Source organism: Bidens hawaiensis, unplaced genomic scaffold (genome assembly GCF_021521415.1).
Source record: "Bidens hawaiensis isolate Kalapana, Puna unplaced genomic scaffold, B.hawaiensis_p1.1 tig00044707_1, whole genome shotgun sequence".
NCBI classification, from domain to species: Eukaryota; Viridiplantae; Streptophyta; class Magnoliopsida; order Asterales; family Asteraceae; genus Bidens; species Bidens hawaiensis.
In genome coordinates this window covers 52,593-124,681 of record NW_027497938.1, presented here as the reverse complement: position 1 = coordinate 124,681, position 72,089 = coordinate 52,593, and the positions used below count along the sequence as shown (strand labels likewise).

The 72,089-nt window shown below is 35.3% G+C and overlaps 3 protein-coding genes across 3 annotated transcripts; all 3 read left to right on the top strand.

Annotated features, from left to right (window-relative positions):
• The first annotated feature begins 40,351 nt into the window (after window positions 1-40,351).
• LOC143595134 (uncharacterized) lies at window positions 40,352-42,460 on the top strand. Its single transcript, XM_077074247.1, has 4 exons — window positions 40,352-40,620; window positions 40,989-41,179; window positions 41,296-41,588; window positions 41,651-42,460. Exons 1-4 carry the CDS (start codon window positions 40,352-40,354, stop codon window positions 42,458-42,460), a joined length of 1,563 nt encoding a protein of 520 aa, XP_076930362.1.
• A 12,417-nt stretch (window positions 42,461-54,877) lies between these two features.
• Window positions 54,878-55,898, top strand: LOC143595133 (uncharacterized). Its single transcript, XM_077074246.1, has 3 exons — window positions 54,878-55,255; window positions 55,397-55,559; window positions 55,711-55,898. Exons 1-3 carry the CDS (start codon window positions 54,878-54,880, stop codon window positions 55,896-55,898), a joined length of 729 nt encoding a protein of 242 aa, XP_076930361.1.
• Window positions 55,899-56,109: 211 nt separating this feature from the next.
• Window positions 56,110-56,496, top strand: LOC143595132 (uncharacterized). Its single transcript, XM_077074245.1, has one exon. It carries the CDS (start codon window positions 56,110-56,112, stop codon window positions 56,494-56,496), a length of 387 nt encoding a protein of 128 aa, XP_076930360.1.
• Window positions 56,497-72,089: the final 15,593 nt, after the last annotated feature.

Sequence of the window (72,089 nt, the reverse complement as noted above, 5' to 3'; positions counted from 1 at the left end):
AGTTAATTAAAACTTTCGCGGAAATAATAATTAAAGTCAACCGTTCGTTACAAAACATTTGAAACTTGTCTTTAAAAACATGACATGAGATAGCTTATTTAAAACATCATGACAATTCCTTCTTCAGATGCCAGCCCCTTCAGATCAGATCCTAGCATGTGTCTCCCTCAAGCTAACTGCTTCAATCTTTTTACCTGAGTGCATACTAAAAGTCAGTTAAGCTGAGTGAGTTCTAGTTAATAAGGTAATATACCATACATACACTTACTTTCATATACGCATTCAAAGATACACATAATATACTTTACCTTTTTACCTTTCTTTCGTACACACATTTATTCATACATACATTCTTTCATACTTTCATACTACATGCATAACTATCTTTGCCATCTCAGATTTTATTAGGGTCTGGTCCCTTCTATCTCAGATATTTTTAGGGTCTGATCCCTTCTGTCTAAGATATTATTAGGGTCTGGTGATGTGCTATGAAATACACACATATTCGAGCTTGTTTTGTCATAATTTTCATTGTGCTTTAGCATTTGTTTATCCATTTTCGATGGTGCTTACATGTTTATGTTTGATATAGGATCATGGGTGAAGAGAGCATTGAAAAGAAGTCTTCAAGTGAAGGATATCGTTCACCCTAGGATTGGATCGAAGACGATGCGCGCATACGAGTTTTAACGAGTAAAATAAGCGAATAACGAAAACCGATGACCCGAAGGCCTGGCCGCGCTGCGCGACCAGGTGGGCCTTTCTAGTCGTGTTACATGGCGTCCCAAATGTCCCCAAGGCTGCCAAAAATGTTTAAGAATTAGCTACCCCGTCTATTTTGACTTATAGTGGGCCTTGTGGGCTTGTTTTAACTTATTTTATATTAGGAATGAGGTGTTTAAACATATATATAAAGGGTTTATACCCTATGAACGATTTTGATTCATCTTTCCAGCCACCACACCTGTTCTAGGGGAGAAACCAAGGAGGACAAGCTTACGATTCTATCTTTTATCCTTCGGTTGTCAGTTTTGTCTATTTTAACAATTTTAAGTTCGTTTTTTGTTTTTAATCATTCAAACCTTTTGTAATCAGATTTATATGAACATGTTCATCACTTTTATATATATATATACATATATAGATATTTTCTACTGTTCATTGATTATGATTAGCTATATTGGTTAGAATCACCTAGGTTTGATGTTTAACGGTAGACTTATCACTTTTCGGGTGCTAATTTCGTGTTTGATTGTTTAGTTATTGTAAAGTTTGTAATTTGTGATATTATTCCATGAACCTTCTTCCATTAGATGTATTTTAGGTTGCATGAGCCCCGAGTAGTTGATTATTGCATGAATTTGTTTCGTGTAGTCGTTAATTGCTAGTTCGGTTAATACTGAGTCTGTTGATTGATTGTGGTAGACGCGTTCCATTAGGGTTTATGTTTCTTGAATCATTTAGGTCAGTAGGATCATCATCTTTGAGTTGGACCAAAACCTTAGGGGTTAGCTTATCTCTTTGCTTTAGTTGATTTAGTTACCCGTTGCGAGACCACGTGCGGCTATCGACTAGGTTAGTTTGTAAGTTGAGTTATTTTATCCTTATTATTGAATTACCACTCTCTTCCTAGGTTTGTAATTAGCTTGAGCCTTAGTGAGGATTGTGATTTTGATACGTACCAAGTAATAAATCATTAGGGTACGTAAATAAACAACCGTAAATTAAAAGCTAAATAGACGTTGTTAGGGTTTTCTGGTAAAACTGACCGTAGGGACCCAGTTACCTTGATTACATCTATCTTAGTTCATCTTTAGAAGCGGATTTCAAACACTTGTTAGCACATGAGCCATACTATACCCGTTAAGTCATCATACCTAGGTGATTCGTTTTCTTATTATCGTTAAATCCCGTTAAGTTTCCAGTTAGTTTCGTTAAGTTTTACCGTTAGTTAAGTTAAGTTAGTTTAGATATATAAGTTAAACAAATATATTATTTAGGTAGGACTTGAGTAGGGTAATAAATCTGAGCTACCTCATATGTCTTTGTGTTCGATACTCGGACTTCCTTAGTCTTTACTACATACGATCGGTACACTTGCCGGTTATGTGAACTTAAGTTTGGATATTCCATTTTAAATTAAAGCTTAGTTTTGAGTCGTAGTTTTCGTAGATACATTTTCGTGCATCATTTGGTCCCTTCTATCTTATATATTAGTAGGGTTTGGTCCATTCTTTACATACAACCATAAATACATGTAACATCCCTAAAATTTTGGTTCAAATTTGACAACTTAGTTAAGTTGAATGATCAAAATTATTCTCTAAAATAAGTAATGAGAAAATTTAAATAAAGAAAATAAAAACATTTTATTAGGAAATAAAAAAAACATTCCATAAGGAAGTCATCTCATGTTAAGAATATGGAATAAGGAAATTCCATCCCAAATGAAAAGATGGAAGAAAGTGGAAGCATTCCACTTAGGTATAAATAAGGAAGTTAAAACGCATCCCACAGGGAAAGTGGAAAAGATATGGAATCTCTTTATAAAGAAGAGATTTTCCATAATAATATTCTTTTATGCCTAGCATGCACCTAGTGGTCTTAACGGAGGGTGCGAATCACCCGACGTGCACGGGCTTGGCCGAAGGGCGTTGGGCGATGGGCGCAATGTGACGCTTTGATGGTGCACTTTGCACTTCGCACGCTCGCATCGCCGCGAGACGCTTGAGAGCTGCGTTATTGTTTTGGAAAATGGAAGTAATATCAAGATGTGACAAGTTATTTAAGATAAGGGATCAAAAAGGAAAATTTGAACCCAGTAAGCCATCGCGCTACGCGATGAGCCCAGGAAAAAGGTCATCGTGTATCGCGATGGACCTTGATGACTCAGCAGGACACGTGTCAGCTTGTGGTATGGCGGCGTAAAATACACGGCGCCGCGATACACGTCGGCAAAGGATGAGGACCCATCGCGTGTGGCGATGGGACCCAAAATCAGCTATAAAAGGGGGGCTCACGGCTCATTCATCTCTCACACCAAAATCCTTTCTCTCTCTATAATTACTCTCTACATCGGTTTCTGTGCCACGACCCAACAATCATCACCTCGTAATCCATGCCATTTACCGACGATACCTCGAATTCCATCCAAAAATAACTCGACATTTTATCTCGAAGTACGTGCACGACACGACGACCACCATATGTCGCCTCGTTTTGCATGCCGAGCATCATAGTGTGTGTAAGCTCTGAGGTTCTGACAGTTTAAGCTCTAGAACGCGATAGAGAGTGGAAGTGCTGCTCGATCAATCTTAGTCATAGTACTTCGAATACCCGTGTAAGGTAGGGGTTCTGCCTAAGTCATTATTTTATTATTATATTATATGGCTTAGACTATAGTCAAGGGTATAGCCCAAACGTTTATCATAATTATGTTTACATAAGTTTTAAACATACAAGGATTATAATAATGTTTCCTTACAATTAAGAAACATAAAATATTTCATTCATGAGTATATAGTCAAAATATAGTTTATTCACAATTAAGAAACATAACATTTTATATACATGGAATATAGTTAAGATATTGTTTCTTTATGATTAAGAAACATAAGATTTTATATTCAAAGCTAGCAGTCAATGAATATTTCTTTTTGAAGAAGAAACAGATTATAGATGTTTCTTCATGAAGAAGAAACTCAGTATATGATTGGTAAATAAATCAAAAGACTACAGGTCTCAATATTTTATTCAAACAAATGATCAATCAAGGTTTAAAGTCATCAAAACCAGACTAAAGGTGGATCAAAAGACGATCCGGATATTTATATAAACCTGTTATATTATAGGTCAGTCATCAATCAATCAATCATTCACAGTCAAGGTTTTAAACGCACACCGACGGTACAGGTGAATACGTTAACATTTACAATAAGAAAAACATATTTATACTCGATAAGCTGAATGGGTGTTTGTCTTAACAAGTCAGTCAATGTTTACATGAGATTATGTGTTCTCTAAAACATTATAATACAAGTTAGAAAATAAAAGCAACTCAGACCGATTACACATGTGTCTAGATCCAAACATAACTATTCAGCCTAATTAGTCAAAGGCTAGGTGGCCGCGGGCTAACAGTCATAACTAGTTCTCCATGTAGGGGCTACATGGCTCGGGAATACTTGTGTGTGTGTAGGGTAGTGGTACAAAGGCCAGAAGTAGCAATACTTCTGCTGAGTGTACAGAAAACTATATTTTTATTGTAATCGTCATTCAAATATTTTATAGAGTCTTACGTGTTCACCAGCATATCGCTGACGTATTTTTCCCCACATTTTAGAGAAACAAATTAGCACAGGTAGCAAGGAATATTGTCATTCATGAAGATAGACACTCACAAGGTAGAGATGGCTCAGTTTTAAATTATTAAAATTTTATAAACAAGATTTAAACATGATTTATAAATCAAACACTCGGGTATTTATTACCCTAGAAAAGTTTCAAATAAATTAATATTTTATTATAACCATAGTCCTCTGCTAAAATAACCCGCAACTATGATATATTTACAAAACATATACCAACTATTGGTCATACGCCTAGGCCCTAAGCAGTGGTGTGACAGGTTGTTATCAGAGCCATCGATCTTAGCGAATTAAGTATTTAATCATACCTAGGCTTTGATCAGAAATAGATATCAATCTTATAAATAAGAGCCATCGGTTTCAACGAATTAGGTATTAATGTGTTAGTACCTAAGCTTTAACTACTTGTTGAATAAAGTAGGGATAAGCAAAGATTGAAAGTTTACATATCCCTAAAATCTGTACAAATGTCTTCTACAAACTAGTTTAAGAATATACACCGAGTAGCTAGACATTCATTCACTGCACTTGAATTTGAGCCATCAGACATGGTCAGTAATAACGGCTATTATACAAGCTTTATCAGTCAAGAACAATTGACAAGTTCCTAATTTGCCATATGAAGGTCAACTGAAGTATCTTTCTGGCAATCCATAAAACACCCATAGGAATATCAATCTTATGACAGAACTATCAGTAACAACAAATTAGATATTTGACTGAAAATATCTAAATAGAATATTCAAATATTACGGATAAGGTAAACTGTATGAATAATATAGGAACGCATCCCTACTTTTAATCAAACCTCGCGCAGATGTCCAATCACAATAGTTATACCAGTCTACCTCGATTCAGTCTAGGAAAGGGATACAATGGAACGTCTCTACTCCCAATTCATGTGTTCAATGACAAAGACTCACATCAAATGACAATGGAAGGAAATTCAGAATTTATTCAATACTAAGACTCCACCAGTTCTGATAAGTGCAAATCATAATACGCAAGGAGCAGGATCATGTAAATCAAAACCAATATTGTCAAAAGGAAAAAGAGTAATGACGAATCTAGAAGACAATTATAAGGGACGACAATATCTCAATTATCTAGCATTTCGAAATCCTTATTTTTCTCACACTCAAGGAAAACACTTGAATACGAATCAGAATTCCTTAGAAGGAATGTATGACATTTAAAATAATTCTAATCATTACGAAATCAATGTCACCAAATTAGCAGAAGCAATGCTTAAGAAAGAAATGGAAAATGAGGAAAGACAAAAGAAGAGGAGATAAGCAAAAACACCAAGAAGGAAAACAAGATCAAGAAATTAATCATTTGCTGAAAGAAGTAGACAATAAATATGTTAATAGTTATAATCAGTATAGCTATAGAATAAAAGCATAAACTGTTAGAGTAACTCTCCTAGCAAGTCTAGAAGAAAGAGAATATCAGCATAAGGAAAAGTCCAGGTGGACAAAATCCCAAGGATAAGTGACTCCAAGTCAATGCCAAAGAAATATTTAACAAAAGAGACATAAATAAACCTAGAAAGAGAATTGAAAATTCTTAGGGGTTGTCTGTATACAAGGTATGCACTAGTCATTTCAAAAGCATACAAAAGAGGACAAAGTAATTATACCTCTATAGAACCTTATCAATCATCATCAAGATATTCGGAAAATGCTATGGTAATATACAATTTCCTTAATAACATCTCTCAATCAAAAGAAAAAACATGTTGATTATGCCCAAAACAAAACAAATAACCCCAAGGAAAAGTTAGTTAAAGTCCAAGAAAAATAAGAAGCAAAGTTAGAAAGAAATTCTTCTAAGAATACGACAAATTTATTAGAAGTTTCATAATAAAAAGATTTCTAGTACTTGTAGCATTAATATTCACATACCACGTAGTATATCATTAGTATATAAGTTTCTTTAATACTGATGCAATTCCATTTACAGAATGACGAACTTAAACAGTCAAGTAAATAATGATGAAGTTTCCAATCAAATAAGCAACAAGAACATGGCAGAACCTGACCATGAGATTCATGAATAATATTTAGTCAAAGTGCAAGAGATAATTCATGACACAATGATCCCTCTTATCGATACAATAAAAAGAGAGATATATAAAATTAAACATTCAAATAAGGTTGTTAGAACTCATCCATGCCAAACTCCTTCTTATCATAAGAAAGACCTTCATAATTCCAACACAAATAGCAAGAACTCCAAGAACCATTTAGTAATGCAAGGGTATAGTTTTAAGGATTTCAAAACCTATGAACCAAAAGAATTTTATGGCAACCAAGGTGTTATACCAACATTACGATGGCTTGAAGAGATCGAGTCCATCTTCATCATTAGTCGATGTACTTAGATTCAAAAGATCCGGTACGCATCTCTGAAATTCAAAGGTGAAGCTCCAGAATGGTGGAACACTCTAACCGTGAGAAAGGGCAGAGAAACCTTGTATCAAATGAAATTGGAAGCATTTAAAATAATCGTATTACAACGTATTACAATAGTTTTTCCCCATACCAGAAATTAATCATAATCAAACTAAGTTTCTAAATCACAACATGGATGGCACAAATCTCACAGAATACAATATGAAGTTCTTTAAATATTGCCAATCAACTCCGCGTACAGATGACTCAGATTACAACAATGTTATTCAATACATATCTGGGTTACCCAAAGAGATAGGATATATAGTAAGAACCCAATTGCCACAAACAACCTTCTCGGGCATGGAATTAGCAAAATATTTGCTCAATAGTATGGAAAGAAATACGAAGGTTAAAGAGAAAAAATAATGTGAGAAGGAAAGAAAGAGCAACAGTCAAACAAATGAATAAGATCAACAAGGAGAAACCATTTAAATTTAAAAGACCAATCTGTCAGAACTGTGGTAAACGACATTATGGAAAATGTCGAAAACAAAACAAGAACAATACATCAGTCACCTATACTTTCTGTAACAAAACTGGTCATTCTAAAGATGACTGTAGAAGGAAAGCAGTTGCATGCTTCAATTGTGGAGAAAAGGAAATTTTAAAAAAGAATGTTAAAAAACACAATAAGCAATAAAAGGATCAACAACAATTGGAAGAAAGAAGTACAAGGAACATCTGACAATTAGGAATAGAAACAACAAATATTTAAGAATATCCAAGATTCAAAGACATAAGATAGTCAACTCTTGTTAACTCATGTTCAAACGAGAAATTTTGTAATAGAAAAGGGATATTTAAATCCCTAACGTATATAAAGAAAGATATTAGCATAAAGATACTGTCTTTACACAAGAATACTTATATGCAAAGGAAAATAGATAGTTAATTTCGAAAGTTTTCGAAATACAAGAAACTATGTTATATAATCATCATGTATAGAAAGATGAAAGAAAGAGAATGAATTAAACTAAGACGTAAGAATATCCAAAATTTGATTGTTCGAAGGTATCATTGATAAACGGAAGGAATCCGTCAAGATCATGAAGTAAAGGATTACATGAATCAAGAATGGACATCTTGAAAGTTATCAAGATGGATAAATTAAAAGGATTCGGTAAATTGAATTCAAGATACAATCGAGTTAACATCAGTAAATATTTAGAACACACAAGGTAAGGTAAATAGTTAAACACAACTGGCCACTATGCTTAGCAATTTATAATTACTTATGACATTTGGAACTATTAACTGAATACATCATCCAAAGATGTGAGTTAACAACAATTCAGGAATTTCAATCAATCAAACGATTCAAGTTAAACTCAAGAAACCGATAGAATGAACATGGTAATAAAGCAATAAGCAAGAACTCATTCACAACGAATCTCGAGGACGAGATTCATTCCATGGTAGGGAGGATGTAACATCCCCAAAATTTTGGTCCATATTTGACAACTTAGTAAAGTCGAAGGAGCAAATTTATTTTCTAAAATATGTAATGAGAAAATTTACATAAAGAAAATAAAAACATTTTATAAGGAAATAAAAAACATTTCATAAAGGAAGCCATCTCATGTTAAGAATATGAAATAAGGAAATTCCATCCCACATGGAAAGATGGAAAAAAAGTGGAAGCATTCCACTTGGGTATAAATAAGGAAGTTAAAACTCATCCCACATGAAAAGTGGAAAAGAAATGGAAGCTCTTTATAAAGAAGAGATTTTCCATAGTAATATTCTTTTATGCCTAACATGCACCCAGTGCTCCTAGTGGAGGGTTTGAAGCACCCGACGCGCACGTGCACATGCACGGGCTCGGGCGAAGGGCGTTGAGCGGTGGGCGCAATGTGGTGCTTTGATGGCGCACTTTGAACTTTAGCAAGTGATATAGTCATTCATGAAGATAGACGCTCGCAAGGTAGAGATGAGTCAGTTTTAAATTATTAAAATATTATAAACAAGATTTAAACATGATTTATAAATCAAACACTCGGGTATTTATTATCGGAGCAAAGTTTCAAATAAATTAATATTTTATTATAACCAAAGTCTTCCACTAAAATAACCCGCAACTCTGATATATTTACAAAAACAGATACCAACTATTGGTCATACGCCTAGGCCCCTAAACCGGGGTGTGACAATACACTTCTCTACACATACATTTTATTATGTACCTTCATGCATACTCTTAATCATTCATGCATCTTATATAAAACTCACCTTTCCTAGCGATACTTGCAATATCCGAAGATCGTTCACATACCGACAAGCATTCATTCATAACCTCAATCACTATCACATAAATCATATAAGGCATACACTTACCACTTAGGGTAAGTGTATTAACTAATCACATCGAGTATACACACATCCCCGAAAACATAACAGAGAAGTGGGACTAAAAACTCACCTGTAAGCGATTCCTTTCAGAGTTAATGGTAACTCCTTTCTTTAATTGGATGCAGCTAACTGTATAACAATTACATGTATCAATTAAATAGCCCTATACATATCAGATTTCTAGGTTATTGTAACCCCTAGCTACGGGGGTCCGGGGGCAGCGCCTCGGGCAACGGGGTTCAAGGGGCGGCAGCTCTTAGCAGGGTCCAAGGGGCAGAGCCACTGGCTAGGGTTAAGCTGATCAGAAAACTGAAGTTCAATTATTTAATCAATCAAATCTTCATTTTAAACGTTGCATTTCATTATTAATTATTTACTTATCTTTAGCTCATATGCCATACAAGCCCATATATATGGTTTACGTACATATACGATGTTTATCTTTCATTTATTTTATAAAATCATAATAAGTCCATATAAGTTTACTATTGGCGTATAAGTCACTATAGCCGTATAAGTTCCTTTTGGCGTATAAGTCATCCAGCGCATAAGTTACACGTCACACTTATAAATATACGGCACACAAGTATACATACACGCTATATACATATACGTAGAATACATATACGGTGTTCTCATACTTATGTACTACATACATACATATGCGATATCCACACTTACACGCTACACATACTTATGCGCTGTCCGCACTTACACGCTGCACATACTTATGAGCTGTCCACACTTACACGCTGGACATACTTATACGGCGTATAAGTGCAGGTCAGCCCCCTTTTTACGTGTTTTCAAGGTTTTTCTTCGATTCCGGCGCCGTCAGTCGCCGTTAACCACCACGATTGGTCAGGGTTTCATCGTTTATGACCTGGGTAGCTTCGGGTGTCCAGATATGAGCTAAGGTGGTCCTTAGGCTCGTTTTTGGTTGTTTAAACACCTGAATAAAGCTAGATGTAGATCCAAACGGCTCATACGACATTGCGGGGCTGCAGTGTCTGTATCTAATAGGTCGGGTCAGCTGAGATAAATAATTTATTACCTTTGGTTGGTCTTGGATAGTTGAAAGGCTTAGTGTAGATAGTGTTTGGCTTAAGTGTGTGTTTTTGAAGGTGTAGGCTATGGTGTAAAGATGGATGGAAATAGAACAGATTGGGGTTTAAGGGGTATTTATACTCCCTAAGCCCATGTACCTTAGACCCATCTTTCCTTTTTAGTCCTTTAACTAACGCCCACCATCCCTTTTATCTTATTATTTTATTATTCTCTACTAACTCAAATTAATTTCTCCAACGAAATTAATATATTAATATTTTTCTAGGAAATTTTGGGGTGTTACAACATGCAATGGAGTTTACGATTGAACATGTTTTATTTGGTGATGATCAAACATCGACTCGTCTCTCAAGAAAATCTCGGTTGAATCGAGATCGTTAAGGTGCACACGACCGTTTGGTAGCCGACTACTTTGCCGAAAACCCGACTTACACATGCGAAGATTTTAGTTGGCGCTTCCGATGAGTAAACGTCTATTTCAAAGAATAGTCGAAGATATACTGAGAACGGATCCATGGTTTGAGGTACGTTCGGATGCGAGAGGGAGAAGAGGTTTTACTCCACTACAAAGGTGCACTGCAGTTATCCCGCATATGGCATACGACACGGTTATGATGCTTTGGACGAGTATCTTCAAATGTCCGAAAGAACAGTACTCGATAGTGTTTATAAATTTACCAAAAATATTATTAAGTTATATAAAAATAATATTTCTGTAGCCCTACTTGTGGTAATATTCAAAATTATATGAATGCCATAAAACTAAACATGGATTTCCCGGGATGCTTGGTAGTATTGATTGTATGCATTGGGAGTGGGCAACCTGCCTAAATGCTTGGCGCGGTCAATACATGAGAGGTGATCATGCACACCCGACTATATCCTTGCAAGTAGTTGCTTCACAAGATTTATGGATTAGGCATGCCTTCTTTGGTGTTGCCGGTACAAATAATGATTTAACGGTTCTCCATAAATCAGGGTTTTACAATAACTACTAGAATGTACTATGCCGGAGTCAATTTTTTATATTTCAGGAATCGAAAACAAGCACGAGTATTATCTTGGTGACGGGATATATCCGTTGTGGTCCATCTTTGTGAAATCCTCCACGTGCCCACAAGATGAAAAATGAAGGAAATTTAAGCGAGTTCAAGAGGCAGCAAGAAAATTTATTGAAAGATGTTTCAGTGTCATAAAAAAGAAAGTGGCACGTAGTGGCCAACCCGACACGAGCATGGACGCCAATAAAATTAGACCGATGATGTAGGCAATATGTATTTTGCATAACATGATTATTGAAGACGAGGGACATGCAATTGCGAAACGAGGATGAAGACAACGTCCAATATTAACCGGTTGCTGAAACACAAAGAGAATATAATCAATTGGCTTTGTAAAATCAAGATACACGTGACTCATTACGTTCAGACTTGGTTGAATATATATGATCTCTTCCGGACGATGAAGACTAGATATTTTTTTAGTTATTTTTTTTAGTTAAATTTATTTGATAATGTTATTTCTAATGTTTTAAGTTAAAATTTAATTATTAATGTTTGAATATTATATAAATTAAAAAAATAAAAATGGAGAATGGTAGAGAATGATGGAGAGTGGTGTATTTCTTTGGTTGAAGAGTGTTGAAGGGTGATGTTGAATGATGTGGGGAAAGCTGACGTGGCGAATGAGGGCAATGGTGCTGAGGGGTGTATTTCCCTTAGCCTAAGGAATACTTCAACATAGGTAGAGCTAGGAGCTAAAAAATTATAAAACATATTAGTAAAAAATTTATTTTATTAAATGAAAATAAGCAAAAATATATACCATGTTTAATCTTTTTTTACATTAAGTTTTCAAAAATATCATTCTATACAATGTTTGTTGTTTTATTTGTAATATATGATTCTTTATCGAGTATGACTAATTTAATACCAGCTCTACTCTTCACTTATGATTGTCCTGGATCTTCATGCGTACACTCCTGCACATGAAAGAAAATGAACTATAATAATTAAATCATTAAGCAAACCCAATAAAATATGTATACATTAAAAGAATATTTTTTCTCACAACAACACTTTAGTGATCTTCATTGTCTAAACTTGCATATGTAAGAGCATTACGATCACCCATGGGTTCAATAATCTCACCAAGTAGGCCGTCCACCAACAATATTGATATCATGCAAAGAAGCTTCATCTACATACAAATCAACCGATCTCAGATTGTACCATGCCTTCTTTTTATGCTACAAAGAACATGCAACCATGTAAGTTAGCAATAAACAAATTATGATAAACTATGTAAGCTGCATATATTGTTTCAAAAAGTATCTTACTACTCTAATAAAAGGCTACTAAATTTTGCCACTTGTCAATCTCATATCACTTCTCATATTTTTTAGCCTATATTCACTAATTTAACCCATATTCACAAAAATGGTATTATTTCGGATCAACCCGCCCAACTAATATTATTCAGATCCGTATATTGTTCTATCCATTTGTTTCCCTTTCCAAATAAAAAAACCATACGCTGCAAACCCTCAATAAGGTGTTGTGAGCTGTCAATCTGCCATTACTTCGCTGCCTTCTCCCTTATCTGATTAAACCTACAAGACTGTTCATCTCCATCACTGCTACGTTCATATCCACCGTTGCTTTCCCAAAATCACTCAAGATACATTTGGTCAAAATATATAATTGAATATCAAATAAAATTTACACACCATTATTTTTTATGGTACTTGGTTATTAAGAAACACGTATCTGCAAATACTCAATTTGCACACCACCATTTTTTATATAATTTTTATTTAACATATTATATATGTTTTTATAACAGTTATTAAATACATGAAAATAAATAGTAAAAATAAGTAAATAATTTATATTGTTTATACAATCGAATTTCAAAAAGCGTGGTTTGCCTCATGCTCATATGTGCTTATTTATGCATGCCGATTATAAGCTTCCCGATGTAGAACAAGTTGATCCTTTTATTTCTGCGGAGATTCCTGATAAGGATGAAGAGCCCGAATTACATAACTTTGTGAGTGAATTGATGATTCACAGTCCATGTGGTGCCCATAATCAGACTTGCTCGTGCATGTTTGACAACAAATGTTCAAAAAATTTCCCAAAGAACTTTTGTGAGGCAAATTTTGTATAGAAGACGCGATTCTGGTCAATTTGTTCAAAAAGAAGACATTCAATTAGTTAACAGAAGTGTGGTCCCCTACAAAAAGTACCTATTAAGACGATATCAAGCACACATTAATGTTGAATGGTGCAATTAGACGTCATCTATAAAGTATTTGTTTAAATACATCAAAAAAGGACCTGATCGAGCTACAGTTTATTTTTCCAAAAACAACACACAAGCAAACGTGGAACAACTAGAAGTTGATGAGATCAAACAATTTTATGATTGTCGATATTTATCAACTTCTGAGGCAGCCTGCCGTATTTTCGGCTATGCTATCCATTACAAAATGTCTTCTAGTTACCCGACTACCTTTCCATCTTCCAGGTCAACAACATGTAGTTTATGGTGCTGACGATGATCTTGATAATTTCTTGGAGAAAGTTGAAAGTGTCTCCTCTTCCATGTTTACTGCTTGGATGAAGTGCAATAAATAGTATGCTAACGCTCGTAAATTGACTTATGTTGAACTACCTACTGAATTTGTTTGGCATGCTCTATCCCGTCGTTAGGAACCAAGAAAATCGGGATTTTCCATAGGAAGAATTCATGTCATGTCTCCTGCTGCTAGGTAAAAAATCGTTCAAATAAATCCGTACGGTTAATGGTCGTCTTCAACCTTCGTTTAGAGTCGTGTGTTACCCTATTGGATTGTAGAAGACGATCAAGAATACATTGAGGCAATTGAAGAGGCAAGCCAATCATCGTTGGGTCACAAAGTACGCACGTTGTTCGCTACAATGTTGTCAACTGATAGCCTTTCTAGACCAGAGCATGTGTGGATAAATACTTGGAAATGGCTTTCTAATGACATTCTTTACAACCAACGACGTCTTTTAAAGTCACCATGTATTAATATTTTGAAAGTCAGTTTTACAATCTTTATATATATATATATATATATATAGGTAGTCATTAATATTACCAAATTAATTTTTTTATACAATTTTCACAGAGTTATCGTTATCTGAAGATCAAATCAAGAACCTCACTTAATTTGAGATTGAAAAAAATCTTGTTGCGTAACAACTCAAGCTTAAGAAAATATCAAACCATGCCTTTCCCTGATGCCGTGATGGTTGTTCGGCGAAATAAAGGGGGTGTGTTCCTTATATATGGTTATGGTGGAACAGGTAAAACGTACTTATGGAAGACCTTATCAACTGCCATAAGATCAAAGGCGAAATCGTCTTAATTGTTGCTTCAAGCGAAATTGCTTCGTTATTGTTAACCATAAGTCGCACAACACATTCCAGGTTTCATATGCCGATAAATCTGAACGAGGATTCTACTTGCTACATGGATCCAGGCACAAACAAGGCACAATTATTAGAAAAAACAAATTAGTAATTTGGGACGAAGCTCCAATGGCTCACAAACATAGCTTTCAAGCTCTTGACATGTCTTTAAAAGATGTTTTATCTTCTAATTTGCTATTTGGAGGAAAAGTTGTTGTATTTGGAGGAGACTTTCGACAAACCTACATGTAGTTCAAAAGGGCACTAGACAAGACATCGTAAACGCCTCTCTATGTTCTTACATTTGGAGTGAATGCAATGTCTTGAGATTAACATAAACAACCTAAGGTTAACTATGGGCACGTCATCATCTGATGTTGAAGAAACTATATTTTTTGCAAAATAGATTTTAGATATAGGTGAAGGTAATATTGCGGTCCTAATGATGGTGTTGCAACGATAGATTTACCTGACAATCTACTTATAAAAGATTATGTTGATCCTATATCAAAACATTTTGACTTTGTATATCCTGATATTCTACAGAATTACGAGAACCAACATTACTTTTAGGATAGAGCCATACTTGCACCAATAAACGAAATTGTTGATGAGATTAATTGTAAGGCCCCGTTACCGGTGCCCTACTTTGGACGTTGGATTTACTCATAAACACGGTTCTGAACATCAGAGTTAATTAAAACATTCGCGGAACATTAAACATTCATAAAACATTACATATAAATCCAAGACTTGTCTTAAAATAAACATTCTTGTCTTTCAAAATATCATAACATTAAACATAAACGTCTTAAGTCTTCAAATGCCAGACTCTTATTCTTCTGCCATGTGTCCTCATCAAGCGAGCTGCCTCATTCTACTCACCTGTGCGCATACTAAAATTCAGCTACGCTGAGTGAGTTCTAGTTAATCAGGTAATAAACTATACTTTTACCTACTTTTACATACGCATCCGAAGATACATATTATATTCTTAACATGTACATCTTTCTTTCGTACATATATAAATATATACATTCTTTCTTTCATTCTTCCTTTTATTCTTTCTTTACATACTTTGCATCTATCAATACTTTACATACTTATACGTTTTAAAGAGCATTACGCCCTACTGCCTCGAGTATTATTAGGGTTCGGTCCCTTTTTCTGCCTTGAGTATTATTAGGGCTCAGTCCCTTTCTGCCTTGAGTATTATTAGGGCTCAGTCCCTTTCTGCCTTGAGTATTATTAGGGCTCAGTCCCTTTATGCCTTGAGTATTACTAGTGCTCAGTCCATTTCTTCTGTACCTGGCTATCTCTTATATTCATTTATAACATACGTACATATCATTCATACATTATACACAACATTATACCCATAATCATAACTTGTCAATACGTGCAATATCCGAAGATCGTTCGCGCACCGGCAAGCAAACATTCACATCTTTCACATAATACATATATGGCATACACTTATCTCTTAGGATAAAGGTATTAACTAATCACATCGAGTATGCACACAGCCCCGAAAACATAACAAGGAATGGGGCTAGAACTCACCTGAATGCGGTTACGTTCACCGTTAATAGTTATTCCTTTCTTGAGTTGTGCACGGCTAACTGTATAATGATTACATGTATTAGTTTACTATTACTACTCATATCGTATTTATATCTTTATATAACCCACAACGAACGGGGTCCAGCGCCCCTGGCAGCGGGGTTTTAGGGGCGGCAACCCCTAGCGGGGTCCAAGGGGCAGAGCCTCGATCATTATCCAACTCCAGGGACTGTTATGTCATTTATCAAACTTCTAGTTCGTTAATTGGTTCTTAACGAATTGGCCTAACATAACGAACCGGTTCTTGTAACGAATTGAACCTTATAACGAACTGGACCCTTAACGAATCAGTACATAGCGAACCAGTCCATCTAACAAATCAATCCATCTAATTCGTATCTCTTAAGACGAATGACTTTAACGAATCAAGGGTAATTCGTTGTCTTTTTCCCTTAACGGATACGAATTAGAGCTAGTTCGCTAGACCTCCGCTAACGAATTACTTGTTAATTCGTTAGTTCTCCATAACGAATTAGGGTTAGGTTATATTTGTCAGAACATTCCCTGACAACCTCGTACTTGTTTATCCGGCGCCGCCTTTCCGGCGCCGTCATCGCCGAAAAACCGTGTTTTCGCCGGAAAACGAGATCTTACTCGTTTATCCACCGTTTTTTACCGTTTTTCATCCTGTTCGATCCATATCTGAGCTAGGTGATCCCTAAGCTCATCTTAGATTCGGTTTATACCCGATTCCACCTGGATCTCATGACTTAAACTGTTTAACGGTGTCGGCTCGTTGTTTCGTGACTAATTCTAACGGTTTAAGCTCATACAACGTCATACTATTATTACCTCGGGTCGGTGTTCGATTTCCTTCTTGATTTCGGTTTAGATTGCGAGAGAAATAGAGCGAGAGCTTAAGTGTGTGTTTTGGTGGTGTATGAAATATGTGTGAAATGAATTAAATGGGTGATTTAGTGTTTATACAATTATGGATCATGGGCTTAAGCCCATGGTCTTTCCTTCTTTCTTTTATAACCCAAGTCCATAACCCATATCCATTTAACCCAACACTAGCCCAACTCATATTCTATTTATCTAAACCGATAGCGACCCATAATAAAATAGACGAACTTTATTTTATTATTATGATCAAAAGTAGGATGTTACATTAATAATAGTTTTCTCAAGTTTTTTCCATGTGATGAGGTCGAGTACTTAAGTTCAAATACCATATGTAGTTTAGAATATATCAATGACACCCTTGATATAACTTTATACTCGCCTGAAATGCTTAATGGTCTAATAGTATCCAGACTACCAAACCACAAGCTTGTGCTAAAAGTTGGTGTTCCTGTTATGCTCCTTAGAAATCTTAACCAGAAAGAAGGCTTATGTAACGGTACTCAACTATAGATTATATCTTTAGGTACTCGTGTGGTTGAAGGAAAAATTATTTCTGGAACTAACATTGGTCATAGAGTTTTGATCCATAGATCGCCACTGACGCGATCAGACAACAAAATAACATACAAATTTCAAAGATGACAATTTTCCCTTGCAGTATGTTTCACGATGACGATAAACAAAGCCAAGGTCAATCATTATATATGGCTGGTTTGCACTTAAAAGAACCCGTGTTCTCACAAGGACAACTATACGTCGCCTTGTCAAGAGTTACAAGCAGGTATAGACTAAGGATTTTGATTCTTGATAAACAAGGTAATCTGACCAATACAACCACAAATGTTGTGTACAAGGAAATTTTTTATTGTTTGTAAAATACTTGGGTAACTTTTCTTTTGTAATTCTTGTAAATTTAGTGTAAGTTGTAATTGTATTAACGATATATGATAATTGTGTTATTGATCGTATTTTGTTTAATGTTTAAATATTAAAATTTTCATTAATTGCCCGTGTAATACACGGGTCTCAAATTAGTAAGTCGTATATATAATAACTTTCAAATCAATAAAATATTTTGTCATTATATACATCAATTTGTTTAAATTTTTTGATATGTTACAATTTTGAATTTTGAAACGAAGTAATCTTAAAATTTTCAATTTTCAATTTTTGAACAAATTAGGAAAGAAAGAATTTTTTTTTTAAATTATAACTTATGTCGATAAAATTGGAAATAAGTTACAATTTTGACAATTTTAACAATTATCCATATATATAACTAATTAATATGAAGTTAAAAAAAAATCAAACTAAGGTAAATAATGTAATTCAAACAAAAAATGAATAATAAAAAACAAATGTTAACTAACATACTAAAAAAATAAAGATACCTAGGTTAAAACAACTCTCTTAAAATTGCAATCTTAGAAATAAATAGTAAAAAACTGTCAATATTGAAGATGTTATATGTAACAGTTTTTAAAAATAAATAGAAAAAAATATTGCTTTATATAAATGACAATCTTAAAATTGCGAACTTATAATTCGAATTCGATAAATCAGTTTGTTTCACAGCTAACTTGATAATCAGTTTATACTTGAAAGCCTAGGATATCTGTGTAACACGTGATCACAACTAATTAAAGTTTAAATTCGAATTTGATTTGTATGATATAGCACATATATTTCATTTTTAAATTGAAAAGGTCTATACTTGTAAATAATATTATGGTAATTAGGTAACAATAATGATATTTAGTTTACATAAAATAATTGTTGACTTGATTACTAATTTAGATATTTAGATTAAAATTAATTTGTTAATATGTGGAAATGATGTGGATGGAAACCTGATGACTTGGAAGCATATGTGGACATGCTAGTTGAATGTTACGTGGAAAAATTGTATTGCTTTAATAGAGTAGTAAGATACTTAATTCTACCAACGGGTATCTTATGACCCGACCCATCGTGGAATAGGAAATAACTAACTTCTTAATGTCTAAATTACTATTACGAACTCCAGCTCAACTCGAAACCACTCATCAAACACCGCAGTGTTCGAGTACTTAGCAATTACCAATATACACAAAGATTATTCTCCATTTGAACATTACTTAGGTCTGATCCAAAGTGGCGGAGGAATAACCAGGCGTGGTGCGGTGTGCCCACCGTCTACCCACATATGAAAGGATCCAGACAAACGTATACGATAACCTGAGGGCCAACGATTATCTTTGTCTATAACGTTTTTGGGATACGTAATCCTATGTAAACATTTGTAAGACTTGATTAAATAGTTATAAAAGTTTGGGTGTTTTCACACTATAATGAGTTTAGACGTATTCACCTTTGTTATGAGCAGTGCAGTTCACTGATTTATGTTGAGCGTTACCTCGAACGTATAGTACGAGAATAACCTTTTGTAACCTTGATATATCATTTATTTGTATTAAACATTTGGATATTTAGTCTCTTTATCGTTTACCTATGTGCTATGTTTCTTCTTCACGAAGAAACGTCAGTTCTAGGTTTCTTCTTCAAGAAGAATGTTAATTTGACTATAACTTTTGTTTCTTAGTTATAAAACTAACATCATCCCTTGTATATATAACTTTTATGTTTCTTAATCACGAAGAAACACTATTCTAACTATAATCCTTTATATTTAAAATTTTATGTTTCTTAATCTTGAAGAAACATTATTTTAACTATTCCCTTTACATATAACTTTATGTTTCTTAGTTATAAAGAAACATTATTTTGTCTATACCCTTGTATTATGAAAAGCTATGTTAACTTATAATTGATCAAGGTTTGGGGTTTACCCCCGACCAGGGTTTAAGCCATAATAATACTAATAATAAAATAACTTAAGCGAAACTCCTATCTTAACACAGGTATTCGGGAATATAAAGCTTAAGAAAGAACGGACAGCGCTTCTGCTACTCGTCTCATTTCGGGATATGAAACGTCGAAACTCCGGAGAGACGTCGGGATGGCATGAATTTTGAGGCTCGGGTAACTCATCAGGTCAACGTAGGGGTTCGGGATATGGAAACTGAGGTAAAGTGTGAAAGGGTTAGGATTGTGAATGTCTTCAAGCTATGGCTCGTTATTTATACTGCACTTCGAATTGCTTTGAAGTCCCTTGTTTAACCACACCCTGGAGACCACCCTTCTCTCCTTTTGTTTCTCTTTCTCAACACTCTTTCTTTCACTATTCCTAACTAACTTACTTCCTTAGATACACTTCTTCCTAGTTCAAGAACTTTCTATTTAAGTATATATATATATAGGGGTGTTTTGGTGGGTGAGTCAAACTGACGTCTCTTGGTGTACAACACGTGTCTCATGTTTCTTCACTGGTAAGTTTATATTATATTTATATTTTCATCATTTTAAATGATTAAAAGCATTTTTAACCCATTCTTTAAAGTTGTCAAACCCATATAGTTTAGGGTAAATTTTGAGAAAATCATCAAAATCACCTCTCCAATCTATTCACTATTATATGGATGAGTTATATGGCAACTAAAGTATAAACCCTGAATATAAGGTCTCACTTTTGATCCATATCATATAATATATTAATTATCTCCCAATCACCATATAATATATAACAAGACAAAAGAGAAAAAATAATAAAAAAAAGAATTTATTGATATGAATAAAGAATAGAATGTGGAAGATTTTTAAAAAACTGACAGATAAATTTATAGAATAGTGTTTTTTTAGCTAAAATATAGGGAAAAATATATAGAATTGGCTGAGAATGCTCTAATCATCGTTTGGTATAAAGAATAAATGGAACGTGGCATTCAAATAGCGAAGAGTTATCCATTTTAATTTTCTATGTTATTCCTTCAAATTAATCAACTAACAAAATAACATCTCAAGTTTCATTTGAGCATCTTAAGGCCCCTTCCATGTATTTATTTATATTTTAGAGAAAATTATGATTTGCCTCTCTGTGTAATATGGGTGGGCTACCATTGAACCGATGATTCTTAGATTGCGCGTACTGAACCCATATAGTTTCTCGGGGGGGGGGGGGGGGGCTCAGTTTGACCCCCTACCGTTAGTCAAATGTCCTTTGACGCGTTGAAAATTGGTGAAATTACATTTTTACCCCTAAGCCTTTAATTCAGTTTAAAAATAATCATCCAAAAGTAATGTGTTGAGGCTGAGATTCGAACCCCAGACCTCCGGTTTATCAACGTACAAAGTCTACCAAGTAAAGGGAGCTGCTATTTGTTATGGTTACAGATTATGAAATATATATTACCACTTTCATTATTTCATCTTCCCCGAAATCCAGTTAGGTTTACTTTCCTCTTCCTCCTCATCATCATCTCCAGATCTTCATCATCATCTTTATATCTTAATCATCATCATCATCATCTCAATATCTCTATGGATCTTATATACACACACGATTTGTCTTCCCCAAATTTTAATACCTAATTTTTTCAATAAACAATATTCAAATAAACCACATCAATTTCAATTTTGTATGTGAATCACAATAACCTCAACCAAAACATTATCATTAGGAATACCAATAACAATAATAATATGTAAAGCCTCGATTCCGGTGCCCTACTTTGACGATGGACTTACTCATAAACACAGTTCTAAATATCTGAGTTAATTAAAAACTTTCGCGGAATAATAATAATAGTCAACCATCCATTACAAACATTCATAACTTGTCCTTTATAACATAATCATAAAACATAGTATCAAAACATCATGACAAATCTTCAGATGTCAGCCTCTTCAATTCTGTCATGTGTCCCCCTCAGGCCAGCTGTCTCGGTCTATTTATGTGCGTGCATACTAAAAGTCAACTACGCTGAGTGAGTTCTAGTTAATCAGACAACCTAAAATACATTCATATACTTATATATATACGTATCCGAAGATACATATTACATACTTAGCCCGTTACCTTCTTCCATTCGTACATACATACTTTCTTTCCTTCTTTCATACTTTCATTCTTTCTTGTTTTAGCTTACTTATACATACATAATTATCTCTATGTTTGAAAGATCATTTCACCCTATAACCTTCACAGATATTATTATGGTCTACAACCCTGTAACCTTCGCATATATTGTTAGGGTATGCAACCATGTAACCTTCGCATATATTATTAGGGTATGCAATCCTTTAAGCATACTTCCATACAACCATACATTATCTTTTTTATATCTAAATTTATGTACTTGCACACATACACTTGATCTTTTCCATAACCTACATATATCATTCAAACATCATTCGTAAAATAATAACATATCACACTATTACCCGGAGGTAAATGCAATATCCGAAGATCGTTCACGTACCGTCAAGCATTCATTCATACATAAAATCATAAAAGGCATACACTTACCACTTAAGGTGAGTGTATTAACTAATCACATCGAGTATGCACACAGCCCCGAAACCATAACAAGGAAATGGGGCAAGAAACTCACCTGAACTCAGTTCCTCTCAGAGTTAATGGTAACTCACTTCTTCAACTGTGCATGGCTAACTATATAACAATTACAAGTATCAATTAACTATCACTACCTTTATCGCATTCCTAGTTTATTATAACCCTAAACAAACGGGGGTCCGGGGGCAGCGTCCCTTGCATCGGGGTTCTAGGGGCGGCAACCCCTAGCGGGGTCCAAGGGGCAGAGCCCCTGGCTGGGGTTGAGCTGTCTTAACACAATTTTCATTAGAATTATTAATCTATTATTTTATTCGCCAACTCATTTGCTATAACGAATGGCCTTTGATTAAGCCTCATTCGTTATCTTAACATAGCGAATGGTCTGATTCGCTACCTTAACATAGCGAATGGGTGAGTAACGAATCACCAGATTCGTTATCTTAACATAACCTGATTCGTTATCCTAATTCGTTTCCTTGACATGACCTGATTCGTTATTTTGACAAGATCTGATTCGTTATCCTGATTCGTTATCTTCCCTAGGGAATGGATAGATAACGAATTAAGGATTCATTTGTTATCAAGTCACACGAATGTGTCCCATTCGTTATGATCGCATAACGAATGATCAGTTATTTGTCCAATCATAACGAATGACCAACAATGCTTATCCGGACTTTGACTCAAGGGTCAAGGTCAAAATTGTCAAGAACAATCAACATCAGATATGCGATTAAACCCTAAATCACGATGAAACAACGTGATTTTGGTATCAATGAACTCGGATTCACCTCGCTTACAAACCCCAATCCATCAATCATCCAAATATTAGGTTTTACCTGTTGCGGTTTACACATATATACATACAGCTCATTAATCAATCGATTAACCCATCAAATATTAACGAATTTCAGTGAGCTTTGTTGCGTTTGATTCGTTTACCATTTATACATAGATCTAAGATTGCTAAATGAATCCGAACCTAAATGAACAAATTTTCATTGTAAACGTACCTTAAACGAGTCGGTTTATAAACACGGACGAGTCTTGATGCTGTTTTGGTTCGTCACAACGTTCTAGCACCAACGGGTTCGGGTTTTCACCTTTGAATCTTGGCTCGGGATATAGGGTGGTGTTTGTGTGTGTTTTTCAATGTGTAGGATATGGTGTAGAGATGGATAAAAATGGAAAGGATTAGGGTTTAAGGGTATATATACTCCCTTAAGCCCATGGACCTAAGGCCCATTCCATCTCTTATTCCATCTTCTATAGTCCAAGCCCACCCTCTTATAGTTTATTATCTATTTCGATACACGACGCATTATTGAATAAACGAAATTTCATTTATTTTATAACCGAAAGTAGGATGTTATATAATACAAGTAATAATAATACATTATGTATATCAATCAATATTATCACAATATAACAATAGTGGTGTCGGCCAATAAAGAAAAACATTCACCACATCCACAATCAAACTAATTAACCACAAAAGTCACAATCAATGGTTAAGGATCCCATCGGAATGAATACTACACCATAAGGGAATCAGAAATTAAAAGAAGAGGAACATTTAGTGGTGTCGGTGCGGGCTTTGCCGGAAAAACAGGGAAATGGGGCGGTGGTGCCGGAGTTTCTTGGTGTCCCGGTGGCTTTTCCGGAAAAACAGGGGAAGGGGTCTGGATTTGTTGTTTTTCTGGTGGTAATGAGATGATGATGATAATGATTGATAGAAATTGATCCGGGTTTGATTTGGTTTTGGATCTTTGAAGACAACTTTATTATTATTATTTTTATTATTATTATTATTATTATTATTATTATTATTATTTATCTAATTACTAAAGTACCCTTGAAACTGAACGGTTAATCAACGGTCAATTTAAGAACATGGGTTCAATATCACAACCAGTGGCTTATATCGGCATTCTAGAAAGGACATTGGTTCAGTACGCGGAATTTAAGATCACTGGTTCAATGCTAGCCCACCCATATTACACATGGAGGTAAATCATAATTTTCTCTATATTTTATTTTAATCACAGTTTTATTTAATATTGTTAGCCAAAATAAAAAAAATGAGTATTACAGTTACATGCTGTTGAATTCTCAGTTTTAACTTTAAATGATTTAATGCCAATCATATTATAATAATAATTTTAAGATACAAACCACAATACACAATTTTTGTTAAAACTTATTTCGATTGTGGACATATACATCCTTCAAATACTATAATATTTTATATATATACTAGATTTAAAGCCCGTGTAATGCACGAGATTATACCAATTATAAAATTACAAGTAAAGCAAAGAATTACATGACAAAAAATGTGTTACATCTATGCTTATATCTATACTATGTGTACATAAATGATTTGATTTATATCACAAAATGATTTTTTAAATGAACTTAATAAATGCACGTGATAAAATGTATCCGAGAATGCTTCTTTTATTGAAACTTTCATTGTCAGTATCATATATGTATAATTGAAAGAATTCCGGAAGAAAACATCTCATACAATAGTAGTTCTTACCACCCGGCTTAAATACCGAAGGATCATTACCTTTATTGATATATTTATTAATTTACAACTCATAGAAGGAAATGAGAATATTAAATTATAATGACGAATGTTCTTCAATAATTATATTTTGTGAGCTACACCATGAAAAAGATCTTGATAAGTTTCAGGGGGTTTCTCAAATTTGCCATAATGACAACATAAAAAATAACATGTTAACTCATTTAATTTTGTTAATATTTTGCTTTATTAGAGCATAGTTTTACATGACATGCTTCCTATACAACGTTCTGATCACAATTGAAAGAAAAAATTAAAGTTGACACAAATGTTTCAAATTTAATAAAAGTTAGAAGCATTGATATGAACGGAGGTGACATGTCGGGAGTGCTCACTATCTTTTATTAAATTTTAATAGTCGAGGGAAAAAATAGTCAATTTGCCAAATTCTGAACATTTCGATTATTTCCAAAAATGTCAATGAAAATAAATTTGAAACCCGAATTATGTTTAAAATTTTAACTTTCATCCGTTTGATATTTCCAAGTTAACACTTTTAACCCGTAACAAATCTGACGATAAATCTATTTGTATTATCAAACTTTTAAAAATACTTATATTTCTCATTTTGACCCGTAACACATTTTGACCCGTAACAAATCTGACGATAAATCTATTTACCAACTTTTTGATTGTATAAATTAAATTTAAGTTTCATAAAACCCGAAACAATCCTTCATAAAAAATCAAGAAATTAAATATGATAAACTTTGTTATATATTAAAGTGATTGATATATTTTTACTAAATAACCGAAAAAATATATAGTTATTAAATTAACCGAAAAATAAATTGATAGATTTAAAACATATATTTATAATTTATAAATTTATATGTCAAATGTATAAATATAATATAAATAGAATATAAAAGGAAAGTAAATATGACATATATTAGGGTAAATTAAGATCTTGGTTTTGGAGGAAAAAATGTTATGAGGTTTAACCACAAACCAACATGTGTCACATTTATTTTCTTTTATTAGAATAAGTATATATATATATAGGGTTGTGTTACTGTACAATAATTAGTTATCGTACATTAGGTACGCGACTTCCTACACCACCGATTCTAATTGAAATTAAAACTGCTTAGTGGCATAATTGTAATTAACCTAAAAATACTTAACGCATACCCATCAAAATCCACCATCGCGACCATCGTCTACTTTCATGAGCACCACCATCGTCCGTCACCACCATCGATCGTTGGTCACAGGTCAGTTAAGCAATTTCCAATTGAAATTGTGATGAGCTTAATTGATTAATTACCTTGAAATTGATCAAATTAATCATCAATTTGAAGCTTTCATTGATCAATTTTGAGTTTTGAGTTCTGGGTTTTGACATTGAACGTATTAACATTAAGTTTATACGATCTGTTTATACGTTCTGTTTAAACATATTATATGTTCTGTTTAAACGTTCAGAACATAATCAATTAACCTTTAAAAGTTCAGTACAAAAAGTGTATACGTTCTGTTTATACGTTTTTAAATAATTTTGTTTATAAGTTCAGTACAAATATTATGTTTAAACGTTTTGAAACAAAACGGAATACCTTTAAACATTCTGACCAAAAAAGAACATCTTTAAACGTTCTAATACATTCAAAGAAGATTTGGGTGTTCAAAAAAGTATTGAAGTTCTGATAAAGTTTAGAAGTTCTAAGAAGTTCTGTGTGTTCAAACTGGTAAAGTTTAGAAGTTCTAAGAAGTTCTGGGTGTTCAAAACTGATAAAGATTAGAAGTTCTAAGAAGTTCTGGGTGTTCAGAACTTTTAAAACTAACAAAAAAAAAAATTAAACACCTGTAAACATGAAATTGAACATTGAAATCACTTCATATAATCTCATAATCATCAAACAATCGTCAATCTACCATTAATTTGATTATTGATTCGATCATATGAACAAAAAATGGAACGTTTGCAACTGGGTTTTCTCAAAACTCAAAATTGATTAATTGAAACTTCAAATTAATGATTACTTGGACCAATTTCAAAGTTTAATTGATCAATTAGTTCACAATTTCAATTTTAATTGGTCAATTTTATCAACTGACCTGTGAAAAAGGCGTGACTAGAAAGATGGTGTTCACGACGGTACCGTCGACGGTCGCGACAGTAGATGCAATCATTGGACGGTGACGGTGAAGGCGTACGGAATCGATGGAGCAGTGGAGCAGAGGATAGGAAACGGTCACGTGTTTTTTGAAAATCGATGATGAAGAAACTCGCGTAGCTATTGTATGATAAGGGATTATTGTATTTGATCCTTTATCTATATATATATATATATATTATAATATCAATTCTATTATAATAATAACCATCATTGTTTATTTAATTTTTATATGATGTTTAATTATTTAAATTTTCGTATAATATTCACAACTTTAAAGTGCGCGCCTTTTGCGAAATGCTCAATTTACAATATTTCGAATATACACTGAAATATTTTATATATATACGGTAAACGGATAAACCGTATGTTTACTTCACTTATTTATGTCCGGTGATACATTTTGGTCTTTCAACTTTTTTTTTTATTTAATTTTGGAACGGAATTTTGATGGGTGTTACAAAATATGATGAAAAATGCAAAACATATAGGATTGTTAATCAGTTTGTTAGAACATGGGGTGGTACAAACAATAACAATTATGCTAATGTGCATTTTTCCCTTGACATGAACATGGCTCCACGTAGTACTCACGAATCTTATAGTTTTGTTGGTTTCTTACTAATCTATTAAATCAACACAATTCTGCCACATGTCCTTCTACTAGGGTGTCCACCTAGGCCTCCATATCATCTCATTTCCATTCTAAGACTCTCTAATATGCTGCCATGTGTCATCTTAACCACAAAACTCAAAAAAAAAACCGGTCCATTTTCCATAACCCACAAATAATCCAACCACTCATTTTTCTCTCTAATCTCTATACGAACATACTAAACCTAATAATCCGCCGCTACTATTCTACTCTGTTTCCGGCCGTCATATTCCGAATTATCCATTATTCACCATGTTATTCTTCAATTCCATCTGTGAAAAGGCTACAATCGTTTGGATTCCGTTCAATTCATCGTTTGTCATACGAGATGCGATAAGGTTTTTTTCTCGCAATTGATGATTCCTATAACAGATCGATTCTCCGGTGAACATAATAAAGGTAATTAACAGACGATTTTTTCACCTTTAGATTCTTAATTTATAATAACATCCAATGAATATAGTCTGGCCAGTTTGTTTTGTTATGATAATTCATATAGTTAATTATCACAATTGACTTATTTCGGCCAAACTGTTAAAAACGTAATTTTATGTTTAATTATATTCTCCGACCATTTTTTTGATTTCTTCATAATTGCTTTTTATCTGGCCACACTGTTATAAACATAATTTTATGTTAAATTATATTTTCCGGGCAATTTTATATTATTTTCTTTACTCAACAATCATAATTGAACTCTTAATTGTTTTCCGGCCACTTTGTAATTTATGTTTTTATTTTCTACCAATTTCCGTTAAGATTTTCATTTTTTTCTGGCCAATTTCACATTTAATTTCCGGGCAATTTAAAATTATTTTCTGTAGTCAACTGTCATAATTGTACTCTTAATTGGTTTCCGGCCACTTTGTAATTTATGTTTTAATTTTCGATCAATTTCCGTTCACTGTTTGATTTTTTTCCGGCCAATTTACTATTTAATTAAAATTTAAATTACATATTAAATTATAATATTCATGTTCCAAATATAATATATTCTATGATTTATTACAAACATTAATGTACCTAACTGATTCCATGATTAGTTTACGTTTTGACTTAATTGTCAACTTCCTAATTTTTTAAGGTTTGGCTAAAATAACTGTATTTAAACAAATAATTTAATAATTAATGTTCTATATTTATTTTGATATTATAAATTACAATAAGTTATATATTCAGAAACAATACGTTATTTTTGGATATTATAATTTACAATAAACCGGTTGATTATATTCGATTTTATTTTAAGAAACTTTCTATATATAATATGTTTAACAAAATTAAAACTCTCTACATTCTACTATATAATATCTAATCACATATTAATTTTTCATAATCATAGCTCTTTTATCCCATTCGTATTTTCTTCCTTGTAAGTTTCTACACTTTTGATAATTGTGTTTAGTTTTCGGCCACTTTATTTAACTGTTTTATATTTCATTTTAAGCATATGTCAATGGAAGCTCAGACCTTTACCATGCTAAATGAGATTGATGTTCTCAAAACATCAACATCAACTCTTAAGGTTAGAGTTCTGAGGCTTTGGAGTATCAAAGATAACAAAAATGTCAACGAGGATTTTTTGATCGAGATGGTTTTAATGGATGAAGAGGTAACAGTGTATTTATTAATCTATATATATGTTAGACTTTCTACAGTTTTATCATTAAATAAATACTTATTTCTTTAATGAAAAGAGAATCGAATCCAAGCCACCGTTTACAAACAGGATATCTTTTGATTCAAAAGATTCTTGAAGGAAAGCTCTACTCTTACTATTGTTAATCCTAGCGTTGGTCTAAATGGATCAAACTAAAAAGTTATTGATTCTCCCAACAAATTAGTGTTTGGACCAAACACTCATGTTAATTCATGTCAGAAGTTTGAAGGTCGCATGTTTGGATTCAAAATGATTTCATTTGAATTAGTAATCAAGAAACAAATTTCTTTGAAGTCCACAACTGGTAAAATACTATTAGTATTCAAAAAAATTATTTATTCAATTTATCCTTAGATTTCCAGTTGATGTTTTACTTAATTTATTTACTTCTTTCTTTTAGATATAATTGGTCATGTGGTTCATGTTTTCAAGACGAATGTTTCAAACGTCAAAGACAAAAGTACAATGGAGGTATGTGATTTAAGGTACCACTATTTTTAGATATTTTATTTAAATAATTTTGTTAATTTACTTTATCTTGATTTTGAACACTTATTTGTATTTTAGTGGAAACTGTGTGTATCTCACGCTATGGGATCATTATGCATCCGAGCTCTCTAAATATGCCGTTGATCATTTTGATGAACCACATGCCGTTATTGTTCTTCAGTTTGGTAAGGTTAAGTATTACACCGGTTCTGATGGTAAAGGTAATAATGTTTACTGTTTTCAAGTTAATTGAAATATAAGCATATCACCTTAATCTAACTTAATCTAATTTATCACTCATTAATATTCAATTTTTGTAGAGAAAGTCTAGTGTCCAATTCTTTTAGATCTAATGTTAGCCGTTTGTTCATTAACGACTATTTATTTGAGATAGAAGAATACAAAAATAGGTATATTATTTTGTTTTCTTTATTTACTTTATTCTGTTTACTACATTAGATTTGGTTATTTAAATTTTAGCCCTTTTACTTTTTATTAAATGCGTAAATTTTAAATATGTAGTTTGGCCGAAATGCTGAATGGCAATGATGTCGCTATTCGTAAACCGATTCCAGTCAAGATGCTCTCTTCTATTGATGATGTGTTTTTGAAAGCTACAGATTTGTTTAACATTTGTGATATTTGTACCATTATTTCGTAAGTTAATTATTAAATTCACTATTTAAACCATTATATTGCATAATTTGTTTTTTACTTATTTGCAGCCTAAGAATATCATTATCCTTGGTACAATTAAGGTCATATGTCCATATACAGAGTGGTATTACATTGGCTGTAATACTTGTAGCCGTAAACTCATGGAAAATATTGGTGAAGGGGTAACTGGATATAAATGCAAAACAATAAGATGCAATGTGTTAGGTGTTGTTCCTACACCTAGGTATTTAGTGAAAACAAATTCAAATATTTATTTACAAAAATTTCAATATTCTGTTTTGCTTTGTATTAGCCTATTTTAAAATTTATATAGATTCAAGATAAAGATAATGGTTCAAGATTCGACTGGTGTTGTGTCGTTGACTCTCTTCGACAGAGATGCTAAAATACTAATCAACAAAATTGCAGCTGAATTGATTGATTCTCAAAAGCAGGTTTATTTTCAATTAGTATATTTAAAGATTTTTCTACATAATAGTTCACAATTTGAATTTTTAAGTTTATATTTTTTACTTCTATTTTTTTTACAAAATTAGGTTGAAAATGCTGGATTCCCTGCGGAGTTGGATTGTCTTTTAGAAAAGAAATTTTCTTTTAAAGTCAATATGGTAGAGTTCAATTTCAGAAATAGTGTGGAAGATTATGGTATAAACAAGCTTACTGATGACACTAATATTCTCACTGAATTGCAGAAAAGGCAGCATAGTCGTTTGGTAATTATTTAATACTAAATTCATTTTATAGTTAATGTAATTTCCATTAACAGAATTTTTGGTTACCCTTATAATTTTCAGCAAACCGATTCTAATTATGTTTCTTTGGGAGCTTCTATGTCGGAATTTCAATCATCCGGTTCTGTTTCCGTTAAGGTATATATGTTTGTTAAATATGATAATTCAAATTTATATATATAGGTGAAACAAACATTTGTGACATGATTGTGTCATGTTGATTACTTTATTAATAACAGAATTCGGATATTGGAGATAACCAGACTTCAAATTCAAATGTTGATGGTGACGATGTGCCAAATGAGGAAAAAGGAATTTCAACGTGTTCTGACGATAAACTTAAGAGAAAGTTGGTTGAAGTTTTTGAAGTTGACGATCAGCCTAGCATGTCTGCCACTAAGGTTAAGCCAAAGAGTTTTGAAGAGATTGAGAAGACCAATAAAGCATGTGATGTTACAGCTATTTTGACTCCTAAGTTGGAGAAGCATGCTAAGTGAACGGTTAAACTTTGGTTTGAAATTTATTCTGTTTTGTTTTACATCTTAAGTATTTGTATTACTTTTGGATATTTTATGTTTTGGTTTTTTAAACATGTGTTTTTTGAACTGACTATCTTTGCAAGTTGGTTGTTTAGTTTGATTTATCCTTATTTGAATGTTTGGTTATATTTCTGTTTGGAGTTATTTTTTTTAATGGTTGGTTTTTTGTTGTATATATAATCTATTAATAATGACTCTGCCATTTATTTTGAATGTCACACAAACATAATTTATATACGAAATTAATTTTTAAGTATATTAATTTGTGCTTTTTAACTTTGTTTTTCGTTAACACCTTATTTATATCATTTTGTTACATTTTCTATAACAGGTTTTTTTATTTAGTATTTGTGTTACACTTTTAAAAAACTGACTTAAATAACAAATAAATATAGATTCTATTAGACATATTAACAATATATGTTAACAATATATTGTTTGTATATATATATATATATATATATATATATATATCTTTATCAGATATTTAATTTAGAGTATAATTTGTTAAGAAAATACACTTTAAAAATAATTATATATTCTTAACAATATATTGTGTTTTAAACTTAGTAAGTTTTTTAAAAAAATAATTTAAATCTTAGAAAAAAATTAAATTTTATTATATCTAATTATATTCTAATTTATCAATATTTGTATATCATTTTAACTTGATTCATTTGAAATAGCCCATTACTTTAGTCCCATAAATATCTTCTTTTAACAATTTAAAAATTAACGACTCTTCAATTACATTTATGTTAATTATCATAATAAATTATATGTCTTCGATTTTTCAGTAGTTTATGTCGGCCAAGACGAACAGAGATTTAATCCACGATTTGCAGAACTTCGAAGTGTTTAATATTTAACTCAATATATGAAAAATGTAAGTATTATTTTATCTAATAATTTCATTGTGTTAATTGAAACTGTTCCTATGTATTTAGCCCTAATTTAAAGTGATCGAAGATTATTTTTAGCTAGAATCTTTACTTTTGTTGTTTAGGTTTTGGTTATAACCCTAAGTCTATTTAGTTAGTTCGTCTTCAACTTATTTAAACTTTATTATAATCTCCTTGCATGGTTTAGGCTGATAACTGTAATATTTTAGTGATTAAACAACCAGGATTGTTTATTAGCTTGGTAATATCAACTTATTTGTTGTTTATTCTTTGGTTTTTATTGTTATGTTTTAATGGATTTGTTTAATGTTTAATTAAGATTTTGGCATACAGATGTTTCTATTGGGCGTATTACTAAATACGGTGGAAAAAATTAAAAAATCATTTACTGTTTTTATATTAATTTTATTGCTTGATATTTGTTATTAATTTATATTTATTTTTTTAACAAAACAGATTGTTATTCCCACGGTTCGCATTTTCTATGATAATTCCAATAGACAGACGGTATGTATTTGTAAAATTGTAATTAACAACATATTTTATTCATTTTGTTAATTCTTCCATTATAGTTTAACTGCCACATCATATTCATTTAAGGTACTTCCATCTCAGTTCTGTCAAAGAATTTTTGAGCAAGGTGCTAATATGCACCCGGTTGTAGTGTATCACAAAGACAAATATTGGTTTATTCAAATTGAATTTATAAACGAAAGTTTTGTTTTTCAAAATGGTTGGAATCAATTTGTGAAAGACAATTGTTTGATATTTGGAGATGTTTTGGTTTTTGCTCCCGTTAATGAAAATGAATGGACATTCGTTTACGTTAGAGATAATCCAGATATAAATGACATGGTTCTTGATGCTGTGGTTCATTATCCCACTCTTAAATATCTTGTAAATAACGGTGTTGTTTTTTTTTAATAAATAGTGAACAATCTGTTTTGTAAATAAAAAGTGTTTTATTTAATTTTATTAATCCATTTCGTTTTATTTATAATTTATTGTAGCCATTGAGAGATGATCAAATAAAAAAATACTTTAGTTTAGAGCCAGGATATTATGAACAGATCATTGTTCAGTCTGCTGATGGAATGTTATGGAATTTATACATCCAATGCGTCAAACTAACTACTCCAAGATTTGCTTTCGCTGGTATGTGGGAAGACATGTCCGCTCATTGTAAACTGGCTGTCAATGATTATTTGGTGTTTCAACGTCTTCAAGGTACGTGGACATTTAGAATGTATGTTTTTAATAGCAGTGGTATTGAATGTCTCAATTTCAATGATGACTTTGTATACAACGGTCCGACCAATCATACCAAGTACGGTTATGTTCCAATGGTGACAGAAATTGAAAGTGATGATGAAAATGAACAACACCTACAACTAGAAGGTAGTTATTTTCATTTTCTTTTATCTTATAATTTTTATTACAGTTTATATTATTAATACATTGATAACTTAAATTCATATTTATAGGAGTTGATGTTGGTGTGGAAGATGTTGATGAGCCGGTTTTGGATATTATTGTTCCTCATGTTCAGATTGGAAGTTTGGCTGTTTTCGAGTACAACGCCGCTACTCATTCGTTGATACTCACTCATGTTGGTGGTTAATTATGAACATTTTTATGATGGGCTGTTTTTGATGTTTATACTTTATGTTTTAGTCCGTACACTTTTCTAACCGTTTATATTTTATGTTTATCTGTATGCTTTTGTAACCAAATGACTTATTTAGGTTTGTTTATGTATGGTTTGTATTATGACTTTATGACATTTTATTATTATTATTATTATTGTTGTTTAATACAAATACTTATAATTTAAGTATTCACAAATAGTAAGAATTCAATTATCAAGAATATCATAAAAGATTCTCACATATTAACATCATAAATTTGTTTATTTTGGTCCATATATTTATTTTTTAATTATGATTATATTACCCTACTAAAATAAACTTTACCTAATGTATACCTTACCTTATTGTTTCCTTTAAAATGAATATAAATTACATTATTATTTGTCTATATATAGACATATAAATCATTATAATCTCCAACAATCAAACATATTAATTTTTTTTCTTTTGGATTATTGTTATACATTTCTTCCTCAAGAAAATAAGTTAAGTATCGTTTGTTCAAACAGGTTAGGTACAAATTTTTTCATTGATTTTGAGTTGGATTAGTGTTTGTCACAATGTATGTTTAACATAAATTTTCTGTAAATTTGTGGTTATTTCACAGATACATATTTCCCAGGTTTGGTTTTTACAATTTAATCTTGGTCATCTTTATCAATAAATATAAAAAAACTGTGTTTTTTTATCAAAATTCTTAATAATATATATACTTTATTCCGCTATTTCAAATGATAATGAGTTTCATTTAGAGTCATGTTATCTAATGGTGTTTTGAGTGTTTAATCTATAATACTCCATGTTTTTATCGTAGGGTTTGTTCAAGTCGACTTAAGTCACGTGTAAGGTTTGTCTGCTATATTTTTTTCAGCATGTCCACATCCAAAAATAAACGAAAAAAGGAAGTGTCTTCATCTTCTCAAAATAAGCTAATTAACCTTGGTATGTTATAAAATATAAGTTGATTATACCCACTTAAGAAATGTTATATTGTATATATTTTGTTTAAATAACCAATAATGTGATTTTTGTAATTTATATTATCTTTATAATGTAGTACAAAGTCAATGATTACCATTGTCTTCCATTTCCAATAATGCAAATTACATGGATTATCAACCAACACGGATTGTCAGTCTACCATATCATTTAAACCGAAACCACATTGAAACTTCAAGTGTCCACTCTTCGAATGTACAAAACAACGGTTAGTATATAAAAACATTTTACACAAAAAATATACTATATATATTATTTACAAATCGTGTTTAGTTTAATTTACTTAGCTTAAATATTGATATTATTAACTTTCAAATTTCAAGACCCTCAAACATGTTCACCATCTATGAATCATGCGGCTTCCAAAAGAAAAGAAAGACGATTAATTTTAGATGCTAAAACAACTGCTTCAGTTGACAGGAAGAAAAGTGGTCTGCAGAAGAAATCCTCAGGTATTTTGTGTTTTCGTTATACGTTTTTTTTAAATTAAGCACTTATATATGGTTTATATTTCTTTTTAAGTAACCAATAATGCTAATTTATTAATTTTTAATATGTATAAATTTAGGCCAAAGTCAACATTTACCATTGTCTACCATTTCCAATACTACAAATTACATGGATTATCAAGCAACACCGATTGTCACGCTACCATATCATTTAAACGGAAATCAATTTTCAAATTACAACGCAAACCAAACCCCGAGTATGTAAACTGTAATACATTATTATTTTTTAGTAAAACATTTTTGGAAATGAAAACTAAATTTTACTCTGTTTAATTCAGGTGGTTCTAATGTACCAATTTTATGTTCCGAAAATAATATCCACCGTTTATGTTCTCTTGCAAATTCTAATCCGCATACAACACATTCCTTCTTAAATTCTTGTGTCCCTGGTATGTTAATAAAATGTTGTTCACTATATATTTTGGTTATCAGTTATTCTTTCTCATGTTTATGTTTAATATGTAAAATTATACAGTTAATCGGATCTTCGACACTTTGCGAAATATTCCCTCATCAACACATGTAACGCGTTACATCTAATAAGGAGAATGTGTCTCCATCAACAACTTCAAATTTATACTCTTCAAATGTAGTAAACAACAGTAAGTATTTAAAAAAATTTCACACAACTACATATACTCTTTAAATTTATTCATTGGTTTTAAAACACTTGCTTAGTCTTAAATATTGATATTCTTACCTTTAATTTCAAGATCCTGAAACATGTACACCATTTGTGATCTCTGCTGCGTCCAAAAGGAAAGAAAGAAGATCAATTTTAGATGCCAAAAGAACTGCTTCAGTTGACATGAACAAAAGTCGTCTACAAACTACCTCTTCAGGTATATTCTGTTTTCTCTATAAGTATTATTCTCATTTTTTTTAGTTATTTTATATAAATGAAAACTTACATGTTAATGGTCGTCTAATTTTTTGAAATGTGTATTTGTCGGAATTATTTTTACTACCTTTATAATAACTTTTATTTATTTAATTATTAACAGGTCGCCTATTTGGAAGTAATGTTCATGAAGGATTAAACACGTCTTCTGTTGTTGATGATATTCCCGAGTCATCTAGGACCTTTCGTAGAAGGTCAAGAAAAAGAACTCCTATATGTAAGGCCCTATTACCCGTAGCCCTACTTTGGTGTTGGATTTACTCATATACGCAGTTCTAAATATCAGAGTTAATTAAAACATTCGCGAAATATAAAAATTTCATAAGACATTTCATAACAAACCTTAACTTGTCTTAAAACAACATCTCGTCTTTCAAATTAAACAAAACATTAAACTTAAACGTCTTGAGTCTTCCGATGCCAGCCTCTTATTCAATGCCACGTGTCCCCTCAAGCGAGCTGCCTCATCCTACTCACCTGCGTGCATACTAAAAGTCAGCTACGCTGAGTGAGTTCTAGTTAATCACATAACATACAATACATTCATAACTACATACTTTCGTTCATATTATACATACTTACCTTCGCACTTTCTTTCGTATACTTACCTTACGTTTTAAAGAGCATTACGCCTTATAACCTTCGCATATATTATTAGGATATGCAACCCTTTAACCTTCGCATATATTATTAGGGTATGCAACCCTTTAACCTTCGCATATATTATTAGGGTATGCAACCTTTTAACCTTCGCATATATTATTAGGGTATGCAACCCTTTTTCCTTTGCATATATTATTAGGGTATGCAACCCTTTGACCTTGTCTTACCTTTCATTATCCTATCCATACAATTAATACCATACACAACATAATCGTACATACTCCATTATTCACATACACATTTCATACATACTACACTATACTTGCCTTAACAATACGTGCAATACCCGAAGGTCGTTCACGTACTGCCAAGCATACATACATAACTATCACATTTGTTATTAAGACATAAACTTACCATTTAAGGTAAGTGTATTAACATTCACATCGAGTATGCACACAGCCCCGAAAACATAACAAGGAAGTGGGGCTAGAAACTCACCTGAATGAGGTTACGTTCACCATTAATAGTTATTCCCTTCTTGAGCTGTGCACGGCTAACTGTGTAATATTTACATGTATCATTTAGCTATTGCTACTCATATCGTACTTCTATCTTTATATAACCCACAACGAACGGGGGTCCGGGGGCAGCGCCCCTGGCAGCGGGGTTCTAGGGGCGGCAGCCCCTAGCGGGGTCCAAGGAGTAGAGTCCCTGGCTGGGGTTAAGGGGCAGGTCAGCTTGGAAAAATTTTATTTTCATTAACTTACTTATCACATTTTCCATTAACATTTTAAATCATTTTCTAAGTTGGGCTTGTTATTTATTTTGATGAGTTATGGACTTAAAGTCTGTGGAATCAGTAAGGTCAGGCCCCAAACTGTCCATTAAAGCACTTAAGCCCACTAGGATCAGGCCCAAACATAAACTGGGTTAGCCGAGAACTCTAAACAGAGAACCCTTGTTGACTGAGAACCCAAGTTTGACCGAGATCTCTTGTTGACCGAGATCTCGTGTTGACCAAAAACATGAGATGACCGAGAACCCTGTCACCAAGAATCCTTAATCCTGGCCGAGAACCCCCAGTTTGGACCGAGAACCCTTAGCTTGGGCCGAGAACTCTCAGGTCAGGTGTGTTCAGCTTACCCTTCGACCTCTATCATTTTTACCCAGCTTAGCTAACTGTTCTAAGGTTCATATCATGATCTTGACCATTTTTCTCTATCATTCATACCCGTTTTGCACCCGTCATCATTACGGCTTCAAGATCTAGCCCGTTCTAGCCATAAAGTTTAAACCTTTATTGTGTTAAAACGTTCTAGGTTAGTTATAGGGTTCCTTTATGAACCGTTAATACCTATGAGTCCGTTTTATCCATTTTAATCATCAAGTTTGTATTTTTATGAAACATCTATACCCGATCTACTCGAGGTTCAAGTTTCATGGCAAAACGTTCATAAAAATGTAACCTTTAATCATGGAAAACAAACTTTTGGATGTTTCTAGGTTACGGTTTAGCTCGATGTTCAATGATGATCTTGTATCTAGCTTGGGTAATCACTATCTAGCGTAATCGGCTTGGTTTTGACCTTGGATCCCGTTTCCTCTCTTGCAGCCGATTATGGGAGGTTTGTGTGTGTTATGGAGGTGTAGAGAGAATAAGAAGGATAAGTTGGATGAAAATGGAAAGATTTAGGGTTTAAGGGGTATTTATACTTCCTTAAGCCCATGGACCTAAGGCCCATCTTTCCTTTTTAGTCCATGATTAATCCATCTAAATAGCTTACTTATCTTACCATCCTTATTATTATATTATTATTTACTTATTAACTCAAGTAACTTTTCCGTCATAACGAGTCAATATTCATTATTATTATTATTCGAAATTTGGGATGTTACACTATAGTACCTATACCTATGGCTGATTTAAGTGAGCATGCTACATTTGTTGGTTATCAAAATGTTTTAGATGTTTATAAAGGAAAATCATCAGGTATAATATATATTTCCTATTTTTATTTCAATCAATTATTATGTGTTTATCTACACTAAGTAACTACATATCATGATATACTAATGTGTAGAATATGTTGATCATGGAAATCAATCCGTTATGTGTCCAAGTTGCAATGCATTGTTGTGGAAAGCCGAAGTTAACAGACCAAGTAGTACTAATGAAGAAGGAGCTTTTCCCCTTTGTTGTTATAATGGAAAAGTCGAACTTCCCGATGTTAGACAACCAGATGAAAGTTATCTTCAATTATTTCGTGGTGAAAGCGCCATCAGTAAATACTTCTTGAAAAACATTAGACGTTTCAATTCGATGTTTTCGTTTATGTCTATGGGAGGAAAGATTGACCATTCCATAAATTGAGGCAATGCGCATTATACGTTTCGACTTAGCGGTGAAAACTATCATTGTCTAGGAAGTCTTTTACCGTTAGATGGACGTAAAGCACAATTTTCTCAACTTTACATTTATGACATGGAAAACGAGATTTCAAATCGTCGTGTATTTGGGTATATACTTTAACTATATTCTTCTACTTTAGTTATCATATTTTTGTTTTAGTTTAATTTTTATTGTATTTAATCAAACTATATATTTTTTTATGGGAAGCTAAAATAATTCAAAGGTCGATGACCAAGAAAAGCATATTATTAATTATTTGAAGACAATGTTAGATTCAAATAATCATTTGGTCCAAGCTAATCGAATGGTACGCGATTGTTTTGAAGAAAACCCACAACTAGATTTGAAGTTACGTATTATTGGAACAAGACAACATGATGCCAGACAATATAACTTACCATCCAGTTCTGAAGTTGCTGCTTTAATCGTTGGCGATATTGGTGACGCTATTGATAACCGAGATATAATTGTTACGAAGAAGTCTGGTTCGTTAAAGCGTATCAGTGAACTTCATCCATCTTATACACCTCTTCAATACCCGTTATTCATCCTTTTGGTGAGGATAGTTATCAGGTTAATATACTTCATAAGAATGTTTCGTCTTCATCAACCGCAACACGCAAGAAGGTTACAATGCGTGAGTTTTTTGCTTATCGTATTCAAGATAGGCCAAATACGTTTTCAACCATGTTAAATGGTAGGCGTTTGTTTCAGCAAATTTTAGTTGATAAATATACGATGATTGAGGCTCAAAGATTACATTTTATATGCGGTAAACAACATGAACTTAGGTGCGATACTTACCAAAGTTTACGAGGTATGCAAGCTGTTGGAAATACTAATGTTTCAACGGCTGGTCAACGTGTTATTCTACCATCTTCATTTACTAGCGGTGCAAGATATATGATGCAAAATTATTTAGACGCTATGTGTCTTTGTAGATGGTTCGGGTATCCCGATTTTTTCATAACCATAACATGTAATCCCAATTGGCCAGAAGTTAAAAGATTTCTTAATGATACAAAGTTAAACTCGGAAGATAGACCTGATATATTATGTCGGCTTTTCAAGCTCAAGCTTGATGCAATGATTAAATTGAAGGATAAGTCTTTGTTTGGAAGGGTTCAAGCAGGTAATTTTATTTAATTTTATGAATATACAATTATAATAGAAGACCTACTTGTATGTTATAAATGTTAATAATATTTATATGTTGTTGAATATTTACTTTTATTATCATTATTGCAGTTGTTTACACGATAGAGTTTCAAAAAAGGGGTCTGCCGCACGCCCATATTTGCATATTTTTGCATCCGGGTAGCAAGATTCATAATTCAAAAGATGTAGATAAATTTATTTCTGCTGAGATCCCAAACAAAGACAGTGATCCAGACCTATACAAGATTGTATCTGATCATATGATTCACGGTCCATGTGGTGATGCTAACCCGAAGTGCACCTGCATGGTAAACAAAAGATGCTCCAAAAATTTTCCTAAAATATTTAATGATGAAACAACTGTTGATTCAAACGGTTTTCAGGTATACAAAAGAAGAGATTACGGTCAATATGTTATTAAGTCAGATATAATTATGGATAATAGAACTGTCGTTCCATACAACAAGACTCTAATAAAAAATTTCAAGCACATATTAACGTTGAGTGGTGCAATCAAGATGGATCTATAAAGTATTTGTTTAAATACATTAATAAGGGTCCAAACCGAGCAACAATTTCGCTTGTACAAAATAACAATGGTGATAACCAAGATCCTAATTTAGATGAAATCAAAGCGTTTTATGATTGCAGATATGTATCTGCATGGAGGATATTCGCATTTGACGTGCATTATAGGTTTCCGTCTGTTATGAGGCTTGCTTTTCATTTACCTGGTGAACAACAGGTAATATATGGTGCTAACGAAGATATTGAAGATATTTTAAACAAAAAAACTAATGCTTCTTCCATGTTTACCGGTTGGTTTGAGTGTAATAAGAAGTATAGCCTTGCAAAGACTCTCACATACGCTGAGTTTCCAACAAAGTATGTTTGGAAAAAACAAGGTCGTAAATGGGAACCTCGGCAAAGGGGTTTTGCAATCGGTAGAGTTCATGCTGTTCCAGCCGCATTCGACGAAGCTTACTATCTAAGAATATTATTAAATAAGGTTAAAGGGCCTAAATGTTTTGAAGATATTCGAACAGTTGATGGAGTTGTGTGTGAAACTTTTAGAGATGCATGTTACAAAAGAGGTCTTTTAGATGATGATAAGGAATACAAAGAAGCAATTGAAAAAGCAAGTCACACTTCTACCAGATATTATTTAAGGAATTTATTTGCTACAATGTTGATTACTTATAGTTTATCTAGACCTCATTTTTGTTTGGGAAAGTACTTGGCAACTTTTAGTTGATGATATTCTATACAAACAACAAAAAGATCAAAACAACCCTGGTACGATTTATGTTTTTTTTAATTTTCAATTATTCCAAATATCTAACATCAATTAATTTTTATATTATATTAATTTTAGTTGGTTATTATATTTGTCACACCCCGACTAGGTAGTTGCGGAAGCGTAATACGGGATTGTAACAGATAACACTTGTATCAGCCACATTGTTTATAAAAAAATTCAACAACTAAATTACATCATATTACATTGGTATGTACTATGTTTACAAACTAGATGAGAATCACATAACCGGTTTACGAGCTTCTTATTCAATATTATATATATCTGCGTCTATTCACAGCTATTCAACTTCATTCCTAACACCAAGAACGTAAGCAAATCATTCCACCTTTGTTTTACCTGAAAAGCATGTTAAAACGGGTCAACTACGTCTAGTTGGTGAGTTTCAAGTTTCACGAGTATCAACGAAATCAGTATACGAGTTCGTAAAGTTTACAGTGTGTATGTATACATGTATGTGTATGATGTATTATACTAAGCCACAAGTGAAACCGAAACGAGCTAAAACACATGGCCACCCCTGCCCATGCACTCCCGTTGGCATTTAACAGCCACTTTGCCCCAAGTATGTACTATGTCTAACACCACATAGCAGTATGTAAGTTTAAATGACAATGTGCAACTGGGTTAACATGTTCCGGCATACCCCACCGGCTCTGTCAGTTGGGTTTGTCAAACCGATAGTACTATCCACACGTCACCGGCACGAAGTTAATCACTTGTGTTTGTGGGGACTTTCAAGTGTTAGTACTTTGATAATCCACATCATCACACATTTTCAAGTATATAAGTATATGTAAACATGCTTTCAACCCCAAAAGTTCGTAACACAGTTTAGAAAGTGGGGGGGGGGGGGTCGTGAAACTCACCTTATCGTAGTTCGCACAGAAATTATGTATCAATAGGTCAGGTGCCTCGCTTATAGCCTGATTCCTATAAACGGTATCGTACTGTTAATACTAGTACAGTGTTTAAACCAAATCGGGCTGTATAACTAGTTTGGGTATAGCTGTTAGGCCCAGAACATGACCATAGTCTTAGATTGTGACGTTGTATACTATGAAATGTTTAAAACTGGATTTGGCTCAGTTTCACCGTTTCCCGAGCCTAGCCAAGTTGATCGTTTACGTGTTTCGGGAATAAGTAAGATCATAAAAAACTTAAGTAAATATATTGATTGATAAAATGATTTGATTTATGAAAGAATTTTAAGGTTTCGGTATCTGGTTTGATCGCAGGGTTCGTTTCCGTTTTCACACGGGTTTGATTATACAAAACACGTACAATCCACCCGAATTGTCCGGAATTCTCGTAAAAAGTTTGTTTTTATCAATTTCATTCAAAAATATGAATTTTGACCACTTTTGACATTTTGACATACCAGTCAGTCCATTAAACACAAAACTGCCGGTTTCGTTAAAACCATTATAATTTAAATCTTTGATTAATCATAACTAAATATGTACTTATATATAAATTATGTAAATTTTTGTAAAAATACATTAAAATATGGAAAATTTTATAAAAATATTTTCAGAAATTTTATGATTAATTATTTATTTATAAAAATTCATTTAATAGGTTATAATCGTGTAATAAATGGCCCGTTTATATCAAACGACCTCCGAAAATTCTGATAATTTTAAAAAATGGCCTCATTGTTATTACATAGCCCCTGAAAAATCTCCAGAACCTAACCTTTTTGAAAAAATGCCTTTTTGTGCGTTTTTCGGCTGTTAAGATTCGGTTAAATCATAATTGCACAAACCATACTTAAGCATTTCCAATGATCCCCAAACTTTACCAGTGATCTTACCATCAAATATTAATCTCAAAAACCAAGTTTCATAATTTTTCAATATGTTTAGCTATTTTTCCCAAATAAATGCTCATAAACGGAAATAAATTCACCAAATATTCTCCGTTTATCGAAAAATTACCAAATTTGAACAGGGACTCATTTAAATGATCCCTAATGTCCCTGAAAATTTTCACAAGCTAAAAACAAGCAAGTCACAACCTAATACTAAACAGCCCTTAAACGAGTGTTACGGGTTTACCTTGTCGGTTTTTGATGAGTTTTGCTAGCTTAAACGACTTTCCGGGTCTCGGGATGCAAACTCAGTGTATTTACATATCATATAACATCAAACCAAGCATAAATCATCCATGTGACAGCCTTGATATTAGGGTTTCGGTTTTGGGTTCAAACCGAACTTTCAAACCGTAAAAACGTTATATTCATGTTTTAATCCGTTTTTTTGACCAAAAAAGTATATGTTCCTGGTTTGTAAACATGTTTAACATAAAAACATGATTTTACTTGATTTTTATTGTTTTTGGATGGTTAAACATGTTTAAAACTAATCAAGGATTAATTTTTCATGGTTAAACTATGTTAATCATGGTTAAAATCAATGTAAAAATCAATATTTACCTTAGGGTTTTGATGAAGCTTGATGAAGAAGAGTATGTTCTGCTGATTTCTGGAATTTGTTTTTTATAAATATCTTCTTAATATTTACATATATATTATATTGTAAAGGGGTGGGCCTTCCCCCTTAGTTGCGGCTGCAAGCATATAAGGCCCATTGGGCCTCCTTTTTGGCCCAATGGTGCCTCGGTATTCATGCCACACGTAAACGTGTAAGGCCCCGTTACCGGGAGCCCTACTTTCGTGTTGGATTTACTCATAAACACAGTTCTTACAAATCAGAGTTCATTAAAGCTTTACGCGAAATATAAAACTTTCATAAAACATTACATAATTCATAACTTGTCTCAAAACATCCTATGTCTTTCAACATTAAGCATTAAAATTAAAACATCATAAGTCTTCAGATGCCAGACTCTTATTCAGTGCCACGTGTCTCCTCAAGCGAACTGCCTCATCCTACTCACATGCGTGCATACTAAAAGTCAGCTACGCTGAGTGAGTTCTAGTTAATCATATACTATACAATACACATAATCTTATATTCTTTCATTCATACTTTCATACTTTCATACCTTCTTTACATACATAATCATACGTTTTAAAGAGCCTTTCGCCCTATAACCTCACAGATATTATAAGGGTCTGGTCCCTAACATCACACATATTATAAGGGTCTGGTCCCTAACATCACAGATATTATAAGGGTCTGGTCCCTATCATCACAGATATTATAAGGGTCTGGTCCCTAACATCACAGATATTATAAGGGTCTGGTCCCTAACATCACAGATATTATTTAGGTCTGGTCCCTAACATCACAGATATTATAAGGGTCTGGTCCCTAACATCACAGATATTATAAGGGTCTGGTCCCTAACATCACAGATATTATAAGGGTCTGGTCCCTAGTTCTCGAATATTAGTAGGGTTCGATTCCCTCTTCGTTACCATACAACCATACATCATACCTCGAGTATTATTAGGGCTCGGTACCCTTTTCGTAACCATACAACCATCATTTCCTTCTTTTATTAACTTTATCACGTTCATACACATAAGCATACATATCATACTTACCATATACATAGCGTTACAACCTGACAGTACGTGCAATATCCGAAGATCGTTCACGTACCATCAAGCAATCATTCATACATATCACATCATTCACATAAGGAATACACTTATCTCCTAGGATAAGCGTATTAACAAACATATTGAGTATGCACACAGCCCCGAAAACATAACACATAAATGGGGCTAGAAACTCACCTGAACACGGTTACGTTCACCGTTAATCGTAATCCCTCTCTTCAGTTGTGCACGGCTGACTGTATAACAAGTATACGTATCAATTAACTATCACTACTCATATTGTATTTCTATCTTTATATGACCCACAACGACAGCGCCCCTGGCAGCGGGGTCAAGGGGCTGCAGCCCCTAGCCGGGTCCAAGGGGCAGAGCCCCTTGCTGGGGTCGAGCTGCCAGGTCAGCTTGGAAAAATTTTATTTCCATTAACTGTCTTAACACATTTTTCATTAGGTTTTTAATTTATTTTCTAATCGAACTTGACTTTAAGCGAAGTTAAACCTTAGGCGAACTTAGCTTTAAGCGAAGTTAAACCTTAAGCGAACTTAGCTTTAGGCGAAGTTATCAGTTAGGTGAACTTGGCCGTAAGCGAAGTTATCAATTAGACGAACTTGGCCTCAGGCGAAGTTACCAGTTAGGCGAACTTGGCCGTAAGCGAAGTTATCAATTAGGCGAACTTGGCCTCAGACGAAGTTATCGTTTTGAAGGCGAAGTTATCGCTTTGAAGGCGAAGTTATCGCTTTGAAGGCGAAGTTGCCCAGTTCGCGGCAAAGTTGCCCTGTTCAGCCACTGTTTGGTTTCTATCAAGCATTTTGGCGATTTTAACACCCTTGTTATGGTTCGACATCACCCACTACGTTCCCCAACCGCTTTCGGTTGTATATATATACTATAAAGCTTGGATCTTTAAACTTTAAAGATCAAGAATCATACCTTTTTGTGCTTGTTTAGATCTCGTTTAACTTGTTTAATCACAACTAATCGTTCACTCTCTCGGATCTCGTTCGTTCCTCTCCCTCGGCCGGCCGCCGGCGGTGTGTGTGGTGTGTGTGTTTTGGAGTGTTAGAGGATAAGGTGGAATGAATGGTAGTTTAGGGTTTAGGGGATATTTATATCCCTTAAAGCCCATGGACCTAAGGCCCATTCTTATTTAACCCATCTCAATTAATCTAAGTCCATGATCCGCCCCTTACTCGATATTAAATAATTAATAACGCGAAATCACTAAACGTAACTTTCTTTATTCAACACTATAAATTTTTAGGATGTTACAAGTCTTCCCTCCTTAAAGAGGTTTCGTCCCCGAAACCTAACTATTACATAAACAAACTAGGGTAAAACTTGCGCATCTCATCCTCGGCTTCCCAAGTAGCATCTGATCCCTTGCGGTGTTTCCATATCACTTTTACCAAAGGTATAATCTTGTGACGAAGCTGCTTCTCCTTGCGATCAACGATCTCTATCGGTTGCTCGATGTAGTTCAATTGTTCATCAACCTCAATGTCTATCAATGGCACGTGAGACGTGTCATCAGCTAGACACTTCCTCAGATGAGAAACATGGAAGGTTGAATGAATTCCTTCTAACTCATCGGGTAAATCCAGTTTATAAGCTACTTCACCCACACGATTTACAATCTTGAACGGTCCAATGTACCTCGGACTCAACTTCCCCCTCTTTCTAAAACGGATAATTCCTTTCCAAGGCGAGACCTTAAGCATCACATTGTCGCCAATGTTAAACTCAATTGGTCGTCGCCGCTTATCTGCATAAGACTTTTGTCTGTCTTGAGCGGCTTTCATTCTTGCTTTGATCTGATCGAACCTTGAAGACGTTTCTTGAACCACTTCTAGGCTTCCCATTTCTTTCTGACCAATCTCACCCCAACACACCGGGGTTCTACATCGTCTACCGTAAAGCATCTCAAACGGTGGCATACCAATACTTGAATGGTAACTGTTGTTATAGGAGAACTCTGCCAGATGCAGATGATCATCCCAACTTGCTAACGTTTCTGACGAGATGGCCTCTCGTATGGGCAGAAAGTGAGCACTCTTGGTCAAACGGTCCACAATCACCCAGATGGTATTATGTTGCTTAGCTGTACGAGGTAGCTTAGTTATGAAATCCATGGTGATGTGTTCCCATTTCCACTCAGGTATCTCTAGCGGTTGCATCTTCCCATAAGGCTTTTGGTGTTCGACTTTGACTTGTAAGCAAGTTAAGCACTTACTAACATAATTCACTACATCATTCTTCATTCCTGGCCACCAATAATCTCTTTTCAAGTCTTGGTACATCTTTGTAGCTCCAGGATGGATTGAGTACCTTGACTTATGAGCTTCATCTAAGATTCGACTTCTAAGATCACCATGGCGTGGGATCCACATACGGTCGAACCTAGTCTTAACTCCATGAGTGTTTTCCATCAACTCATCTTGCTGGCCATAAATCCTTTCTTTCTTTACTAACCCTTCATCTACTAACACCTCTGACTGCACCTTGATGATTTCTTCAAAAAGACTTGGGTTCATGATCAACTTGTATGACTTCACTGTTGCAAGGACTTCCTCATTCTTACGACTTAACGCATCAGCGACCACGTTAGCTTTACCGGGGTAGTACTTAATCTCACAGTCGTAATCCTTTATCAATTCTAACCATCTTCTCTGCCTCATGTTCAATTCTTTCTGCTCGAAGAAGTACTTTAAACTCTTATGATCTGTATAGATAGTACACTTAGTACCGTACAGATAATGCCTCCATATCTTAAGAGCATGCACTACAGCTGCTAACTCCAAATCATGCGTCGGATAAGTACTCTCATGGACCTTCAACTGTCTAGACGCGTAAGCTATCACCTTCCCTCGTTGCATCAACACGCAACCTAACCCTTGATGCGAGGCATCAGCACAAACAACGAAATCCTCGTCACCATCGGGTAGAGTAAGGATTGGAGCTTGCGTGAGTCTCCTCTTTAATTCTTCAAAGGCTTCTTCTTGAAACTTTCCCTAACTGAATACTATCGACTTTGGAGTCATACCGGTCAGCGGTGCGGCTATCTTGGAGAAACCTTCGATGAATCTCTTATAGTAGCCAGCTAACCCTAGGAAGCTTCGTATATCAGTCGGATTCTGCGGAGTCTTCCAATTCGTTATTGCTTCAATCTTAGCTGGGTCCACAGTAATCCCTTCCGGATTAATCACGTGACCTAAAAATTGCACTTCTCTTAACCAGAACGCGCACTTCGAAAACTTGGCATACAACTTCTCTTTCTTCAGAGTCTCCAATACCTCTCTCAGATGCTCAGCATGGTCAGACTCGCTCTTTGAATAAATCAATATATCATCAATGAAGACGATAACCGACTTATCCAACATCGGTCGACACACCCTATTCATCATGTCCATAAATGCTGCAGGAGCATTTGTTTGACCGAATGACATTACGAGGAACTCGTAGTGTCCATACCGCGTTCGGAACGCTGTCTTAGGGATGTCTGCCTCTTTCACCTTCAGCTGATGGTAGCCTGATCTGAGATCTATTCGTGAGAACCAACTTAAACCTTGCAGTTGGTCAAACAGATCATCAATTCTTGGCAAAGGATATCTATTCTTAACCGTATCCTTATTCAACTCACGATAGTCTATGCACATTCTCATACTTCCATCCTTCTTTTTCACGAACAATACTGGTGCGCCCCACGGGGAAACACTTGGTCTTATGAAACATTTGTCGAGGAGTTCTTGCAGTTGGGACATCAATTCTTTCATCTCGGACGGTGCTAGATGGTAAGGTGCTTTTGCGACAGGTTGGGCTCCTGGTATTAAATCTATCTGAAATTCTATCTCTCGCTCCGGTGGTAACCCCGGAAGATCCTCAGGGAATACTTCTGGGTAGTCGCGCACAATAGGAACATCTTTCATTTATTTTGTCTCGGCCGTAGCGTTGACGACATACGCCAGGTAGGCACAACACCCTCGCCTTAGCAAACCCTCGGCTTTTATCATCGAAATGACATTAAGCCCAGAACTTTCCTTATCACCATAAACCGTCACCGCACTACCATCCAAGGACTTTAACCTTATTATCCTACTCTTACATACTATCTGAGCCTCAAACTCAGACAACCAATCCATACCCAAAACCACATCGAACCCTCCCAAGGTCATAACGTACAAGGTAACCGGGAACTCACGTCCTTCCAATTCTATCTTACAGTTCTTAACCATTTTTGTTATTTAAACCGAAGTGTCACTGGCGGTTTCTACTACAAAAGTTTCAGACACTCGGCAGCCTTTCATTTTAGCTAGTTTACTAAATGTCGTAGCTACAAAACTTCTATTCGCACCAGAATCAAATAATACGGAAGCAGATATGCCGTTTACCAAGAACGTACCGGTCACAACATCAGGAATCTGCTTGGCTTGTTCTTTGGTCAGCATGTAGGCTCTAGTCCTCGGCCTTGCTTGACCAGAATCTTTCTTCCCTCTACCTCCAGCCTCACCTTCAGTGCACTCTCTTGCCATATGGCCTGTCTTGCCACATTTGTAACATGCTGACTTCGCACCGCACTCATTAGCATAATGCCTTACCTTTCCACACTTATAACAGGCATTCGACCCCATTCTGCATTCTCCACCATGAGCCTTTCCACATTTGAGACAAACATCAGAACTTCTACCCCTCTTGCACTCACCACCATGCATCTTTCCGCAGGTCCTACACGATCTCTTCTCCCACACTTTCTGTTTCTTATCTTTGGGGTTCCATAACTGAGTACCGGGTCGTTTAGCAGGAGCGACCCATTTCTTCTCTTTCTTCTCGTCTCCCACCACCACATCATCCGCAGCCAGGTCTGCATAGACCATCTCTGGAAGTTCGACAGCAGAATCGAAAGTAGCAGGTTTACTTGTCCTGACTAACATGCGGACTCTCTGTGGTAATCCCCTCACATAACACTTGATTCTCTTAGCCTCAGTGCTGACCATATCGGGTACCAACCTAGACATTCGGTTGAACTCTGTAGTGTACTCACGATGTGTCATCGTCCCAGCTTTCAAGTTTAGGAACTTCATCTCCGCCCTTTCAACCTCGGCGTTAGCACAGAACTTCTTCATCACTAACTCCTTCAGATCGTCACACTTCATCTCTTTGATCTCTTCACGGGTCTTCCTCTGCTCCACACTCTCCCACCAATACATAGCCTCATCTTTAAATGATTAGGTGGCATAACCGACAGCTTGGTCAGGACGACACTCGCTGATTCGGATAATTTTATCCATGGCGGTTATCCACTGAAGAGTAGCGATTGCGTCTCCTAAACCAGTCAGCTTAGGCGGGTCACAACCTTTGAAGGACTTATAGTTGCAACCGCCTCGGCCCCTCTTCCTATCATCAACTTTCACAGACCTCACCTCACTTGAATCACCCTTTTCCCTCTCATCATCTTTCCTACCATTACCACCTGCCCCTTCAACAGTTCTTTCACGGCTTCCAGCAGACCCTCCCGGAGTAATATTCTTCACAGCAGTGGCTACAGCTTGAATAATAGCTGCTTGAATTGCGGGATCCAGTTGAACTCCTTCATTGTTTTCCGGGTTTCTCCCAGTTGCGCTTCCTTCAGCTTCGGTGTTGGAAGTTGTCTCAACCGAAGGTTGCTGGACACGACGAGGCCTGCCGCGTCGTCCAGTGTGACCTCCAGCTCCAACAATGTCTCCAGCTCCAGCCATCGTATTCTAAAAGGGAAAACACAAACATCATCACTCAAGGAACTATTTAGTACAAGGATAGCAAGGCTAATAGGTAATAACAGTGGCCAGCTGTGACTAGCTGATCACGTTGCTTTCCGTATCCTATACACTTCTCTTTATGAGTCTCTTTGTGCTGGTTCTACTTAAGCAGTTAGTCAAATCAAACAATCGATTATTCCTATCCCTGTCGTTCATATATCTTTTCTTTCTCATTAACATATATCATTTAATCATACACTTTACCTTTACGGATCTTGCTTGAGCGACACATGGCATTCTTGAACTGGCATCTTCTTTCCTTTCTTACATAAATCCCATTCTCTGTTCGAGTCTAAGCATGTAGGATGCTTAAATCTCTCGAACTTTGCTCTGATACCAACTTGTAAGGCCCCGTTACCGGTAGCCCTACTTTCGTGTTGGATTTACTCATAAACACAGTTCTTACAAATCAGAGTTCATTAAAGCTTTACGCGGAATATAAGACTTTCATAAAACATTACATAATTCATAACTTGTCTCAAAACATCCTATGTCTTTCAATATTAAGCATTAAAATTAAAACATCATAAGTCTTCAGATGCCAGACTCTTATTCTGTGCCACGTGTCTCCTCAAGCGAACTGCCTCATCCTACTCACCTGCGTGCATACTAAAAGTCAGCTACGCTGAGTGAGTTCTAGTTAATCATACACTATACAATACACATAATCTTATATTCTTTCATTCATACTTTCATACTTTCTTTACATACATAATCATACGTTTTAAAGAGCCTTTCGCCCTATAACCTCACAGATATTATAAGGGTCTGGTCCCTAACATCACAGATATTATAAGGGTCTGGTCCCTATCACCACAGATATTATACGGGTCTGGTCCCTAACATCACAGATATTATAAGGGTCTGGTCCCTAACATCACAGATATTATAAGGGTCTGGTCCCTAACATCACAGATATTATAAGGGTCTGGTCCCTAACATCACAGATATTATAAGGGTCTGGTCCCTAGTTCTCGAATATTAGTAGGGTTTGATTCCCTCTTCGTTACCATACAACCATACATCATACCTCGAGTATTATTAGGGCTCGGTACCCTTTTCGTAACCATACAGCCATACAACCATCATTTCCTTCTTTTATTAACTTTATCACGTTCATACACATAAGCATACATATCATACTTACCATATACATAGCGTTACAACCTGACAGTACGTGCAATATCCGAAGATCGTTCACGTACCATCAAGCAATCATTCATACATATCACATCATTCACATAAGGCATACACTTATCTCTTAGGATAAGCGTATTAACAAACATATTGAGTATGCACACAGCCCCGAAAACATAACACATAAATGGGGCTAGAAACTCACCTGAACACGGTTACGTTCACCGTTAATCGTAATCCCTCTCTTCAGTTGTGCACGGCTGACTGTATAACAAGTATACGTATCAATTAACTATCACTACTCATATTGTATTTCTATCTTTATATGACCCACAACGAACGGGGGTCCGGGGGCAGCGCCCCTGGCAGCGGGGTCAAGGGGCGGCAGCCCCTAGCCGGGTCCAAGGGGCAGAGCCCCTGGCTGGGGTCGAGCTGCCAGGTCAGCTTGGAAAAATTTTATTTCCATTAACTGTCTTAACACATTTTTCATTAGGTTTTTAATTTATTTTCTAATCGAACTTGACTTTAAGCGAAGTTAAACCTTAGGCGAACTTAGCTTTAAGCGAAGTTAAACCTTAAGCGAACTTAGCTTTAGGCGAAGTTATCAGTTAGGCGAACTTGGCCGTAAGCGAAGTTATCAATTAGGCGAACTTGGCCTCAGGCGAAGTTACCAGTTAGGCGAATTTGGCCGTAAGCGAAGTTATCAATTAGGCGAACTTGGCCTCAGGCGAAGTTATCGTTTTGAAGGCGAAGTTATCGCTTTGAAGGTGAAGTTGCCCAGTTCGCGGCGAAGTTGCCCTGTTCAGCCACTGTTTGGTTTCTATCAAGCATTTTGGCGATTTTAACACCCTTGTTATGGTTCGACATCACCCACTACGTTCCCCAACCGCTTTCGGTTGTATATATATACTATAAAGCTTGGATCTTTAAACTTTAAAGATCAAGAATCATACCTTTTTGTGCTTGTTTGGATCTCGTTTAACTTGTTTAATCACAACTAATCGTTCACTCTCTCGGATCTCGTTCGTTCCTCTCCCTCGGCCGGCCGCCGGCGGTGTGTGTGTTGTGTGTGTTTTGGAGTGTTAGAGGATAAGGTGGAATGAATGGTATTTTAGGGTTTAGGGGATATTTATATCCCTTAAAGCCCATGGACCTAAGGCCCATTCTCATTTAACCCATCTCAATTAATCTAAGTCCATGATCCGCTCCTTACTCGATATTAAATAATTAATAACGCGAAATCACTAAACGTAACTTTCTTTATTCAACATTATAATTTTTTAGGATGTTACAAAACGTCGGTCCAAAATTTAATTCGGGTTCGGTTTTTTTTGCAAGAAAACTAGTTCGGGTGCGAAAACCAGCTCGAAAACGAGTGTTTTTCAGCTTCTTTTTGTAAAATAAGAAAAACGTACTGACTCGTTGTAAAATTCCAAAATATTTTCACGGATTACTTAGAACATGTCATATAAGTGTTTTATAAATCTTTTTCGGCTTAACGGATGCTACAATGCTCGTTTTGATATTAACGATTGCATTTAAGCTTATAGCTTATCGATAAACGAAACCTTTTTCGTTTAAAGAGTTTTAAACGTACTGAGGCCTAAATATCAATATGTTAGCCTCTATAATATATATATATAACTCGTATATGACCCCTCAGTATGTATACGGGTCATAATTAGTATCGTTCGGTTACTCGTTTAAGCACTACGAATTAACCGATTTATCGTTTACTTGCTACATAGTAAATATAATATACCTCGTTTTGTCACGAATGTCACAATATTTATTTCAGGTTTGATTCTTAATGAAGAGCATCTAAAAAACTTAGCACTCCTGGAAATTGAAAATTTTTTAATTTGAAACAACTCAAGTCTTAGAAGACATCAACAAATGCCTTTTCCAGATATAGAAACAATTTCAAGAGAAACTAATCCGTTGATGGTGGAAGAGCTTTCATATGATACCGAGACCATGAATAACGAATTTAATAATCTATTTGATTCGTTAACTGATGAACAGAGAGGGGTTTATAATGAAATAATGAACACTTTGGTTGATGAAAAAGGTGGCGTGTTTTTTGTTTATGGTTACGGTGGTACTAGAAAAACTTATTTATGGAAGACATTATCTGCATCTATAAGGTCAAAGGGAGACGTTGTGTTGAATGTTGCTTCAAGCGGTATAGCTTCTTTGCTGTTGAAGGGTGGAAGAACAGCACATTCGAGATTTTTGATACCCATTAATTTGACCGAAGATTCCATATGTCCGGTAATATTACAAAAAACTTTTTGTTACTTTTAATATTAATAGTTTTTTTTATTATATATTGTTTTATTTGTTATTCGAATATAAATTTTCTTTAAATAGGTTACGTTATATATATATTTTTTTCTTTTTTCTTATATTTAGGTTAAAGGAAATACCGACGTCTATGAGTTATTGAAAAAGACAAGCTTGATAATTTGGGATGAAGCACCAATGATTCATAAGCATGCTTTTAAAGATTTAGACAGAACTTTAAACGATGTTATGAATGGTGATTCTGCAAATACTTCCGAAGCACTTTTTGGAGGTAAGGTTGTTGTTTTTGGTGGTGATTTTCGCCAAATTTTGCCGTTGTAACTAACGGTACCAGAAGTGAATGTGTCAATGCTTGCATCAATTCTTCTTATATCTGGTCTAAGTGTAAGGTTCTTAAACTAACTAAGAACATGAGGTTACAGTTGGATGTCGATCTTCAGACGTTGAAAACATCAAAGAGTTTGCTGACTGGCTGTTAGACATAGATCAAGGAACCGTCGGTGGTCCAAATGACGGAGAGTCGGTTATTGATATTCCAGATGATCTGTTGATATTAAACTCACTTGATCCCATTGGTGATTTAATAAGGTTGTATATCCTGATATATTAGATAGATTCAACGAACTTACTTACTTTCAGGATCGCGTATTGCTTGCACCTTTGAATGAGGTGGTTCAAGAAATTAACGAACGTATGTTAGCCCTCTTTCCTAGTGACGAAGTCCAGTATTTAAGTTCCGACAGTTTAGCTGAATCTGAAGACGTTATGTTGATCCACATTTGTATTCCCCTGATTTGTTAAATGGTTTAAAGATGTCAAGAATGCCGAATCATAGATTGGTTCTTAAAGTTGGTGTTCCCATCATGCTATTAAGGAATATTAATCATAAAAAGGGTCTGTGCAATGGAACGCGCCTTCAAGTCGTTAGTCTAGGTAGGCGTGTAATTGAAGCTAAAGTTGTCTCTGGTACAAATATAGGATATCGCCCTTTAATTAGTAGAATAAGCCTTACACCAACTGATAAGAAACTTCCTTTCAAATTAAAAAGGAGACAGTTTCCTATTTGCTTATGTTTTGCCATGACAATCAACAAAAGTCAAGGTCAATCATTGTCAAGAGTTGGATTGTATCTTAAAAATCCCGTATTTTCTCATGGTCAGCTTAATGCGGCTTTGTCAAGAGTTAAGAGTCGAGATGGTATTAAGTAATTGATACTCGACAAAGAATCAAAGCTTAGAAATAAAACAACAAATGTTGTGTACAAGGAGATTTTTGGAAACTTAGAATGATAAATATTATATTTGTCATTTTTTTAAATTGTTCTATTCTACTCTAAGTGTTATCATGTAACTTATTTTGTTCTATACTTTTGTTATGTAGTTGTAAAACTTTTTTTATATTTGTTTAACCATAACTTATAAATTGTTATTAAGTTATTACTAAATATTTCAATTTTCGGATATATATGTTTTAATATATAGCATTGTTTAAAATTCAATTCCAAGTTTAAATATTTCAAATATTTATAATAATAATAATAATAATAATAATAATAATAAAAATAATAATAATAATAATAGCTAATAAAATATTACAAATATAGGGTAATTATACATGATAATTATATAGATATAATCATTTACATCATTGGAAAAATAAACCGTCACTTCATTTATATATTTTATAATTATCAATTTAATTAATCATCATCTTCTTCTTCTTCTTTTATAATCTACAGATTTTTGAAAACAAACTACGCGTCTATTGCTAACAAATGTCGATCATTGTCAACTGGAAGTATTCTACTATTTTATGTAAGTATGAATTTCTGTTTGGTGATTTCTTCATGATACAAAAAGATAATATGGAGTCGGTGATGATGTTTAATAACCTCCTAAAGCATCAGATTCATGAGATTGGTGTTCGGAAAGTTTCTCCTTGTATTCAAGAAACCAATCTCATTAATCTGTTACGTGAATACCTTGATGATCTCCACCAAGATGTTTTACCGTTTGAACATGTTAGGGATTGGTTTTTTTATCCTACTCAAAACAAAGTTGTTATTAACTTTGAGAATGGGCAGTATAAAAATTTGAATCCTAAACAATTATTGTCATGTGATGATTTGTTCCTTTTGAGAGAGCTAGATGATTTGAAGTTATCTAATCATAGAAAACAAATTGCACATCTTGACTTGGAAAGGGAGGTCAGTTTGAAGGTTAAATGGTTAGGCGAATGTGCAAACTATGAAAGTGATTATGATGGTTATCCCGAAAGTTTGTTGTCCGATGATGAAGGAGAAGGATTAATGCTTTAGATATTGTTGATAGACTTAAAAATATCAGTATATTGTCAACATATTTTTAGAACAACTAATAACTAAAATTATGAACTTTAGATATGTAGGTCAGACATAACAACTTTGTAATGCTTAGATTCTACTAATTATTATACATGTTATGTTCAATTTAATTTAAATGAATATTGTGTTGTTTTTTATAACTTTTCAGGTGTTTAGGAAATGGGAGTTTATGTTGTTATAACTTTTGAAGACTTTGATGATGTTTTTGTATCAAAGAACATGGTTAGTGTTTTTGTTAATGTCTTTTGGTGGTTTGGATTAAATTAAGTTATTGTAATTTTGAAGTTTGAATGTTAAGACAATGTAATTTTATAATTCTTTTGTAACAAATACGAACAAGTAGTATGTTAACTTAAACGTATGTTTAAATTGCTTTTTTATTGTGACATGTTATTCCATCCGCTGTTACGCGGGTCTATACCCTAGTAAACATTAAATAAAAATTGTTATTTTTGATATCATTCAATGATCAGGACATCTCAGATATATCAAATTTGATCACTTTTTGATTCTTTATCGGTTCAGAAAAGATTTAGTTTCCTTTTGTAAATTCCATGTGCTAATGAGTAGTTATAATCTTTGTGCATGCTCTTAGACCGTTATTCTAATTTATTTTTTTACTTTTAAGGTAGGAGCATTCAAAAATGGCAATGATGAAATTAAAGAACTTGTTGCAAATACATTGGCTGTAGTTGGGCTAAGGTGAATTAAAAGACAAATTGGTATAAAAAACCGTGGAATTTTGACCGTTTGTGTGAATTTGTATAGACTTTTTCGACATGTTTATTGTGAAATTCATTAATTTGTGACTTTGTTGTAAAGTTGGTTGACTTTGCTGACAGGGAGTTGAGGGCCATACGCCATCAGAGTTGTATGGAGGGATGAAAAAAGAGTGGCTTTAGCACGATCAATAATATATATGATACAACAAGCAATACAATAGAACATGAGGTATATATAACGATGCCCGGTTATTCAACTAATTAATATAACTTTACCCTTTTTATATGTGTAACAACTCGGATTTATTAAATTTAGATATTATCCGTTACTCGACCTGTTTTATGTTCAAGAAATTTTACCATAAAAAATATCGCGTATATGGGCAATTAATTTTTTTTAATTGTTTATTATATTTATTTTTTATATATAAATTAACTTTCAAATATATACAATTTAACCCTAAACTAAGCTTTAACCCTATTTTGTTTCGTCCTCAATAGTCTAGGGGCCAATATGCAAAATCTGTATTATTAATATTATATTCTTCTTAACCCATTAACACAACCCGTATCCATGAACCATTATTACCAAACCCGTATACGTAATTACGATATCTTGAGCCTTAATTCTCGTTGCAAGCTTGGAATTGATCTAGGGAAATCTTTCACCGTGCCATATTCGGCCTAACCGACGTAGTGTATTAGGAAGAAAAATCAGTTTTGATTCGTATTAACTATATTAGCAACCGTCCTTAACCTAGGTTAATAATATTACGTGATCAGTGCATTATAATTCAATTAAACGTACCTACACAATGCTTACTAACTCGTCAATAAAACCCCTATATCTAATTACGTTATATCGATAATCTGTTATGTGTTCTTCTAGGTGTTCTTGCCGTCGGGTTCCTTTGCGACGTTCTTGATCAGATCAAACTCGTTTAAGATAATAAATTTGTGCAACAAGTTCGTGCTTAGTCATAAATAGAAACCTAACCTTAATTAACCAAACTCATAATGTATTTATCAATTGATGATTCTAGGGTTAGTTTATGAACTAGGTTATCTGGTCTGCTAGTTAAAATTGTTCTCTTCTAGTTCTTAACCAACTGCTACCCCAAAACAGCTGGTCTAGGGTGTTTGTGTGTTAAGCTTTTTGCCAGCCATTCTACGCGGGTTCGAAACCCGGCAGCCTTGTTTTGCACTTTTATATATTTTTAGTTTAAATTAAACATTTAAAACAAATCTCTTTATATAATCTATCCAAAATTTTATAAATATTTATGTAAGTATTTGGTTAGTTAAAATACATATTTATTAAAGTAATAATTCAAAATAATAAATCTATGTAATATTTAACTTTCGATAGAACACACCTGATCATCAAATTCATGATTCTGTATCTAGTCATAAATCCGCTATTCATTTATATTTAATTTCCATAATTATTGTAATTAAGATTTCTCGTCGATAACTCCCGAATAGCGTGATTTATCGCATTCTTATCAAATCATTCCCGCTTTGCTCAAATCGCTAAGGTGAGTATTTCACTCCCCCTTTTACTTATTTTAAATCCTTTGGGGACATATGTGTACGTTATCTATTTACCTATTATATAATATTCAACTGCAACTGTTAATCCTTATGTGTTTAACAGTTTATGTCTAACTTGCTATTTGCTTACTTGCTTTATTGCTTTATTTTATCGCATACAGAGAGGTCAATCATTAATAATATGATCATACGACTGTCGTAGTGGCCGTCGTCCAATCGCATGACAATGGTTTCACTGACAACCCATCTTTGGTAACCAATGCTCGATTTGCATGGCAACGTTTTAGCCTTTTATTGATTATCTGTGTGAATTGTTTATATGATATGGCTTAATTGTTTATCTCACAGGAACAATTTGCTTTTTCTCTTATATATTATTATTGTAATGTTAAAATCTGGTGTTTTACTCACTCAACCTAGTGTTGAAAAAAATCTATTTTATTTTCTACGCATATGCTAGTTTAGATTTAATTGATTGAGAGCTTTGGAAGATATTTAACTGATGCATTAAGTTAGAAGAATATTGATGTGCGAAAATATATATATAAATAAAACACAAATCGCAACTAAGCTTTAAAAAACCAAACAATCTATCCTAGTTCACACAAACGGCAAGTGTACCGATCGCGTATAGCACAGATGAGGAAAGTCCGGATATCGAACTCGAAGACACGTGAAAACGTTTATAATTACTAAACTCTAACCAAGACTCACCAAAATATTTAATTAATTTATTTTAGAATTTAATTTAACTACTTAAGTTAACTGAATGAAAACTTTTGACAAAACTCTGAAAACTTTTGTTTAAATTCAATATATAAAGACGTCTACCTAGGAATGAATCATGTTGATAGAAATAACAAGACAACGGATTGAAAATATTCACGACACCGGTTATAAAAGATGACACAACTAAAACTTGTTTAAGAAAGTCAAATTACCTCTCAGTCTCTCTAACAAACTCTAACTTATTTTAGTTGATTTTAAAGAATAAACCGGAAAAACAATTATTAACGTGATCAAATGTCGACTCTCCTCTCGGTCTCATCGACACACTATCCTAATGGAGACAAATACTATGTCACCAAGGATAGAGGAACAATTTAACTTAACCCAAATTAAACCAACTAATTGCACATAAACACTCAAACTTGACAAGACAAAAACCCGCTCTCGCGCGGTCTTAATTCTAACAAGTAAAAGCAACGAGACAATATTACTTCTTATCACCTCTCGGTCTCAAAGAAGGTGTATTTTAACTGATTTTAGATGATTATATTACCCACTTATCCCTACGGTTGTACACCCCGCAAATAAACCCTAAACACCAAGTCAAGAGTTTAACAAGCAATCAATTAATCAAAACCAATTCAATTAACTAATGCAAGAGGATTTTAAGTAATAACACATAAAACACAGCCATCATACACAATCTAATTTATGTTTTAGTTAAACTTTACATCAATAATTCAAGTCTTGAACATTAACAATCCATTAAACAAGTCTAAACTACTCAACAATCATCTATCCTAGGTAGAACAAGCAAGTTTAGCTTAACATAACTTTTGGACAGCCATGCATACTTAAGAAAAACATCATAAACATCATGATAAACATAATTATATTCATTCAATATCCAAACAATATCAATCACAAGACAAACTATCAATCAATTGCAAAACAATCCAAAGCAAAAGATCAATTTAACAAAGTTAGGGTTCTTGAACAATAAACAAAGTTTAAGATTAATTACTTAAGGTTTATGGCTGAGATTTATGATGTATAAGGTCCCTAGTAGTTGCCCAAGATCACCCTTGATGTTATCCTTCCTCTCCAGCCGCCAACAGCCACCAACAGCCGTCGCCTTCTTCCTTTTTTTCTTCTTCTTTTTCCGGCTGCAGTCCGATCGGACTTGTAGTTAGGGTTTAGGGTTTTTTTAATTTCGGGTTTATGGCTCAATGAATGGCTGATTTCTCATGTTATTAACTTAATATAATATTATAAAAGGCTTTTAAGATGTGGACTTGGGTCGGGCCTTGACTTGTAAGTTTCAAAGTTGAACAATTAAGCCCCTAAACTCTTCCAATTTAACTCTTTTTTCCACCAAACTTCATAACCTTCAAGAAAACAATCATCTTTGTAATATTAAGCATAAACAAACCATAAAACTTAATAATTATACTAAAAAGTAATTAAAACATGATAAAAATGATACGGAAAGTAAATGTGTTTTATAACACATCAAACATCCCCACACTTAAGTCTTTTTCGTCCCTGAAAAAGTCTAATGCAGTTGGATCAGAATCGGAAAATCAAAGTTAAATCAAACATATATGTTATATTTTAAAGCTCAGAAAAACGCAAAAACCGCGATCATCGATATTGTTGTCCACCTAAACCCATGCCTTAATCTTTACCGGGACAAATAAGATCCGACAATAATATTACTTAGTGGTTTACACAATTAAGACCCGCTTATTTTCTGCTTTTACCAGACCAGACCCCCCCAACTTGACTTAAACCTCAAAGTTAGCAGATTTAAAACTTTGTTGCTCAATATTTATGAATAGTTAAGACGATCAAGGGTATTGTTGATCCACCTAAGCTTAAGCATCAAAGTCTACCAAGCAGCCATTTGATATGATTAAGGTTCAATTATTTATAGCAGTGCTCCCCACGACATGACATACCCCCGTTATCAAGCAATACCCCAAATCCATAACCATAGGTGAGTATGCAAAATTTTATCTGTAGGGCTTACATGTAGCGTGTCCCTTGTGGTCCGTTTCTTAATGGTAATGAGATGCGAGCAAGGGGACCCCACATGACTAACACCGTGGATGATCAAGTCTGTAGTGTATTTGTACTTTTGTACTTTTTGTGATCATGTTTATAGACTTATAAGGGTTTGCTCTTTGGCTTTATTTTAAATATCCACAACCCCACTTAGGAATTGTGAATACCCAGCTAAATAGATTGCATACAGACCCATGGTCTCCGGACCCGAAGCATCCCATCAATACAGGATTTAAGGTTATAAAACCATACGCCGATGAGGTGTAAAACACTAACTAGCATTTTAATATTTATATCACAGGCTACACAGCATACTCTAACGTTAAACCTACCCAAGCATCATATGATAACGTATTCAAATTTTTAAAACTCATGATATTTCCACTTTTTCATACCAAAATTTGAGGCTTGAGTATGGCCCGACCTTTCATTGCTTATTTTCCACGGACAAAACGATTTTCCCACAAAAGATTTCCGTTTAACCATTTTATCAAATTTTCCCTTTCATTTTCAAGGTTGAGCCTACCGACACATCCCAAGTTAAATGCGTTTTCTTTTATTTAATCTCATATTATTAGTAGTTTGAAAAACCGATTTCCGAATAAAATCATCATCTCCCACTTTAATGCAAAAGAAACAAAAAAAAGGGACATTTTTTAATTTTTTTTATTTTTTTTAACTTAAACAACGTACGAAAACGAAAAACAAGTGAAAACTTTTTATTTTTTAAATTTTAAAATTTTTTTTTTTTAAATTTTTTCTACAACTAAGTAAAATAAATTCCCATCCCCACACTTAGAACGAAATCGTCCTCGATGAGAACAAGGAAAAGAAATAAAATAAAAATAAAACGTAAAGCATAAAATTAAAACTTGAAAGAACAGAAATTAAAACAGAGAACGGGTTACTCCCCTGGTTTAGATGCAAATTCTTCATCAACTGTGTATGACTCAAACGAACGACCGTATAGCATTTCATTCTGTCACACCTGGCCCTGAGCGGCGGAAACAGCCGGGCGCGCGCGAGTGGGGATTGATAATTAAGCACGGGCCATTGCAAACATTCAAAGTAAGATTTTCATTACGCATGAAAAGTTTAATACAAATACATTACATTGTTTAAAAATCACATAAAAACATCCAAGTATAAAAACTGTTGAAGATTTCCACGCCATATCCCTTTGTAAGGCGGGAACAACCACGCGCATCGAAGGGATAGAACTAAAATCTTCCAAAAAGCTAGTTTTAGATGTTCAGCGTGAGGTGCTCTAAGTGTGACTCCATGCGCTACCTAATTATCTCCTGAAAGACACGTAAAAACATTTGAATCAGTTTAAACTGAGTGAGTTCACAAGTTCTAGTAACTTGATAAATCGTATTGCATCGTAATCTTGATACAAATCATTCTGAAACACAATTCTGATAGCATCATTAAAACACATGCTTGGTAAAACATAGTTCTATCAACATATTCTGATAAAATCGTTCCGCGAGTTACGCGCGAACATTTCTGGGAACCGTGCTCGTCTATGCAAAGTGGCGCTGCCACTACGAGCTAAAATAAGTAATACCGTCCCGCGGGTTACGCGCGAACGTTTCAGGAAAATGTGCTCGTCCATGCAAAGTGGCGCTGCCACTACGAGCTAATCAATAATTCCGTCCCGCGGGTTACGCGCGGACGTTGTGCCGGAAAACAAGGCGCTCGTCCATGCAAAGAGGCGCGACCCCTACGAGCGGGCTCAAACCCATAGTACTGCCCCATGACCATACTAGGCACTCGTCCATGCAAAGAGGTGCGACCCCTACGAGTGGGTGGATCAAACCAGCAGTCCCTACCCTTAGAGTTCCAATGGTAAAGTGATCACTTACTCGAATTCTGGCGCACATACATCGAAAACCATAGATAACCGTTCGCATTGCTCATCATGAGATATAAATTAAACACATAATCGCTTGCATAGCTTGTAAGTATACCATGATAAAACATTATTTAAGTACGTGTCCCTCGCCCCGAAAACAGTTTAAAAATAGTGAAAACGGTGAAAATAGGGGCTGTGAGACTCACCTGTGGTTCTTGTTAAGGGATTAATCGAGATTCGGGTTTTCTTGGTGTTGGCCTCGGAATTGAAGGTCTAGAATACGATTAAATAACAAGTATATATATTAAGATCAAGAATTTGGAGAATATAAGGGTTGGAAAGTAGATCTCAAGGTTATATTCTCGGCTTACCTAGTAACAGGATCGGAAATGAAAACAACGGATGCTTGGGGGAGGATTAGTGCAAGTTTGCAGTTCTTTGAAGTGTGTTTTGGGTGATAATTTAGGTTACATATTTATAGGCAAACTCAAGGGAACACAATCCCTTGCTTTAGGGGATTGTAATCTTTTCATATCTAGGGGTAATGATGATAAAGTATGGAAATTATTATTATTTATTTAAAAGTGGAGTAGTGGATAAAAGATTTTGATTTGATTTGGTCAGGACATGCAGGTCTGGGGTTGGTGAGAATAGGGTGGCTGACAGTTGACTTTTCATGTTACAGTGTGCTTTTTCAGGTACTTTTGTTAGTGTACAGTAAAAAGTGGAAAATCTCTGAAACACGCTACTGTTTCCTTTTGGGCGGGAGTAATCTCCTTACGTCTGGAGAATAGACTAAGTGTTCTGTGCGTATCACTTTATGCGCATAGCTTTCTGCGTGAAGGACATTTCTTTGCTGCGGGTAGGCACGTAACCTTCTCGCAGTTAGGGACATTGAGTTTCATTTGTAGATTCTCCAGGTGGTCTTGGTATTTCAACATAGTGATCAGTTATGTTGAAGTCAATTCCATCTTGGAGCTTCAGACAAACTAGCTCTCAATGTTCCCGCCATGCGGGGAGGTTAGTTCCCTTCCGCACGCGCATAAACGATTTAGGATGCACCCGCCTTAGCATCATGCGGGATGGTCAACCCATTAGACAACATAACGTTAAGGTACATGAAAACATAAAGCCAAAACATTCGCGCATGGCGCATATAACATATGCCCACGCTGGTTCTTAACATGGTGCGCTCGCGCAGGGCGCACATAACAAATGCACGCGCTGTTTCTAATATGGCGCGCTCGCGCAGGGCGCATATAACATAATTACCTAATATTTAGGTTGATTACTTGGTTTAAGGGATTGGGAATTTACCGGGTGTCACATTCTCCCCCTGTTAAACGAATTTCGTCCCGAAATTTAGGAGACGTTGCTGGCAGAAGCCATGCTCTGAAAGAGGTGAGGGTATTTCATGCGCATCTGGTCTTCTCTTTCCCAAGTGAATTCAGGCCCACGCCTCGAGTTCCATTGAACCTTTACTAACTTGATTCTGCTTCTGCGTAACTTTTGTTCTTTCCAATCGGTTACGGCTATAGGCTCTTCTACGAAGTGCAGTTGTTTGTCGATGTGAACCTCCTCCAACGGTAAAATCAACGTTTCATCAGATAAACACTTTTTGAGGTTGGACACATGAAACGTATCATGAACTCCACTGAGTTCGGCGGGTAAACGGAGTTTATAAGCAACCGGACCGATCCTTTCCAGGATCTCAAATGGTCCGATGAAGCGCGGATTCAACTTTCCTCGCTTGCCGAAACGGGGGACTCCTTTCCATGGAGAGACTTTCAAAAGTACTTTATCCCCTACTTGAAATTCCAATGGTTTCCTTCGCACATCTGCGTAGCTCTTCTGTCTATTGCGCGCTGTCTTAAGGCGATCCCTTATCTGAAAAATCTTGTCTGTTGTTTCTTGGATCAATTCTGGACCAGTCATTTGCTTGTCACCCACTTCAGCCCAGCACAGTGGGGATCTACACTTGCGCCCATACAAAGCTTCAAACGGCGCAGCCTTGAGGCTTGTGTGATAGCTGTTGTAAGAAAATTCAACCAATGGGAGATGAGTATCCCAGCTACCTCCGAAATCGATTGCGCACGCGCGCAGCATATCTTCCAATGTCTGGATTGTTCGCTCGCTTTGTCCATCTGTTTGGGGATGATATGCCGTACTCATGTCAAGACGAGTACCTATAGCCCCTTGTAACGATCTCCAAAATCTTGAGGTGAATCGACTATCTCTATCAGAAATGATGGACACTGGGACTCCATGTTTTGAAACTACTTCTCGAATATACAATCGGGCTAACTTTTCCATCTTATCGGTTTCCTTGATCGGCAGGAAGTGCGCTGACTTAGTTAGCCGATCCACAATAACCCAGATCGTGTCGTAGCCCCCAGGTGTCCTTGGCAGTTTGGTGATGAAGTCCATAGAGATTTGTTCCCACTTCCACATGGGAATTTCTGGCTGTTGAAGCAACCCTGATGGTTTCTGGTATTCAGCCTTCACCTTCGAACACGTCAGGCATTTACTGACATACGTCGCGATGGCGCCTTTAAGATTGGGCCACCAATACAGCACTTTAACATCTTGGTACATCTTGTCTGCGCCAGGATGTACGGAATACCGTGTCTTGTGAGCTTCGTTTAGTACTTGCTCGCGCAATCCTCCCTTGAGAGGGACCCATATGCGGTTAGCGAAATATAGATTGCCGTTCTCTTTAAGTTCCAAACTTTTAATCATACCCCCAAGGCATTCATTTTTAACAAACTCTGGTTTCAAGGCTTCTTGCTGAGCGTCTCGGATGCGGGTAGAGAGATCTGCGTGTATGGTCAACCTTAGAGCCTTGACTCGTAGCGTTTTTATTCGCTCCTTCCTACTTAGCGCGTCTGCTACCACATTCGCCTTTCCAGGGTGGTACTTAATTTCACAATCATAATCATTCAACAACTCCACCCATCTTCGTTGCCTCATGTTTAAATCCCTTTGATCAAATATATGCTGAAGGCTCTTGTGATCCGTAAAGATTATACACTTTGTACCATAGAGGTAATGGCGCCAAATCTTTAGCGCGAAGACAACCGCTCCAAGTTCCAGATCATGCGTTGTGTAGTTCTTTTCATTGGTCTTGAGTTGGCGCGAGGCATACGCTATGACTTTGTCTCGCTGCATAAGGACACATCCAAGTCCCTGATGTGAAGCGTCGCAGTAAACGACAATGTCATCCGTCCCCTCGGGCAGAGACAGAATTGGCGCACTACATAACTTCTGTTTTAACATTTGAAATGCTGTTTCCTGATTTTCGCCCCAAACAAACTTCTTGTCTTTCTGAGTTAGCGCGGTCAGAGGTAGAGCTATCTTGGAGAAGTTCTCAATGAAGCGTCGATAGTAGCCAGCTAGTCCTAGGAATTGCCTCACCTCAGTTGGGGTTTTTGGCGCTTCCCAGTTTTCGATGGCCTTGACTTTGGAAGGATCAACGTGTATTCCTTTCTCGTTTACAACGTGACCGAGAAAGTGAACTTCTCTAAGCCAAAACTCACATTTGGAAAACTTTGCATACAACTTTTCTTTCCTCAACAATTCCAAAATCAATCTCAGGTGTTGCTCATGCTCGGCCTTGGTCCGAGAGTAAATCAGAATATCATCTATAAACACAATCACAAACTTGTCCAAGTATGGTTTGCACACGCGGTTCATCAGATCCATGAATACAGCCGGCGCATTAGTTAGCCCGAAAGGCATCACTAAGAACTCATAATGGCCGTATCTAGTTCGGAAGGCTGTTTTCGGCACATCTTCCTCATGGACCCTAAGTTGGTGGTATCCTGACCGTAGATCTATCTTCGAATAATAACTGGATCCCTGCAACTGGTCAAATAAGTCGTCAATCCTCGGTAAGGGGTACCGATTCTTGACTGTCAGCTTATTCAGCTCCCTGTAGTCAATACACATTCTGAACGAACCATCCTTCTTCCTAACAAACAGTACTGGAGCTCCCCAAGGTGAAAAGCTTGGGCGTATGAAACCCTTATCCAATAGTTCCTGTAACTGATTGGATAGCTCTTGCATCTCAGATGGAGCTAATCGATAAGGCGCTCGAGCTACTGGCGCAGCTCCTGGGACCAAATCAATACGAAACTCGACTTGTCACGGCGGCGGTAATCCGGGCAAATCTTCAGGAAAAACTTCTGGAAATTCGCGCACTACTGGTAAGTCTTCAATTCTTCGCTCATCTCCTTTCTTTTCTACGACATGCGCCAGGAAGGCGTAGCACCCTTTCCTTAGGCACTTACGCGCCTTTAGGCACGAAATCAGTTTCGTCGCAACTCCCCTTCTTTCCCCTTGAATTACCAAGGCTTCTCCGTTCAACAGTGGGATCCGAACCTGCTTCTCATGGCAAATAACTTCCGCGCGGTTCTCGACTAACCAATCCATACCTACCACAATGTCAAAACTTCCCAAGTCTATTGGCAACAAATTAATATTGAACCCGTGACCTCCCATGACTATTACACATTGTTCAGTTCTTTCGTTCGCGCATAACTGCCTACCATTGGCTAGTTCTATAGTATAAGGCGTGTCTAGCCTACTGGTTGCTAGGCCTAGGGAGTCTTCAAACTCAGCGGATATAAAACTTAGGTCAGCGCCAGTATCAAATAAGACAGATGCAAAATGTCCGTTAAGCAAAAACGTACCGGTTACCACATTCGGCTCTTCTTTAGCTTCGCCTGCGCCGATCACAAAAGCTCTCCCGCGAGCTTGGTTTCCCTTTTGCGGGCAATCCCGACTAAAATGCCCTGGCTTTCCGCATGCGTAGCAGTTGTCGCTCGCTCCAGCTTCTCTGACACGGCAATTCATCGTCTTGTGCCCTGGTCTGCCACATTTGGCACATTCGATTCTTGCGCATTCACCCTCGTGGTGATACTTGCATTTGCTGCACCATGGGCGAGGCCCGCTGTATCCTTTTCGTGGTGGCTCCGCGGCCTGAATCGCGTAAGTCCTTGCGCTCTCCTGCTTCTTGAACGGTGGCTGCTTGGAGTCGGACCCTCGGTGGTGAGAGTTCCATTTCCTCTTGGGATCAGAGGTTCGCTGCTCGATTCCGCGCGTAGTTAACATACCCGCACGGACCGTATCCCTTGTAAGGGTGATGGCCCGCGCTACCGCCTCATCAAAGGTTGGAGGCGCTGCGGCGTTGAGCGGAACCCTAACAACAGGAGGTAACCCAAAAATATACCTCTCGATCTTCTTTTCCTCCGTGTTTGCCATGTCTGGCACCAACTGGCAAAGCTCGTTGAACCGGTTGTTGTAGGCGTCGATATCCGTTCCTACCATGGTGTGGTTCTAGAATTCCTGCTGCAGACTCTGGATTTCTGCGCGAGAGCAGAACTTTCTCATCATCATTTCCTTCAGTTCCTCCCAGGTCTTGTGGAGAGCAACTTCTCGCCCCAAAGTCTTCACTTGAAGCTTCCACCAAGACGAAGCTGCTTCTTGGAACATGCATGTCGCGTAAAGAACCTTCTGGTTCTCACTACATCTGCTAATGGAGAGAACTGTCTCCATCTTGTCAATCCAGTTGTAGAGCCCAATGGCCCCTTCGGTACCCTTGAATGGCCAAGGCCTACAGGCCATGAATGTCTTATAGGAGCATCCTTTGTCCAAGGCTCCTGATTCGGGTTCTGGGGTCTCATTCTGACGACCCTGACTTGATTCGGCCTTGCTGGCCTCATGTGTTGCGATTGCTTGCGCGATTATTTCCGCGAGTTCCTCGGGTGTCATGGTAATTCCTTTGGCTTTAGTTGGAGGCATTCTCGCTTTAAAAGAGTGAAAATATATCAAACTTAGCGCATGTACTCTGAGCACATAATGTTTCTTTATTTACTACACTGTGTGACCCGTGTTCCTAAGTGTGTGTATAGTTTCTTTTGAAAATATTTTCTTTGAAAAATATTTCATGCGATTCCCCAACGGTTATAGTCTAGGTTAAAACTTCTTTTCCTAGTTCGCTATAACCAGTGCTCTGATACCAATCTGTCACACCCGGCCCTGAGCGGCGGAAACAGCCGGGCGCGCGCGAGTGGGGATTGATAATTAAGCACGGGCCATTGCAAACATTCAAAGTAAGATTTTCATTACGCATGAAAAGTTTAATACAAATACATTACATTGTTTAAAAATCACATAAAAACATCCAAGTATAAAAACTGTTGAAGATTTCCACGCCTTATCCCTTTGTAAGGCGGGAACAACCACGCGCATCGAAGGGATAGAACTAAAATCTTCCAAAAAGCTAGTTTTAGATGTTCAGCGTGAGGTGCTCTAAGTGTGACTCCATGCGCTACCTAATTATCTCCTGAAAGACACGTAAAAACATTTGAATCAGTTTAAACTGAGTGAGTTCACAAGTTCTAGTAACTTGATAAATCGTATTGCATCGTAATCTTGATACAAATCATTCTGAAACACAATTCTGATAGCATCATTAAAACACATGCTTGGTAAAACATAGTTCTATCAACATATTCTGATAAAATCGTTCCGCGGGTTACGCGCGAACATTTCTGGGAACCGTGCTCGTCTATGCAAAGTGGCGCTGCCACTACGAGCTAAAATAAGTAATACCGTCCCGCGGGTTACGCGCGAACGTTTCAGGAAAATGTGCTCGTCCATGCAAAGTGGCGCTGCCACTACGAGCTAATCAATAATTCCGTCCCGCGGGTTACGCGCGGACGTTGTGCCGGAAAACAAGGCGCTCGTCCATGCAAAGAGGCGCGACCCCTACGAGCGGGCTCAAACCCATAGTACTGCCCCATGACCATACTAGGCACTCGTCCATGCAAAGAGGTGCGACCCCTACGAGTGGGTGGATCAAACCAGCAGTCCCTACCCTTAGAGTTCCAATGGTAAAGTGATCACTTACTCGAATTCTGGCGCACATACATCGAAAACCATAGATAACCGTTCGCATTGCTCATCATGAGACATAAATTAAACACATAATCGCTTGCATAGCTTGTAAGTATACCATGATAAAACATTATTTAAGTACGTGTCCCTCGCCCCGAAAACAGTTTAAAAATAGTGAAAACGGTGAAAATAGGGGCTGTGAGACTCACCTGTGGTTCTTGTTAAGGGATTAATCGAGATTCGGGTTTTCTTGGTGTTGGCCTCGGAATTGAAGGTCTAGAATACGATTAAATAACAAGTATATATATTAAGATCAAGAATTTGGAGAATATAAGGGTTGGAAAGTAGATCTCAAGGTTATATTCTCGGCTTACCTAGTAACAGGATCGGAAATGAAAACAACGGATGCTTGGGGGAGGATTAGTGCAAGTTTGCAGTTCTTTGAAGTGTGTTTTGGGTGATAATTTAGGTTACATATTTATAGGCAAACTCAAGGGAACACAATCCCTTGCTTTAGGGGATTGTAATCTTTTCATATCTAGGGGTAATGATGATAAAGTATGGAAATTATTATTATTTATTTAAAAGTGGAGTAGTGGATAAAAGATT

Excerpts from the sequence above, each read along its gene's own strand:
- LOC143595134 (XM_077074247.1), top strand. The coding sequence starts at position 40,352 with ATGGTACGCGATTGTTTTGAAGAAAACCCACAACTAGATTTGAAGTTA. Across the intron at positions 40,621-40,988 it reads TTGGTGAGGATAGTTATCAG|ATGGTTCGGGTATCCCGATT; the intron begins GTTAATATACTT and ends GTGTCTTTGTAG. Across the intron at positions 41,589-41,650 it reads TTGATTCAAACGGTTTTCAG|AACTGTCGTTCCATACAACA; the intron begins GTATACAAAAGA and ends TATGGATAATAG.
- LOC143595133 (XM_077074246.1), top strand. The coding sequence starts at position 54,878 with ATGCCTTTTCCAGATATAGAAACAATTTCAAGAGAAACTAATCCGTTG. Across the intron at positions 55,256-55,396 it reads CCGAAGATTCCATATGTCCG|GTTAAAGGAAATACCGACGT; the intron begins GTAATATTACAA and ends TCTTATATTTAG. Across the intron at positions 55,560-55,710 it reads TTCCGAAGCACTTTTTGGAG|TTGGATGTCGATCTTCAGAC; the intron begins GTAAGGTTGTTG and ends ATGAGGTTACAG.
- LOC143595132 (XM_077074245.1), top strand. The coding sequence starts at position 56,110 with ATGCCGAATCATAGATTGGTTCTTAAAGTTGGTGTTCCCATCATGCTA.